At 35.7% G+C, this 71,723-nt stretch overlaps 8 protein-coding genes and 1 pseudogene across 8 annotated transcripts; 2 read left to right on the top strand and 7 right to left on the bottom strand.

The window, feature by feature from the left end:
* Nucleotides 1-7,839: 7,839 nt before the first annotated feature.
* On the top strand, nt 7,840-10,157 carry LOC128172649 (bifunctional 3'-5' exonuclease/ATP-dependent helicase WRN-like). Its single transcript, XM_052838424.1, has 3 exons — nt 7,840-8,320; nt 8,492-8,651; nt 9,187-10,157. Exons 1-3 carry the CDS (start codon nt 7,942-7,944, stop codon nt 10,142-10,144), a joined length of 1,497 nt encoding a protein of 498 aa, XP_052694384.1. The 5' UTR covers nt 7,840-7,941; the 3' UTR covers nt 10,145-10,157.
* A 708-nt stretch (nt 10,158-10,865) lies between these two features.
* On the bottom strand, nt 10,866-16,950 carry LOC128172629 (uncharacterized). The gene is made up of 7 exons (XM_052838402.1): nt 16,472-16,950; nt 15,721-15,976; nt 13,601-14,068; nt 12,836-13,312; nt 12,575-12,701; nt 12,261-12,391; nt 10,866-12,044 (listed from the first exon to the last, which is right to left on the bottom strand). The coding sequence occupies exons 1-7, from the start codon at nt 16,933-16,935 to the stop codon at nt 10,866-10,868; spliced, it is 3,102 nt and encodes a 1,033-aa protein (XP_052694362.1). The 5' UTR covers nt 16,936-16,950.
* A 562-nt stretch (nt 16,951-17,512) lies between these two features.
* On the bottom strand, nt 17,513-18,481 carry LOC128174680 (uncharacterized). The gene has a single exon (XM_052840172.1). It carries the CDS (start codon nt 18,479-18,481, stop codon nt 17,513-17,515), a length of 969 nt encoding a protein of 322 aa, XP_052696132.1.
* A 1,710-nt stretch (nt 18,482-20,191) lies between these two features.
* Nucleotides 20,192-21,667, bottom strand: LOC128174679 (uncharacterized). The gene has a single exon (XM_052840171.1). It carries the CDS (start codon nt 21,665-21,667, stop codon nt 20,192-20,194), a length of 1,476 nt encoding a protein of 491 aa, XP_052696131.1.
* Nucleotides 21,668-22,541: 874 nt separating this feature from the next.
* Nucleotides 22,542-30,119, bottom strand: LOC128172672 (uncharacterized). Its single transcript, XM_052838445.1, has 2 exons — nt 29,051-30,119; nt 22,542-25,418 (listed from the first exon to the last, which is right to left on the bottom strand). The coding sequence occupies exons 1-2, from the start codon at nt 29,456-29,458 to the stop codon at nt 24,768-24,770; spliced, it is 1,059 nt and encodes a 352-aa protein (XP_052694405.1). The 5' UTR covers nt 29,459-30,119; the 3' UTR covers nt 22,542-24,767.
* Nucleotides 30,120-30,170: 51 nt separating this feature from the next.
* LOC128174677 (uncharacterized) lies at nt 30,171-31,775 on the bottom strand. The gene is made up of 2 exons (XM_052840170.1): nt 31,703-31,775; nt 30,171-31,317 (listed from the first exon to the last, which is right to left on the bottom strand). The coding sequence occupies exon 2, from the start codon at nt 31,221-31,223 to the stop codon at nt 30,171-30,173; it is 1,053 nt and encodes a 350-aa protein (XP_052696130.1). The 5' UTR covers nt 31,224-31,317; nt 31,703-31,775.
* A 2,795-nt stretch (nt 31,776-34,570) lies between these two features.
* On the top strand, nt 34,571-39,125 carry LOC128174676 (uncharacterized). Its single transcript, XM_052840169.1, has 5 exons — nt 34,571-34,651; nt 35,037-35,227; nt 35,847-37,047; nt 37,264-37,459; nt 38,032-39,125. Exons 3-5 carry the CDS (start codon nt 35,986-35,988, stop codon nt 39,123-39,125), a joined length of 2,352 nt encoding a protein of 783 aa, XP_052696129.1. The 5' UTR covers nt 34,571-34,651; nt 35,037-35,227; nt 35,847-35,985.
* A 12,986-nt stretch (nt 39,126-52,111) lies between these two features.
* On the bottom strand, nt 52,112-52,797 carry LOC128172761 (uncharacterized). The gene is made up of 2 exons (XM_052838514.1): nt 52,542-52,797; nt 52,112-52,445 (listed from the first exon to the last, which is right to left on the bottom strand). Exons 1-2 carry the CDS (start codon nt 52,726-52,728, stop codon nt 52,183-52,185), a joined length of 450 nt encoding a protein of 149 aa, XP_052694474.1. The 5' UTR covers nt 52,729-52,797; the 3' UTR covers nt 52,112-52,182.
* Nucleotides 52,798-56,182: 3,385 nt separating this feature from the next.
* Nucleotides 56,183-60,084, bottom strand: LOC128174675 (uncharacterized; annotated as a pseudogene).
* Between the last annotated feature and the right edge of the window lie 11,639 nt (nt 60,085-71,723).

Here is a 71,723-nt window from a genome sequence, read left to right as displayed (position 1 = left end):
AAGGACAATGGAACGATGTTCACGAGACTGGGAATAGATTGATGTTTGTGGTTTTGCTTGGGGTGAATGCTCGAGTGCGTATCAGGGTAGTAACCAGGGGTTGGATTAACACGCGTGTCCGTTCACTGTCAATCGTTATGCTTTTCGAGGTTGAACGATGAGGGATTGTATCTGAAGTAAACGAACAACTAGAAACAATAAACATTAGCAAAAATACCAAAGTACCATCCTTCGGCGTTTTAATGGAAGTTTTAACGGCCACCAAATTTTTCGGAAATATGTCAGTATTACCATTATTATTCGAATACAGTAGGTCAGAAGTTGTTTTTATAACCTAATGTACTTGATAATAAAAGCAGTATTTTTGAGGGGCAACTTACGATAAGTTTTTTATATGTTTAACTAGACAATTTTGTGATAAATAACTATAGGAAACCAGACAATGGGGGAAAAACCTGTCTTTCATAATTGTTTTTAATGAAAAAAAAAACAACTTAGTTTTTGGTTTTTATATTTTTTATGTAACATAAGTATACTTGCGAGTACGCTGATAAATATATATTAATAAAACAATTACATGAAAAAAATGAGGTGATGTAGCATGCGCACTTGAACATTAAAAAGCGGGTAAATTAAAAAAAAAGTTGGGGTATATTTTAAAGATAAGCGACATTTTTTTTATCATTTTCAAAAATGCCTTCCACAACAAAAGGATCGACTCCTTCGTCTGCAGTAAATGAGTGGGATACTGCTTTTTCAGTCCCTGAGTATGAAGACTGGGATGGGGAAATGGCAATGGATCCCTATCCATCTGGGAGGCTGAGGGACATTGATGGTAGACTTGTCTATATGTTTGATTATCAGTACGAACAGTACTTGTAAAATCTAGAGACGGAAGAAGAAAAAGTATTAAAAGAAGAAGGAAGAAGAGTACATGTAGCTTCTTGGAAGCGTAATATTTCCACCAACGGCCGTTTTAACGGACACCAAATTTTCGAAAAGATGTCTGTAATACTTGCAGTGTGCATTGGGGATAAATTCAAATAAAGTAGGTGAGAAGTTTATTTTCACCTACTATAGTTGAAAATGAAAAGATGTTTATTTGTTTGACACTTTTAGCATCTAAGCATTGAAAAGGGATATATTTCAAAAAAAAAAAGGTTGTGGATTACTTAAAAGAACATATTCATGTTTTTTGCCATCGTCATAAATGCATATAACAAACGATTTAACTCCTTCGACTGCTGTATATGGGTGGGATATTGATTTCCCAGGCCCTTTGTATGAAGATTGGGATTTTGAAATAGCGATGGATCCCTATCTGTTTGGGAGGTTGTGGGATATAGATGGACAATTAATATATATGTTCGATTATTAGTACGAACAGTATACTATTAATCAACAAGAAGCAGAAGAAGATGCCTCTTATCAAATGAAAGGTACATGTTCATTGGGGGAAAAGTATCATTTGAATACAGCGGGTGAAAAGTTTGTTTTCCAAACTAATGTACATGATAATAGAAAGCATTTTTTGGCAAATCGCGGTTAGTTTTTCATATGCTTAACTAGACAAGTGTTTTATAAATAACAGTAGGAATTTAGAAATGGAAAACACGCCTATTATATAAATGTTTTTTTTTTCAATGAAAAAAAAGTAAATCTCTATTTTTAAGGCGTTGAGCTAATGTTTGCAGCCTTCTAGCGATCGTCTGGATTCGCAATCGTTCAAAAAGTCATGCTGTGCACCGCCTTTTAAATGGGTATAACAATCAGTTCCTTGAAGTATTAAACGTTTTACAAGATTTGTATTCCTTTTATTCAATTATTTTGTGCACAGAACAACCAACTTTGCCTTCCTTGTTTTTGACAACTTATTGCATAAATATAAATTTGCTTATTCAAGAAATGGCGTATGAATACAATAAGTGTAAACATTCATTAAATATTTCTTTTTTATGCAAAAATAAGTGTAAAATTCGAATACTTTACAATATTTATTTTTTGTTATTCTACCGATGGACCATATGGCACAATATCTTTTGAACACCCATTGTTGCTCAGGTGAGCGATGTGACCCGTGGGCCTCTTGTTTGATATTTACAAGTTGAACAAAATGTTTCACTCACAGCTAATTAATTAAAGGATGATTAAACTGCTCACTTTTATCGCTTTAAGGGGTTCCCTCATTCCATAAACAGACTGTTGAATACATTTAACGGATCTTTGGACATTTGTTATGAGTTTGTACATTTTTTAAATCTCGCGAGTAAAAAAAAGGTCAACAACACTTTTTTGATTATTAGTGTGTTTATCAAAATCTGCAGTAAAAATATATTTTAAGCTGTATTTTGAGTTTAAATATACATTTATCTACTTATAAATGTACCTAGAATGCCAAACGACAAAAACTGTTGTGCAGTAAGGTTTCCTATGAATGACCGGATTTATTTATAAAAATTAAGACTGTCTGATTATATAATTTTTGTTCTGAATTTCTCATTTGGCTTTATGATTTAAAATACTTTTCTTCATCACCACATTTCATGATCCCTTTTTATTACTTGTGAATAATTACAATCAATAAAAACTTTCAAATAATTTATATACATTGTTTTGTACTTTCACACTGTCTTTCTTATTTATTTTATTTAGCAAAGATAACACTATAGAGTATGTTTACATTTTTTTCAGCGTCTAATTTATTCCAGCTTTATGGCGGTTGTCCATGAGACGTACGTACACTTCGGGTACACGGCAGGCAACATCAATATTTCCTTTACGAAAAAAGTATTACGAGTTAAAATCGAAACTGAGTTTAACATAAAAAAAGAACATGGTATATTCTGTTTCTTCAGCTTAATTGTGCATAGGGGCAAAAATTTACTTCAGAACTAATGACGAATTTAAAGTTTATAAATTTCAGCTCAACACTTCTTTACAAGTAAATCGTACAATTAACCGTTAGTAATTATGATTTAAGCATACTTTCTTTTCCATGTACAAAACAAGTTTTCCCGGAAGACATTTACCCCAGGGTATGTAGTTAGGAAGTTCAATGTTTACTATAGTTTTACGATTTTTTCCCTACAAAATGGGTTTTCTTAACTTATAAAGAACCATGAACCTTTTTCTCTTTCGAATAGTGAAAGCCCCTATAGATATACACCCTGGTATTCGCTGTTAAACAAATATGCCCACCAAGTGATTTCCGAGACTTTAAAAAATATTTCTTAATAACAAATTTAAATACCTTAATAGATATAAATCACAATACAGGTGTCAAGATTCATTCACCTGTGAAAGAGGCGCTAGAAGGATTACTCCACCTTAAATGAATCCGTCTAACATATTATAAGCATTTAGGGGTACTTATTTTAAACTTACTGATCAATATACATCATAAGCAATGAAGAAAAAAAAACATACACAATAAATTGATGACACCTAAAAATAATTCGGAAATAAAAACGTTGACAGAAAGGTTCGAAAAGTAAGTAAACATACACTTATTATTAATTCTATCCTAATCATGTCGCTACTTTTTTTTTCATTAAAAATGAAAACTCAATTTTTATCTTCACTGATTTAAGACTGTTTAAAATGTCAATTACTTATATGAGTATCGGTCGTATGTGATAAGCGTGAACAATGATATAAGGTATGAGTTAACATTTAGCGAAGCCTTCAGATTTGTTAACCCGTACATAATATCATTTTTCTCCGTTTTGCATAAAAGGTCTCACACCAATACATTTCCAAGTTTCACTTCAAATCATGGTATAGACAAAATATTTCCCCCTTCGATTTGAGAGATTCCCTGCCAGCAACAGGGTATGTCTGTAATATGAGATAGAAAACATCATGTAAAATGCATGCTTGATTTGGCCTCTTGTGAAAATCCGAGGCTATTTTAGTTGTTGACTGTCTGTTGTTTCCTGCGGGGGTAAAAATACTGATCTAAAGGTGACCTGGCCTTTAGATTATTAAACTGGTAGGGGGAGTCTCTGGACACTTAAACTGATTTCCCCTACACATATCTACCAGAGAAATATTTTGCTGTTACATGTATTAGCTATATTTATGTACAAATCTAAATATTATGCTTATAGTTGAAAATTTACTTGTAAATGAATATCATTGTGAAAAATTTAACTCTAAAGGTGACCAGACCTTTAGATTATAAAACTGGTAGGGGGATTCTTTGGACACTAATACTGTTATTCCCCCTACGCATCTAACAGAGAAATATATTGTTACATAAACCTGCTAAATACTTATGTACAAATCTAAATATATGTTTGATATCTATATATTTTTTCATGTAACAACCTGGTTAGTTTTTTCCTGCTATCTTTGCTGTATTAATGACATACTTAGCATGAACCTTTTCATGTGCAGAAATTTACTTGTAAATGAATATTTTCCTCCTTTTTTCGTGCAAAATTGTAATACCAAAAAAATTCCAAAATGTATGTTGTACTAAGCCTCTGCGCAGGCCCACTACCTTCTGATTTGTTACATTTATATGATTGAATAAATGTGTGGAAAAAAAACCCCCAAAAAACTCGTTCTTGTTATCACTTCTATCTATACAAATTTTAAATGTGGACAATGCTGTATTATGGCATTTCCAGTTATATACAATATTAAGAATGTCATTCGAGTCATAAGCGGTAGTTAAGTCAATTTATTATAGTATCAATTTAGCGATGATCATCAAGAGGCGGTATATATATTATGACGCGAGGCGAACTCGTCAACACGATTTTAATAGGGTGCGTGGATTTTGTTGTGAATATGATAAAATAAGTAATCCACACTGAATCACACACAGTAACACAATCTCCTTTAAAAGTTGTTTAAATCCCAAGAAATAAATTCCAATGTAATGATATAGTAATCAACATTTACTCTTATTTATAAAATAAGAACCAATTCTATTCTACCATTTATTTCCATATAATTAAAAGCATATAAAAAATAAAAGAATGAAATTGGACACATTTAATCCGAAATTCTTTAAATCCTAGTTATGATTTATTTACGTAAATCTTACCAAAATCCAATTTAATGACCAAGATAAATCTAATAAAAATGATTTAATATACCATCAATATTTGAATTTGCACTTGAACTTGCACCTTGGTAAATATTTCGGTAAAGTTCGGTGTAAAATTACCGAGATTCTATTTCACCGGCTACACCTTTTGAAATAATTTAGGTGCAATCGGAGAACTCTTAACTAAAATAATAAAAAGGAGGGGGAGGGGGGTGCTGCTATTTAAATATACATGTATTAGCAAACACCCTATAATTTCACCTACACCAACTGGTGTTAAATAAGTTTACCAGAGATCTCGGTGAAATAGTTGGTGTCACTTGGTAAATCCCTAAGAAAACCTATTTAATTCATTACAAAATCTCCACGCGCTCGCCTTAATTGTTCCTCCGACATCTTCAAAATCAACAAGACTACAGTTATTTAAAGAAAATTTACCCCCTTTAATACCAGGCCAACCTGCAATAACAGATACAAATGGACAATTAATAGAGATGCTTCTCGCAAACCCCGCCCCCCCTCCAAGACTAACTCTTGCTGTGATTCAAGAAGTTGGGCAGCACTGAAAACACTTAACAACAAACATTAAGCAATATCTACATAGCAATTCACTACTGCAGAAATCATTTAATTAGCTTTAAACGATAATATTTCATAGTATACTAAAAGTTACAATGTTATTAAATCATATTGATTATGTTCTTATGTTCTTTAATTTTATAACATAATTCCCTTCTTTGTAAAGTTTAGTCCCTAAACTAAATATAAAGGAGTAGTGAATCATTGTACACATCAAATCATAAATTAACAAAGTCTCAGTTTCTTTTCATGGCTCAGTCCCTGGTTTTGTTACACTTGCAAACATCCAACTTCTTTCTGACCATGTTCTCCAATTCCACCAGACCATAATGTTTACATTCCATTCAGATGGCGGCTAAAGATCCTTTCTCCTCCGGTAAAGTTATCTCGTCAATTTCACCATTTCGCAAGAAATGTAGAATAAAGGCAAAATGTTCAGGGTCTCGATCTAAGAAATATGAAGCCGCGTTCGCAGATTTCAATGTTATCAATTTTGACAGTTTTGATGGTATTCTGGTTAAAGTAGCCTTTGTCGTTTTGAATTTATAACCTCCCACATCTAGTTGAATGGTTTCTCTTTGCATTTTTTCCAAGCTATCCATCACTTTAATTTCTTCCTCTTCTTTCTCAAACTGATCGTCCCCTTCATCGATAGAAACTTCATCATAATCCTTGCACATTATAGGCGATCGCGACCTTGACATAGAAGATTATGACGGCATTGGTCTTGGACTACAAATGTTGGTAACTTGCATCGGAAGTATTTCCTTATACCATTTCTCCATTTTTCTCTTGCTAATTTTCCTGATGACCGATTATTAATATTGACAACCAAGTAGGGAAATCCTCTGCGACATTTTCCGTGTTCCTGATCTTTTCTCGCTAAAATTGTACCACAGTCCTGTCACTTCAACTTAAATCCACTGTGCTGCTCTTGCACATGTCTGTTTGCTGCATACAGGCTTTCTGACCTGAACTTCTCCCAGATATTACACACATACTTTGCCACCTACAAATAAAACTCACAGTTTTTAAAGTCACGATTACTAAATAAAAGTATAAAAATAAAACAACTTAACAGATATTACCCTATCATTAGTATAACTGAAAATCTCCGTATTGACGGGGAATTTTAACACTTCTTTTTGGACGTTGCTCACGACCTTAACTTTCTACTCTAGTCGCACTTCTAGAGTCACTTTCACATGGTACATTTATATCACTACAAAGCACACCATCTTCCATATCCTCACTGAAACGACAATCCTCGTAATTCACTTCATCACCAACATTATGATCACTATTTACATTCAGCCTGTTTTCTCCTAGATGGATATTTACTCCATCTAAAGCAACCGCTTAAGTACTGCTCCGTGTAAGAGTCAGGCAGGCCCTATGCAAGCATTACACACATTAAATTTTAAATTTGTTAATTTCTTTTCAATTGTCATTCAAATTAAACCTCTTTAACTTTATGAATTAAAAAAAACCCATTTCTTTGGTATATTGTGATATTCACCCCCAAGGTAAATAATGGGTTTGGTTGAATTTCTATAGAATATCATTAAAATTCACCCATTTTAAATTAATGATATTTACAAAAAGCATTCAAAGAAATTGCTTTTCATGATAAAAATATTTTTATTTTAATTTTTGCTTTCATATAGAATTGTTAATTTTTTGTGTTTTCTCCATGCTATTAAATATTTTGCTTCTAAAGTTAAGTCCCTTCTCCCAATTTTAACCACAAGAGTTATCTCCCGTTTCCCATAATGCATCGGGGCATCAATATGGCAGACTCCATTGAAAGATGCTCTAGTAGTGTTTATTCCTCAAATTGTTGTGATTTTTCACCTCTTCATCCATCAGAAACAAATTTGACTATATGCAGTAACAAGCTTCAGACTTGAGTTGTTTTATTGCCTCCTCGGAGAGGGTGAGAAACTACAAAAGTTACAACATTTATAAGTACATGTACAGACATCAACATGACAATCCACATTTCACATTATGCCAAATTTAGAAAAATCGAGCGTGACTCATGTACATAATGTTAGCTGTAAAATCTAACAATTATAACATGTCAAATTTACTTCTAAAGAGTTCAGGTAAGTTATCGAGACAGCAAATTGTAAAATATCTGGAATAAAATCACGTTAGAGAAATAATGAGATAGTCCGATCTATGTTTTACTTAATGCCAATCTGATTAAAATAAGATCTTTGATCCGCTCTGACAAATTCGATGTCGCTACACAAAGATCTGAAGACATCCCGTACAGGGTCACGTCAGAATGAACTTTCATGACCCAGGGTCAGCCAATGAAACTCTTTCATATTAACCAATCACTGTACGCTTTTCATTTCATGCTCGGTATAGCTTTAAAAATGGCGGACACAGATGAAGCATTGAAGAAATCGTTGTCAAGTTTTAGTATTGACTCTTTAAAGCCGGAACAGAGACAAATATTGGATATATTAGTCGAAAGGAAAGACTGTTTAGTTATATTGCCAACAGGATTTGGAAAATCGCTTCCTTTTCACGTATTCTTGCCGGTTATTCGCGAGATAAGAGCAGATTTTAACCAAAGTGTCATGTTAGTGTGCTGTCCTTTAGTTGCATTGATGCAGGACCAGGTGGCGAAGTTAGCAACAATAAAAAGTGTTTCGGCAGCATACATAGGTATGGTATTTTTCTGAATTATTTCAATGACCCACTACTATTACAATGTAACAATATTAATGAGTAAACGTGTTTGAACTGTTCAAATAATAACACCCTCTCCTGGACTTCCCCTCGCCATACTTGAAGTTGAAGTCAACTGAAGATTAATTACATGTACATTGTTTACAGGATCAAGTGTAGAAAGCGATGCCCGTATCCTGAATGGGGAAATAGATATCATATATGCATCTCCAGAACGAGTTATAAATGATGCTGGGTGGAGAGAGGGCATAACTAAGTTAAAAGTTTGTTCCATCGTTATAGACGAGTTCCACACCATTGCAACATGGTAATTATATTCCAGGCTTCCATAACTTTCTCTGAATAATGGTTTACAGAGATTAAAATTGATGCTGTCGTTCGAATGTTTATATTTGTAATGTTTTGTTGAGAATTGGTAACTGCTGTAAGCAACAGTTTCTTTTCAATCTGCTGAAATAAATGTCACACATAGGCATATTTTTCAATTGGCAGAGTTAATCAAAATAAGGTTTTTTTTTCAATCTACTGAAATATTATAGCTAAAACACTGAACCAGTATTTTAAGTTTAGACTATAATACTGTGGAATCATTGTTGTTCGTGGAGGACCAATGTTGATGGCTTTCGTGGGTAATCCTAGCCCACGAATTTACATTCCCACAAACATATATACAAGCATTGTTTAATATTCATTAAAGTTGTCCCGATTACTACCAACTAAATAACGTCCCCATGAACCAGGACAATTTTGGCTGTCCATGAACATTGACCCCCACGAATAAAAATGATTCCACAGTAATTATAGAGTAAAACATCATGATCATGTGGTCCTTTATTTTTCAGGGGTGAAGACATAAGTGGACTAAATAAACAAGCTTTCAGAAAGTGGTTTGCTTCTGTTGGAGAACTGCGTTCTTTATTTCCACAAGCCAATGTTGTGGCATTGAGTGCAACCTGCACACAAAAAATTAAGAAACGAGTAATGAAGCAGTTGTGTTTTGGACCAAACACTGTGGAAATTTTCAAGTCTCCAAACAAAGCCAACATTAAACTTTCAGTGTGTAAAGTTTCAAATGAACTGGAAATTGCAATGTCATGGCTTGTAGATGGTTTGAAACAATTGGCTGGTGATTTTCCAAAAACCCTGTTGTATTGTTACAGTATTAATGATGTGTCAAAACTTTACTCTTATTTTTCTAAAGAGCTGGATGAGGAGACATTTGGCTCCTTAATTGATATGTTTCATTCAGAAACTCCCCCATCCAAAAAGGAAGAAATAGTTAAGTTTTTGGGAGATAAAACAAACAGTAGTAAGAAAAGATTAGTTATATGTACAAATGCATTGGGAATGGGTATTGATGTGTCAAATTGTTGTTTTGTTATTTTGTTTGGAATGCCTGACAATATTGTAGATTTAGTTCAAGAAATAGGTAGAATAGGAAGAAATGGTGAACAGTCAATAGCAATGATACTGTTTAATTCCTATCATCTGCGGCGTTTAAATAAAGATATGAAAGAGATTCTTTGTTCAAGTGACTGCAGAAGATTGAATATTATGAGGCATTTTTTGATGGACTCGGATTTAAAAGAACTAAAAAAAGACACAGGAGTACATACTTGTTGTGATATTTGCCAAAAAGGTTGTAAATGTGACAATTGTGAACTACTTCTTTTAGAGAGACTTTTAGAGAATGAAGTTCTAACTGACACGGACAGTACTTGTAGTGATAATTCAGAAAATACAGAGGACTGTTGGGAAAGTACATTTGCCTCAGAATTGAACTTTAACCTTGAAATCTGATAAGAACAGTTGCTATTGTGATATGTTATGAAGCATTAGAAATATTAAATCCAACTCAATGTACGATACAAACATTTGTTCTTTTTTTATAGTTCAACATAAAATTACAGGTACCATAATAAGTGCAGATATGGCATTCTTTGTAGGAATGCGAACTATAGCTGTAAAAATTCTTATGTGACATACAAAATAAATTTGTTGACTTGAAAATATTTGTTACAAAATATATCTTAATTACAAAAATGCATGCAGATGTTTTGAATATGCATATTTTAAATTCAGTTGCCTGTCTGCTCACCCACCATTTTCGCTACTTCAATAATTTTCCATTGGACATGTTTTGGTAAAATAGCATCAACAATAGTAGGAACTGAGAATACAACAACAAATCCTGCAATCCTAGGACTTATTCATCTAACATATTTTGATACAATAACATCTGTACTACACAATTTTAAAAAAATTGCCGTGCACAAAATCCTGCAATCCTAGGACTTACTGGTAATCATTTAACATATTTTGATACACATATGTACTACAAAATTTAAAAAAAAATGCCATGCACATAAGGCAGGATGTACACAAACTTGCTTGTAGTTCTTGACAACTGATTCTTAGAACATCATACAAAGTTTTATAACATACATGTACATAAACATACGTGTGCAAGTACCAAGCTGGTACATGTACATGTATAATCTAACATAAACAAAGTCCAGATTTAATATTGCATATTCCTAAGTCGACAATATGGCAGATTTGGTTTATGTCGATGAATCATTATAGGAAGTTTTGTAAAACAGTTCACATATGGATTCCTATCAATGATAAGTTTTTGACAGCGAAATGTTCTGTTAGGGTCATACACGAGAATATCATTCTGCAGTAGATCCTGTAGAACTTTTTGGACATCACTTTGATATGAAGGTAGATGATGGAAACCTTTCTTCTGACGTACACTTGCAATTTCATCGAAATGTTTAACAAAATTTACCAAGTGCGGATATTCCTTGGAATGAAGAATGATGCTCTCCTTTGTCTGATTTCCAGTGCATGCCACTTTACTGTCACGGTTAACCATTTCAAGGTATTCATCGAGTGCTATGTTGTTATTTTGTCCACCTTGAAGATTGACGAATCTGTTTGCAACAAGTCTTTGCCTAAGATCTTCAGGAAGTATCCCAGTACATGAAGTTAAGGCTGTCAGATGAATAGAGCCTATTAGGTATTTCACTTTGTTTGTCTTGTTGTAAAGAGGCAATTCGTATTTAGCTGACCTAACTGACCGCTCCCCATCCCCCATGTCGACTGCTGTGTCCAAGTTTTTGTGAATAATTAAAAGTTTAAATAACATGACAACATAATCTTGAAGCTCATCTCTGCTCTTCTTTTTGGTTTTGGGCTTCTTTGGAGGAATTTGAACATCATGCTTCTTTTGCTCATGTGCTTGAAGAGAACCCACGCAGGCATATGTTGCTTCGCAAAAGTGACATTTCAAACGTTCATTTTCAAGTGCACCAGACAACCAGTAGTTCTCCGAGTGTTGTGGATCATCTAACACTTCCCTCAATTCTTTACAAATGTCTTCTTCATTTTCAAAAAACCATGTCTGTAAGATTTCACTTGCCACCAAGTTCAACCATTCCACTTTATCCTTCTTTGATAGTTCCTGGAATCCCTCTGGAAATGGGATGTTCGAATCAGCTTCTGTCAGGTGGAAATGATGAAGGAGAAGCAACTGACAAATGGCATCAAATACAGTGTAGAAAAGGAGCTTGTAAGGGCGATATGCGTTCTTCACTTCACCTTTCACACCTCTATGGTTCAACAGATTTCTGTAGAAATAAAGAGTCCCAGGATCTTGTCCACTCTCTGTGCTGAAAGTCAGCTTGGCTATTGCCTATAACATAATCATGATTAAATAATAATATAAAACTAGTCAACTTGATACATATACCATAAGGGATAAAGAGAAAACTCAAAAGATGTTAAGAAAGAGAAATGCTCTCTAATAACTTTTTGAATCTTTTTCATTCGGCAAATAAGTCTCACAATTTATCTTGAAACAAAGACAAACAAAACGTTAAGAATTATTAAAAAAAAATTAGATAGGTACCTCTAAGAAATTCATCAGCCTATGAAAATCTTCTATTTTGGAAATAAACCCTTCTAATTTTTCTCTTGCTGTTACTGCATTCTTCATAGCTTTTTGAGCTGATTGAACTCTCTCGTCTGTTAATCTGTCCCCTACAATATCAATGTTTTCTACAATCAGCACTTACCTTAAATTGAATATCAAAACTTTAAATAATATTCTGGCAAAAAAATCATTATTTTGGAATTTGGATAATTAAATTAACATCTACAAATATTACACATTTCTTATGTTATAAAATTACAAGTATAGCCTAAAGACAAAATAATATTTACCTCCAAAAAACACAGGCTCAACAATGTTTCCATTCTTCTGTGGTATGAAGTCATTGGAAAGTTTCTTCATAAGAGCAATGAGTTCTTGGGTCTTGTTTTCATTACAGTCAAACAGTCCAAGAGGGTACTGAAAATATAATTTAGAAACTATTCTTTAACCAGTCATTGTTCATTATTACCGTAATTGAAATGCTAGATATCTTATTGAATCTAACAGTCACGTTTATTGACAATAGTATATAATAAATGTGTAATAATTACTTGGAATGTTTTTAGCCCAGAGAAATGACTGTAAGGGTGATCCAAATGCTTTGGATAAATAGAGCTGTACACCCTTTGAAGTTGAGGATTGTGCTCAATAATGGAAGTTGCAAATATGAACACTAATTCTCTCATCAATTGTTTTTGCTCAGCAACAGACGGTATAAATTCACAGATTTGTTTGGCATCTCTTTCCTCTATTCTGTGGAGATCCGATAAGGGTGGAACTCTATCTTGAACCGCAATGACGTTGAAGAGATGCAGTGACAGTGTTCCTCGTTCTGAAATCCTGTAAGATGGCAAAATGTTCTTGTCCCAATTGTCCCCGACTAATTGATATTTCACATTTCCACTATCAGCCCAGGAATCCCTCATTTCTTTCACTTTCAAATCTACTAGTTCCTTCCAAGTTTCTAATTTTCTATGAATGGTCTTCGGATGTACACATAATCCAATATTTGACAGTCGTTCAATATCCTACATAACAATACAAACATGCATCAAAATAATTCCATACAGTATTTTACAAGACTTAAACCATTGGTCCCCTATTGTAGAGCCCCCCCCCCCCCCCCCCCTAATCCCCCCGAAGGCAGGTTGTACCAAGTTTGGTTGGTTGAGAAGTTAACATAAGGTAATAAGCAATAGGAAAGGTTTTTTTTTAGCCTTTGACTCTTGCAAGCAAAAATTAATTGCTTGTACCTGTATTTGTTTTGCTACTGAATTATGTACATAGGCAATATATAACATTGTTAATAATCATACCCTTTGAATACATCCACCATGAGTTAACACAAAGGCAATCATGTACTGGAAAAGGGACATTTCCTGGTTTCTCCCATGCAATGCAATGGCAGCAGATACCATAACATGGATGACTGATTTGCTATCACTGGAGAGCTCCTGGTCACTTACTACAGCTGATAGTAAAGAAAGAATTGTAGGGCATCTTCTTTGGAGTTCTTCCTTCATTTGCTGCCACTTAAATTCAAAAAAATCTTTAAAGTCCTTACTCTGGAGAATGGACCCCGACCCCCTCTTACAAAGAGCAAGTGCCTCTTCCTTGATCATTTTCGCTGCCCCATTTGTAACCTCCTCAGGGTGAGATGAGCAAAGGTTGTTAACAATGGTCCTTTCAACATTGTTTCCTCCCACTATTGTTCGGCAAATGCTTCTGTGAACTTCCGAAGTAATCAGGGCTGTTTTCTTTCCACTTGGGTAATGCACATATACCTTTAATAAGAGTAAGTATATTAAAAAATTAGCTGATTTGCATGATAATCACATTGAAGGGCTAATATTTAAAATGTACTTTGAATAATTTGATATAAGCTTAACATGACCAGCAAAAAGACAGTTTTTCAGTATTCTCAGTAATCATTCAATGGGTACACATAAATTCAATTCACACTCACTACACCTGATTTCACAATGTATATGCATAAAGTGCAATTTGTGTTTATGGTGCATTTTCATGTACAGTTGATTATTACTTTTTTACACTGCCATGGTATATTTACTGTTCAACTTTTTATAATTTTATAGAAGTCAAGCATTATTTTCAATGTAAATATATCCATACATGTAAGATAGGTAAGGCATTATAGGGCTAAATAAAAATATTGCATATAATGATAATGATAAATTTTCCATTTACAAGTCGTGCTTAGCTTCATTATAATTATTAAGTATTTCATTTATTTATACGAGTCTTACATGTACAGCAGTTATGAATAGAAATCCTTTCCTTCATAGTTATGCAAATATTTGTCAATATTTGACAAATTAAAGAACATCTTGAGGCATATTCTAGAGTGTTGATATCTATCAACAAAATAAAGAACAAAATTAAGAACAAACTTATGACATACATAAGTACATTAAGTAATATAGACAAACAAACAAATAAACAAACAAACAAAAAGGAAAGCAGTCAAACTTTTAACAATATGAATGGGATTACTGATCACTTCTTCTTTGATCTATTTTGTATATATTGCAAAAATTTCAATATATACTAGCAGTAATCTATGAGTATGATCTACTATATTGTTTTCAAGTTTTCATTCAAATTAGAAGATGATCATTGATCCGTACTGAAAATAATGACAAAATAAGGCATAGCTGTGCCTACACAACATGCAGAATGGAAAACATGATATATCACATTCATGTTCATATATAACACATATTAATTATATTGGCGTCGGAACCGGGGGGGGGGGGGGGGGGTGTAAAAGTAGGCATAACCATAACCATAATCCTTTTTGTTTGCTTTTCAAGATTTCTGATGAGTCTATAAAGCCCCCCCCCCCCCCCTTTCAATTTGCTTCCGACGCCACTGAATTCAGAGTTGAACTTGTCAGTATAATCAACTGACAATAAATTTTCATCAGAAAAAAAATTGACCAACATATAAGTTTAGTAAATATCTAAACCTAAACTTAATCATGAACACTATACCTCAACTTCTCCATTTTTATAAACAGTGTCATGTTTATCAGCTTTATTCTCCTAAAATTTATGACAAATACTCAATTCATTAAAATTCTGACACATGATTTGGTCTTCAATTAAAAAACACATTCACATTGGAAGGCAGTAGAAATAAACCTATGCAATGCTGATTATCCCAAATTGATCATGTTTTAGTTACATAAAAATAACATATTCTAGATTTTTTAAAATTATTGATAGGACATTCTTATAAACTTTAATACTGACATTTGATCTGGATTTCATTTGAAATTTGATCTGGTTTAAAACAGAAAAAGACATCAGACAAAATGCAAAAACTGGACTTAAAAAGTTTATTTTTTTGGACCCATATCCAAAAATAAACTAAAACAATATCACACATTCTTTACTAAATGACAAATGTGTACCTTTTTGCTAAAGTCACCCCCGAGAGAACGACGTGCTTTGCTTGTAATTACAGAGCTGGAGCTTGTATCCACCATCTGAGGAGCAGGCTGAATTTGAACAAGCTTGACAGGCGTTACCCGTCTGATGGGCACTAAGAGCAGATCATCTGTTTGATTGGTTCGGACCCTCTTTACCTGAACATTTTCCTTCAATGGACTCCTCATCTCTCTCTTTTCCATAAAAAATTTAGATGGGGAAGGCACGCAGACACTTAGCCTACAACGATGTTGTAAAGCTTTAGGTGGTTTTATATTTTACTAATTAATTGAAAGTTAACAAACATTATACATGTATAAATAATTATATCAAATCATTACATGTGGATCAGGATGACCATAACTACATAGGATATTAGTTAAGCCCCTTTATTTTAAACACCCTGCTTTACAAACTAATTTCTTAAAATAATAGCCAATAAAGACAATCATGTAATAATTAGGTGGATTAATTATGATGTTAACAAACATTAATTACAATGGGCTATTATTACACAATTAAACCCTGTTCAACATGACATTATTGCTTGTCAGTTATCTTTTACAAAAGGAACATATTTTCATGAGAGATTATAGTTGTAATCTGACTGAATCTGGCGATTTTTTTTTTAAACATAACAGTGTTAAAATCAAAATAATTCTACTAAATTGCCGTTTTAAAAGGGACAGAATGATATCCATGATCAGCTAAATGTTATACAGTGGATTGACAAACCTTTGCATCGTAACTTGGACAGACGCCTTAAAAGAGTCCCGGAGCGTCGCTGCTTCCTTCTCAATTTTAAGGACCTTTTCAATGTTTCTGAAGCACTTTTGGCACACACCGGTATCACTAGTGAATATGACGTCGTTTGTAATGTTACACACATCCTTCACGATTTTCAGTCGTTCTACGGAAAGGCGAAGCTTCTTGTCTAAATACTTTTTGATAGTGGTGTTGCCATCACTATCAACTAACTTCTGTGTAAATGAAAAGCCGCATACAAGACAGGAATTCCCTAGCGGGTACACTTTTTTAGGGGTACTGCCAATGTCTTGTTTATTCGTGGGCGCCGCCATTTTTTTCTTTCGGAAGTAAATTTTAAGCTTTATCGTTCGGAGACCCTCGAGACTTATCAAATTGGCGAAGCCTCTAACGACTTTGCCAGCGTAGATTTCATTGGTTAATACAAAGTTCATTCTGACGTGACCCTGTACGGGATGTCTTCAGATCTTTGTGTAGCGACATCGAATTTGTCAGAGCGGATCAAAGATCTTATTTTAATCAGATTGACTTAATGCTAACGTCCTGCCAATACACAAATCTCTATTTCTGTTGTAAATATGATGTGACATGTAAAAATAACTGATGCACTTAAAATGTAACGTAATTATTCGACACTATTAGCAATGTAAAGACATGACACTTACAGTTTATAAACATCCAAGCCCTGTTTAGTCGGTTAACAGAAAACCATGATGTATGGCGCGAAGCCTTTCTCATTATGAAAATATCCCTCCGGATATTAGATAAACCTAAACAATCTCAAACCGGATAAAATTGAAAAATTATCAAAACAAGTAACAACACACTCCCCTTCTGATTTTGACTAGAAATCAACATTTAAGCAAACTATATCAATATCTGAAAATATAATCAAATTTGACAAAATATTCTGATACTAAACTGGTACCGATATCATGTAAAAGTACATAATACAATAAATCCGATTGCACACACGAATACAAACGTTTATGTCATATTTCGATGGCACACTCACTTAACCTCAAGGAGCTTCACAAGTTGGGTGATCGGACGTACATAGGAAGTGGACGTATCCCCTCGCATTACCCGCACTTTGACCTTGCGAACGAGTTCATCTTCGCTTTTGAAGGCTTCTTCGATTACTCCCATCGGCCAATGGTTTCTGGGGGATTCACTGTCTTTCAGAAGCACAATGTCACCTTTATTGAAGTGGATTCCTGGCGATTCCCATTTTGGTCGGGTCTGAAGAAGGTGAAGATACTCCGAGCGCCAGCGGGTCCAAAAGTTGTCGGCAAGATACTGTACTCTCTTCCACTGGTTTTTGATAGCATCTTTCTTGTCGCAGCTCGGTAGGTCAAAATCATCCAAAGGATTCTTTTGAGTAAGCAGCTGACAAGGTGATAATACCTCTGGTTTATTTGGGTCCGTTGATACTGGCACTAAAGGTCGTGCATTTAGAATGGCACAAACTTCAAGCATAAAAGTTGATAGGACTTCGTGTGTTAGATCATGTTTGTTTTGTAGTAACAAGGCATCTAGGATCCGTCTACAACAACCAATCATACGTTCCCAAACTCCTCCGAAGTGCGAGGCATGGGGTGGGTTGAAGATCCAAGAAATTCTGTTATTCTTCAAGTAATTGGCTACAGGGCCCTTCTCAATAAATTGGGCATCCAACTCTAGCTCTTTCACACCACCAACAAAATTGGTGCCTCTGTCCGACCTGAATTGTTTAACAGGTCCACGAATGGCCATAAATCTGCGAAGAGCATTGATGAAGGAAGGACTGCTTAACTCCTCAATGAGTTCGACGTGGACAGCTCTGGACACCATACATGTGAATAGAATGGCCCAGCGGTTATGGTTTCTTTGCATGCCTCGTGTCTTCCTGTAAACAATAGGCCAGGGTCCAAAGGTGTCGAATCCAACAAATGTGAATGGTGGCCCGGTCTCTAAACGGTCTCTAGGTAAGTCTGCCATTTTTGTCCAGCCAAAGCTGCCTCTAAGTTTTTTGCATGTGACGCAACTCCTAAGCACAGAAATGATTAGTCGCTTTCCACCCACAAGCCAAAAGCCAGCTGCTCGTATAGCACATTCTGTTAAGTGACGTCCTTGATGTTGTATGTTACTGTGAAAATGACGTACTAGGAGAAGTGCAATATGATGGCCTTTGGGTATGATGATTGGATGATGATCGTCTTCATATGGTCGATTAGTGGAGATGTGCTGCAGCCGTCCTCCAACTCGAAGGATTCCGTTTGGATCTAAGACAGGATTTAGGGAAAGAAGTGAGCTGTTTTTAGGTGGTTTACTCCCCTTCATGATTGATTGCACCTCTTCTTGATACACTTCATGTTGGACTTCTTTTATGATGAACTGCTCTACAGGTTAGTGATGACTTTGTATTTCTCTTTAGAAGCCCACAGCAATCTTCCTTAAGTTTGTGATAGCTCTCTTGAGACTATTCCAAGATGAGAATTTCGTAAATCTGGCAGTCAAGGATAATACTTTTTCTGGAGGATCTGATGTCTCAGTCTTCAGGTTCACAACTTCTTTCCTGATCTCTACATCGTCATCCGCCTCGACTACAGGGAAATACTCGTTCACATGAACATATTCATTGACAAGAAATTCTGGTCCTTGTAGCCATACACTATGCGGAAGACTGGAAGTCTTAAAACTTCTGGTGGCGATATCAGCTGGGTTGGATTCAGTAGATATGTAGCCCCACTGCTCAGGTCCACAAAAGGATCTTATGCGACTCACACGATTGCACACATAGACATGAAATCGTCTCGCCTCAGCTGAGATGTAGCCTAGAACTACTCTGCTGTCTGAATAAAAGCGAAATGCACTCTTTGCAATGTCCAATTCTTCTTTTACAGTTTCTGCTAATTCAGTAGCAAGAACTCCCGCGCATAACTCCAAACGGGGAATGGTGTGACCGTGTGTCGGAGCCACCTTTGCCTTTCCCACTAAAAATCCTACATCTGTAACATTGCCTGTACTGACTCTAAGATAGGCTACAGCTGCAATGGCTTCCTTTGAAGCATCGCAGAAGATATGGACACTGACATCGTCTGCTGAAGTCACTGAGGTCCTCTAAACACTGAAGCGAGTTTACCCAGTTTTCCCAACGGATGAGGAAGTTTTCTTGAAGTGGTTCATCCCAACCTACTTGTTTCACTGTTGACATTACCTCCCGAAGAAAAAGCTTTCCTTGCAATGTGACAGGAGCCGTGAATCCTATCGGGTCAAACAGACTGTTGATTGTCGACAGTACCCCTCTGCGGGTAAAGGGTTTCAGGTCCTTTGAGACTTGGAATATGATAGAATCGGTTTCAGTGTCCCAGGAAACTCCTAGACTTCTCTGGACTGGTAGTGTGTCACATCCGAAATCAAGGTGTTTCAGGTCTTTGGAGAGATCATCGTTAACAAACTGCTGCAAAACGGCTTTTGAGTTGGAAGCAATCTTATGCAGTCGAAGTCGTCCTCCTATGCTAAGCGCCTGTTGTGTTCTCCTCATCAGACTGACGGCCTCTTCTTCACTGGTACAGCTCGTCAGACCGTCGTCAACATAAAAGTTCCAGTTGACAAAATCTTGTACATCTGTGTCTGCATGTTGAACAGCCTTGTGTAGTCCATACGTCGCAATCGAGGGAGAAGGTGTATTTCCAAATACGTGTACAGTCATTCTGTATTCCTTGAGCGGTGTATCAAGATCACATCAGGGTGCCAAAGGAATCTCAAAAAGTCTCTGTCTTTCTCTGTAACCTTGAAATTATAGAACATCTGCTCTATGTCTCCAGTGATGGCTATCTCATCCTTGCGGAACCGCAGAAGAACTCCTAAGAGATTGTTGGTTAGGTCTGGCCCCTTGAACAGAACATCATTCAATGCTAATCCCTCATGCCTGGCCGAAGAATCGAAGACCATACGTATGGAGTCAGGCTTTTTAGGGCGGTATACCCCAAACAATGGTAAGTACCAGCATTCAGAATCCATTGAAATCGGTGGTGCTATCTCGGCATGCCCGTGGTCAAAGATTTTCTGCATGAAATCTTGAGCATGACGATGCTTCGTTGGGTTACGTCGAAAGCTGTTGTCTAACATCAGAGCTCGTTTAAGGGCTTGAGTTTTGTTATTGGGTAGAATGGGTCTATTCTCCTTAAAAGGCAGGGGTGCAGTCCATCGCCCATCTGCATCTTTCTTGAAGGAAGAATTCATAATTTCAATGAACTTTTGATCGTCTATGGATGGTCCAAGTTTTTCGTCGTGTTCTGTTTTCTGGAAAACACTGCTGACTACAAATAGCTGATTTTTACAAGGCTCAAAAAGGGTAGGCCTTCCGTTTGAGAGTACAAAGGTCTTGTTTGTGTTAACGACTTCTGAGACATGAGTGTTATTTAAGCATACTCTGCCGAGTATAACCCATCCTAGTGGAAGCTTCTGTGCAAATGGTAAGGAAACTTTTCCTATTTTCTGTTCCATCACGTGGTGGACCTCCAAAAGATCTCTGCCGATCAACAGTTCTATCTGCACTTTGTTGTCTATCCGTTGTATACAAGACGCAATATCTTGCAGATGAGTGAATTGACGTGCTATCTGGGGGGTCGGAATTTCATCCCTGTTGTTTGGAATTTCATCACATTCCAGAAGGGTAGGAAGTTCAAATGAGCAAGTCTTGTCCATAGATTGCACAATATATCCTACACCTTGTCGACCAAATACAGGTTTCTTCCCGGCACATGACACTAAAATGTAGTTATGTTCTGGGCCTCTTTCATGGAAAAAGTCAAAGAGTGTAGAAGTTGCCAGAGTTTGATTACTCTGATCATCCACTATGGCATAAACAATCCGAACTTCCTCCGGTTTGTTTATAGGGTGTACACGAACCTTCAGTATCTTGGCGCATGATCTGTTGGTGGAACGGGTAGTTCCACATATCTGTGTACAGGATGTTGATACCTTGGAAGCGCTCGACTCCCCTTCATCCTGGATCAAGTTGGGGTGTAATGCTGTGGGATGTGAATAAGCATTACAGATGCTGCATTGCACCTTGGATTTGCAGTTTTTGGCAAGGTGACGCTGGTCTGCACAACACTTAAAACAAATCTGTTTCATGCGAATGAACTTCATCCTTTCTTCTAGAGGCTCTGCATTCATTTAGGGAGTGGTTTTTTCCATGCAATGGACAGATTGTCACATCTGACTGACACACAGCTACTTCTGTCGTTCTAGTTGACACATTTCTTGGAGGGGGGTTTCTTTGGTATACACTTCGTCCACCACTTCTCTGCGTTTGCTTCTGATTATCTGACTCATATACAAATCCTGGGTCATTTTTCATTTTTGCAATATTTTGAAGGAAAGAAGTGAAGTAAGTAAATGGTGGAAACTGTCCGTTATGGTGCAATTTATAGTCACTTGCTTTATGAGTCCATTTTTCTTGTAGATTGAATGGCAGTTTAGACACAAGTTTGTTTACACCATAGGAAGAGTCAAAATAGGCTAGTGTGATTGCGTTCTGATCATCACTCTTGATTCCTTCAATTTCAGTTGCAAGATCTGCTAGATCAAAGAATTCTTTCCTCTGGTGATTTTGAAGTTTTGGAAAATCTAAGATCCTTTGTTGAAGTGTGTGTTGAATTATTTCTGGACTTCCAAAACGTGTGTCAAGGCGTTCCCATGCAAGTTTTAATGCCTTTTCTGGGTCCTGTACGTTCGCTGAGCGGATGCTTTGTACTTGCTTGGTGGAATCTGGTCCCAGCCATCTGACGAGCAAATCAAGATGCTCTAGAGGTGATGCCTGTACTTCTGTGACTATGTTGTGGAATGTCGCTTTCCATGATGAGTAGTGGGTTGGATTATCATCATAAGTAGAACAAGAGGCCCATGGGCCACAACGCTCACCTGAACAATGATTGCAGATTGCCAGTGGGCCATGAAATTCACAAAATAAACTCCTTTACCCATAAAAATAGTTGCTCATGCTAAATGATGAAATTGATGAAGTGCTTTTGGTGAAGAATAACATGTTTAAAAGTTTACAACAGATGGACAAAAATAGATAACAATAGGTGATCCAAGTGACTAAGGTGACCTAAGAATGGGGTTATTTAATTACCAATTTAAAATCAAAGTACAGAAGTACTAACGGAAAGTTGGCTTTATTGATCATTAATTTACTTTTAAATGTAATTTTGCATGGCAAGTGGTTTCTTAGCTGTATTTGAATAATTACACACTTTTTATTGTAATATGAATTATGAGGCTTTATCTACAAGATTTCTGAGCTATTGTAGACATAAACCCACCAGAAATGATGTCGTGAAAAAAATAAATGCCATCAAATTTTACGATGTACATGTATTAGTAATCGAAATATTTTTGAAAAATTGTATACAAACAATATTTAACTATGGAGTAGGAATACATACGACTAAAAAAGTAAAATATTTGTTCCATTTAAAATCAGGGTATTTTCAATGTAATTATACATTGAACATGCTTCTGATTGCATAAGTACAGATATATCAATTATTTTTAAGTTTTGCCAGTGATCACGATTTGTGCTTCAGCCCAAATACTGTTCCACTTTTGGTTTGGCAGGTTAACTGCATAGAAGTTGATTAAAATTAACTACCAAAACTTTAGAAATACAGAATAAATTTGGCATTGAGACGGATATAGATGTCGATATGATATTTTCTTTATATATAAAACTTCCTCTGCTTATGCACTTATTAGGCCATAGAAGTTTGCCTAAACTGTAAAAGCTGACATAAATAAAAATGCAAATAAGTTGTAACTGTCAGTTTTAAAAAAAAAAAAGACAGTTTAGTCAGAATTTTGAATACAGGCACATAGTATCAGGGAGGAATTGCCTTCCTCCCCCTAACTTTCTGTTGCAGGGTTGTCTCCAAAACCCAGGAGGTGGGGAATTCCCCCACCTATAATGCCTCAATTACATGACTATTTTCCCATTTCAAACACAATGTAGCTATCAGCAAGACCCCCAGACCCCCTTCTACTTTTTCATTTCCTCCTTCTACTTCAATTTTTAGAGACAACCTTGTGTTGTATCAAAGATTTCTTTAATTTACAATAAAAAAGTGAATTATCAAGGAGTTAGTCTACTTTTTTTAGATCAATTGAAAAATTGAGGAAGTAAAAATTAGAAAATGAACAAAGACATTTAAGTTATAGGTGTACTACGCTACCCTTGAAAAATACAAGATCTTATTGAAAGCCATGAATCATATATACATGTATTTGAAAGAAAAATAAAGCAGTAAATAGTAAATAACCATCAATTTAATAAGGAAAAAACCCACAAAAAATATGCACATTGCATAAAAACAGTTTTTCTAGTCTAAATAAAGACAAACAAAACCAACAACAACAAAAAATTAAAATATATTGCTCTTTGTTGCAACAAATAAGATAAAAAAGCATGCAAAAAAATGTTTCATACATTTCAGCAGTGCAGTAGTGTTAAACTTAAAAATCAAAATGGGTCATGTTAATTTCGAGGCTTAAAGAGATCATTTAAAAAAAATAAATAATTCTGCAATTTTTTTTTATTATATCAGCATGTTTGTGTACTGTATGAATAATATGGTTGATCATTAATTGAATATGCATCTTGCATGTAATATAAAAAGGTATATTTTACATTTGTAGAAATGTAAATAAATAAAAATGAAATAGGAAATGTTACCTGCCATATAAAAAATAAAAGAACAACAGATGTAATGTGTGATAAGGAACAAAAAAAATGAACACTTAATTATGAGTTATGAAACATAAAAATAATTGCCGTACATATAAGGGGAAAAAAAGAAATTTAAAAACAATTTCACATGAATAATACCAAAATGGACAGTTCTAGTAATATTATGAAAACAAATAAAGCAATTTGAGTTACAGATTCTATATTAATAGTTTGATGTCCAACAGTTTTGCTGTCCTGCGTAAATGATAAATTGAGTGAATTTCACAACAAATATGAAGTTGATGGATAGATAAGGAACAACAAAGTTATGTCATAATTTAACATGAACAATACTAAAATCCAGTTTAAGCAATAGTATGCAAAACAAAGTTCTGTTGTCCCGTTCGAATAACATCTTGAACAAATTTTAGAGCATGTATGAAGATGTTGAACAAATATGGACAACAAAGTAAAGTTAAAAGTAACATGATTAATATCAAAATGCAAAAGTTCTAGCTAAACTGTGCAAAACAAAATGAGCATTTTGATTCACGTGTTTGGAACGAAAAGTTTGATGTCTAACACAGTTTTGTTGTCTTGCGAGAAAGAGATTTTGAACGAATTTGACAGCAAATATTCTTCAAGTACCTCACTGTCATCTGAATCTAGATTGTTTGTCGTTGCTAATGTTAACAAGACTGAAGAAAAAATAGTGAGTTTGTATTTTTCATATCCAGACGAGAAACACAAGGTTCCGCTGATGGACCTGTGCAGTGACTCTTTGGTCATTTTTAGTTTGCAAAACTGGCATCTGACAAACTTTTGATTACTGAAATCAACTTTTGATTTACAATTGTCGCACAGGTAACTAAGTGTAAGTCCTGCTTGGGTGATTTTGCCTTCCTTTGTGATTACATCAGAGTCTATCGCTGGCGCACAGTTGATGATGTCAGGAATCTGTGAAATGGTCGTCTGTTTTGTAGAGGTAATTGATTTTGCATTTTGGAAGAGTCTTGTGGATAAGTGAAGGATCTTGTAGCTTTTGTCAACTTCCAGTTTGGATACCAAATCTTCCCAAATGGTGAGCTTCATTGCAGCGGTAGAATCAGCAACTGTAATTTCTTGGCGTTTTATGGGCGATTCCCTCACTACTTGTACCGTTTGTTGAGACACTGACAAGACTCTGACCTCTACAGCAACCTAAGGAAACAAACGCAGATGACATAACATTCTAAAGAAAAAAATCTTTTAACATTCTGAGAATGACACAAGTCTAGTATTTTAACTTGGTAAAAAAAGGTTTTTTTACAAAATATTTTGACTTGTACACAGTGTGTGTGTGTGTTTCGAGGGTTGTCAATTTCAACTCTTATTTTCCTAAACAGGCACTATTTATTTATTTATAGTATGTAACAATTCGTTTTGTTATACTTACATGTTAAATACTGAAATTTGATTGGTTTAGACGCAATTAATAATCCGTTCTATTACCCTCAGCGTTAGCAACACACTTGGCAACAGGTAACACAATGAATTGTTACATGCGCGTAAATATTGCGCGTACGATTTGCAGTAGAATTCACATCCTTTGTATATAAAACCGGTAAAAATTTCTCTAAAATGAAGACATTCAGTATAATAAAATAAATAGTGCCTGTTTGGGAGGATAACAGTTGAAATTGACTCCCCTCGAAAACCAGTGTCAAACTCCGCTTCGCATCGCTTGACAACGGTTTTCTCGGGGAGTCAATTTCAACTGTTACCCTCCCAAACAGGCCCTATTTATATACTGTTACTCTTCGCCAAGTGTGTTGCTGGGGGTAACGGAACAGATTCTCAACTACATTTAAATTAATTAAATATCAGAATTTAACATTGAAGTACAATAATATATAACATATTATCAAACAAATTCTATTGCATATAATGATTTTTGCTCTACACTAAAAAATTTTAAGATTTTAATATGGATTTGATATATGTCGTTTAATAGAGATCATAATGTTTTGGCAAATAAAAAATAAACCAGTGTGCACATTTTGTTTACTATTATTTCTAAAAATATGTTTTGTTTACAATTAAGGCAGAACATGAATAAATGCAAACATTTAGGGGACAAATCCATACAATTCCAATTCGCATGATACATTTGGTTTATTTTTGTTTCTTTGTATTTGGGCATTTGCCATAATGAAATTATTTTTAACTATTCTAAATATTTTTAATTTTAATAATTTTGCTGGTGTACATGTAAATAGGCAAAAATTATTTTGTATGAAATATTATTTGATACTGTAGTAGATAAAAAAAAAATGGACCATGCAGTTTTAAACATTACAAATTTAAGGTAACATATATGATTTTCAAACATGCTTCTTTCAACTATAATTATGCATGGATGTAGAAGGGGGTAGGGGGTCCAAAGCTGTACTACAATGGGTGTTTCACACCACTCTTGAGAAGTAAATTATGAAGAGGCTAGTGTTCTTTAAGCAATTTTAAGCAATAATTTATCTAAATCTGTTATAAATATCACATATTCTACACATGTATGGGTTTTTCCACTTAAAATAATTAATTAACTCAAACATGAATCTAAGGTGTACTTGCTTTGCATGCCTGTTAAATAAATTTCATGAATATTCTAAAAAATATCCCTGAGAAATATATTCATCACCTGCATCTATAGTTAAGGTAGGTCGCGGGTTTGCTTTCGTCATCAAATTCTGTACACAATTTAGACAACTCGAATGGCTCTTTTTGGCGCATTTGTTTATGACATCATAAAGGAGACATCTCAAGGTGTCCCGCTTTACATTTTTAACGTCAAATGCTCTTAGTTATAATAAAGTAATTTGATTTAGGTCTATAGTGTAAATACTAAAGTAGTAATTCATACCAAGTCTTAGTTTTCATATAAGAATCGTAAGTTGGAAATGCAGATTGGAAGCATATATACATCATGACAAATTTTCAGGGTATGTTTTTTCGTGAGATTTTTTATGGGGTAAACCCGCGACCCACCTTTAGAATAAGCATAATTATAACAGCGAAGTTTTATAATTGTCGAGATATCTTTCTGCTGGAATGATTACATAAATCACTTGTGTTCAAGTAGACGGTTGAAGATAACCAATGATAAAAGACTGTTTTTAAATATTCAAACTTTGTATAATTCCAATAATGGACAACAAACCAATTATCAAATATGAATACTAATTAAAATGCATACCCTCATATAACTTTAATTTTGTGTTCTAGTCATGAATCTCAGCTCTGACATCGCAATTTTTATATAATTCATTTTCTCCAAATTTAACAAAAATGCATTTATTTTCTTAAAGGAAGTGAACATGAAAAAATTATCAAGGGCTCAAATTTGTCTGTTTGATGAGTATAATGATATCTGAAAACCGTTTAGACAGAGCTTTCTTCAGTAAAAAGATATACCACTTAGAATTACTAATTCTTGCAATCCATGAGCGCTGCCATATTGTTAAAATCATTACCTCCGTGCTGGGTTATCTCTAAGCATCTAAGAGAGGGCAGCACTGATGCTGCCGTCAGTGAGACACATTGCATTTTTACACACGTGTAGTAACAGGGATAAAATGCCATCATCAAAATGTGAATGGAAACTTGAAAGGAATGTAAAGGGTTGTCATTTTAAACAGTGCTTATGGAGGAAGATTTTGGATCTCAGAATGATGCATTCCCACCAGCAGTTAATGTGACATGTAACTAGAACGGAATGTCCGTGGATCAGTGTTATTGTGACCTATTTTTTCTTGCACTCGGGAATTTCTTGTTTATGAGTTTGAACATTATGTGTGCTACATAAATGAGCACACAAGGTGCATTGCACAGCATCCTGACTTTTTAAAAGTGTCTTAGTCCTGTTATTCTTCTGACAGCATAAACAGAACCGGCGTACATATCATCAAGATCTTATGTATAAAAAAAAACAAATCAGAAAAATTTCCAGGGCATTTAAATAAAAAGTAACGGTAAGAAACCCCGCATGGAAAATGGAATTACAATTTTATATTAATTTAAATTGAAATCTAATATAAAACAGCATTTTATTTATGTAAACACTGACTGCCACATGCATCTCCGTACAAAAACATCTGGAATGTGATGGTCTTATTTTTCACAAATTAATTTATCTATATTCATTTTTTGTACAAATCAGAAATAGTTATCTGAGGTTCATTTATAGAAATGTACTAAATCCTTGTCTTCTCATGACAGTACACAAAATTTTTCTTCACATTAAGGCATAATTTTTTCCTCAACTTTTATCAACTCTGTACATAAACACTGGCCTAGTTCCAACATTGACCCAGTCACCAGCAGCAATGTGGCTTATCTACGTCAGAGAACAGATGCATGCTGGGGAATAATGGATTACCTCCATAAACCTTTCACTGAGAGTGTTAAATTGATAAAATCTCTTGATAGAAATAAACAAATAGGTAACAGACCTCATTTTTAAGTTTCAAAAGGCTTTTATAATTTATTAAGCAACAATTATTTTTTTCATGTTCACTTCCTTTAAAACTGCTTAAGAGATACATAATTCAAATAGGTGCCGAAACATTTTGAAATTGGTGCCTAGACAGCTTGGGTCCTAAACATCTTGGGTCCTAAACGTCTTTGTTGGGGCCTAAAAGTCTATAATTCAACCCTCGGAACCCCCCCCCCCTTCCCCCCTGAAAATAAAACTGAATCCGCGCGTGATAACTATGATAAATACAAGCACTTTTTAAAATTTTTATAAAATACTAGCTAATATGGGGGCGATTATCTTCGTTTTATCCGATAAATACCTTGTTGTGTTCCGGGGTGGCTTGGACTTCTGCAAGGGTTTTGACTTTTTCACCCGTCTTGTCATCGTCGTCTGGAGATTTTTTGTAGTTAAAGTCCAGAGTTCTACACACTTCTATCTTGGTTTTGTAGTTTAACAAAACTTCAGATTTTGAAGAGTCAATCCTGCTCGGTACTAGTTGTACATCCGACAATTTAAGGGGGGTTTGTGCTCGACTAGCATCCGTAAGTACTGAGTGTTTTGAAACATCGAAACAGGCGATTCTGTTAAACTCATTTCTTTTGGTTTGAACGACTGCATTGAAGTACCGAGAATTCGTCCTACTCGTGCGAATGGGAGAAACGTTTTGGACGAAACCCGATACAGTTGTTTTATCCTCTTCTAGCTTCAACTTTTTCGATGCTGACATCTTGAGTTCGTTCGCTGAATTGTGGCGGGAAAAAAAAGACGCTATCTACCCGCCAATTACATATATGTTAAGTCGGACTTAAAAATGTCGGATTATATCATGTTATTTTACACCTTTATTAATTAATCCAACCATTGCGTTAAAGAAGTAGAAATTAATAGTTCGATTTTGTAACAATGTAAATTTGTGTAGTAGTAAAATGCCTTGATCAAATTTTACGAGATCTATAACTGCCAATCTTTTGTTTTGCTCAGAAGTCTTGCCTACCCATTTTTCCGTATGCCGAACCCGAAGCTATTAAACTGATTGAAACACGCCTTTCCTTTATTATAATTTTCGTAATAACTCAGATTTGAATCAGAATTAGCACTTAATCTTTGCAATTTATATTTTCCTTCCCATAAGGATAATTTATGCTAAACTACGTTGAATTGAACTAATTAGTTCTTGAGAAGAAGATTTTTAAAAATGCACCCCCCTTTTTCTACATTTTCAAGGTTTTCTCCGCTTTGAAAACAGATCGGACTTTTATTTCTGCAATTTATATTCGCCCTCCCATAAGGATGCTTTGTGCCAAATTTGGTTGAAATTGGATAAGCGGTTTTAGAGAAGAAGTTCAAAATGTAAAAAGTTTACAGACGGACAGACGGACGGACGGACGACGGACAAAAAGTGATCAGAAAAGCTCACTTGAGCTTTCAGCTCAGGTGAGCTAAAAACGTGAAGATATCAGGTCCTTTTTGGCAATATACCTCGTGAGGTGATCGAACCCATATGGGGAGAATGGCTTGGCTGATGGGTTCAGATTGGATGTAAGATCCTGATTCTTCTCACACGGTGTGGAATGTTTTGGGTTACAAAAGTTCTTGAAGCTTCTTATGGACAAAACGCTAACCTGGTCTTCCTGATTTTCTTTCAAGTTACGTACGTACTGTTTTGTCCGTTCTAAGGTGTCTTGTTGACACTGCTCCTTCTCTGCACACTCTTCGAGGATATCTCCTTTTTCTGTGTCATTAGCGAGTGTTTCTAATGCTTCAAATGTAGTCTGGGCTACAGCAACTGCTTTGCGACTTTCCAAAATCTTTCGCTCTGCTTCGATGGCTGCTTGCTTCCTTAGGAGCTCCGCTTCCTCTTCTGCAAACTTCAGGTCCAATTTTGCAGTTTGCAGGCCCACTTTAGCTGCTTGGCGTTGGATGATAGTGCTGAGGTTTGAGCCAGTTGTTGAGGGGACTTGAGATGTGACGCTATGCCTACGCTTTCCTACAGATGATTTTTTGTTGAGAGAAGAATAACTCAAGTTTCTCACCACTTCTTCTTTAACACGGAGTGGTAATCCTTCAGTTTGACCGTTACTTTCTGCAAATTGTGTGTAGGATGGCACATTATCCGTAAGTCTACTTTCAATCTCAGTTATCATGTAGTCAACTTTACCACGAACTGATGATGCAACTAGCCTGTGTGAGGCCTCTTCCCTTAAGCTAGCTGCTGTTCTTGTTCCTTTTAAGTATGACACATATTCATTGGACAGACTGTTGTACTGATTAGCAAAGTGGATAAGGTCAGACTTCATAGCTCGTAGAACATTTTCCTCCGTTGGACGGACATCTTCAAATTCTAGAATCACCGTTTCAATGTCTCTTCTTACATCTCGGAGTCTGTCATTATATTTCTCTACTTTGTCCTCGAATAGCATTAGGGCTTGTTGAGTAAGCGTCCTCACTGATCGTAGATGTCGATCTGGTAGACTGCATGTACCGATATCCATGGCGTATGAATGTGTAGTACTAAACTTTTCTCACTATGCAGTAACAAGCTTCAGACTTGAGTTGTTTTATTGCCTCCTCGGAGAGGGTGAGAAACTACAAAAGTTACAACATTTATAAGTACATGTACAGACATCAACATGACAATCCACATTTCACATTATGCCAAATTTAGAAAAATCGAGCGTGACTCATGTACATAATGTTAGCTGTAAAATCTAACAATTATAACATGTCAAATTTACTTCTAAAGAGTTCAGGTAAGTTATCGAGACAGCAAATTGTAAAATATCTGGAATAAAATCACGTTAGAGAAATAATGAGATAGTCCGATCTATGTTTTACTTAATGCTAACGTCCTGCCAATACACAAATCTCTATTTCTGTTGTAAATATGATGTGACATGTAAAAATAACTGATGCACTTAAAATGTAACGTAATTATTCGACACTATTAGCAATGTAAAGACATGACACTTACAGTTTATAAACATCCAAGCCCTGTTTAGTCGGTTAACAGAAAACCATGATGTATGGCGCGAAGCCTTTCTCATTATGAAAATATCCCTCCGGATATTAGATAAACCTAAACAATCTCAAACCGGATAAAATTGAAAAATTATCAAAACAAGTAACAACACAGACTAGATTAAAAGACTGCAAGAGAGGTATTGTTTCACATCTAATCAAAAATGGAGTTCGATCTGGTGTAAAAGGAGAGGCTGATGTGTTCAGTGAAGCAGATCTAATTTGCAAGCGGGTGGGACTCTTCACTGTCGAGGAAAACATTCACAGTTTGTCCCTATCACAGAGATTTTCTAGGTATTCACTGGCGTCCCAAGACCTCTTCTCAGTATCCTAACCATAAGGGAACTGCCAAAGCATATCGGAGTTTTAACTCTCGCATGTGTAAGCGGATGATTTCTGAGTTTGGAATTTTAGTGCCAGTCGGTTCTGGTAAGTAATTCTTATTCATCATGTTTATATTCAGCAAGATTTTGAACAGAAGCTATTTAAATTCTAAAATGAGACGCAGTAACAGTAAAATATCTCGCAAGGGTTAATTAAAATTTTCATGACCCTTCATGGACAAAAACTTGGGGGGGGGGGGGGGGTTCTACATTGGTCCATGTACCTGATACAAGTACATATACATGTATAATCATAGTCTGTCCCAAGTTATTGCTTTCATCAATTTTTGATGATTTTTGATTAAAAATACACATCTATGTGAAAGAAATACAGTTGAAATTGATAAAAGAGAAAATATCGAAGATATCTTCATTAACACATACTATCATTTTTCACTCTGACATAAAATTTCACAGGAATGATAACAAATTCCTAAGTGAATTTATAATGGAAATTTTTACATCTTTTTACCATTTAATAGGAACTCACTTGGAATACTTATTTTTCAATGTATTATAGCTATTTCATGACTGTTTCAATGCAAAATCCCCGTAGAATGTCTATTTTGGGTTAAGTATTGAAACCTGAAGTGGTAGAGGGGGCATTTCAAAACAGGTAATCCAACCTGGACATTTATCATATTTGTGGATGATCGTAGTTTGAGCACAAAGCCTTTAATGTAATGATGATTATCGAAATGTCAAGCGAAAAGTAGTGGAAGCAAAATCTCGGGGCAGAGTATATATAGCTACGAATTCCAAATTACATGTATTTTCATATCTGATTCAATCAGTAGATTTATTTGATCAGCTGATGATTGGTAATTTAAATGCTTTTATACCAGCATGTATTAGAATTTTCATCAACCATACATTATATGATAAAACGCATTTTTTGCATGTACAATTAGGAGGCCCAGATGGTATATTTGCTGAATCCATCAGGCAATACTTAATATTCAGAAAAACTGAATGAATTTGGCATCAGGCATACAATGCTCATAAATGCCCTCTTCATATAAGAAGTGAAGGTTGCATATACAATGAACTGAGTAAACATGTTATCATACATACATTGTATTACAATGGTTAAACATGCTCACTTTAGCTCTCACACATATATACATATAAAGATATAAATAATTATAAACAAGAAAATAAACATTGAAATGTTCATCAATGTTAAAAAAAAAAGCTAAAGAACACTCTAGGGATATGATAAATCTGTCATTTAAAATTTACCTCTAGAAGTAAAGAAGAGTTGTAAGTCAATTATTATGATGGACTTATTATACAGAGATATATTTTTAAAAAAATGATAAATTTAATACTTTTCTCTTAAAATTTTAGGAATATGCAGAAAATGCCATGGAGATTACTTGAATCTTCCATCACCAATAGGAGAGGTAACAAATGCAATCTTATTTTACTACTGTTAATTTCCTGTTGTATAAAATAAGTTACTTATCCATAGTTGCATACCTAATAGTATATGAATGTGAGTTTAGACAATTAAGGCATGGGCATTTTTAAGTCACCTAAGTCAAATGACCTATTACCATGATTACATGTACTTTCCGTTTTTATCCATCGTCATGCTTCATTGGATGTGTGCTATCATTAAGGCTGGGCTCTATTGATTGTACATGTTACATGTATAATGAAAGGTCATGAGGTTGGTAACCATTGTATTTATATAAGTCCTAGTGCCAAGCATCATACATGTATGCACAAAAAATCAAATCCATGCATTTTTCAGTTTTTGAGATGTAAGGGGTGTTTCAGACAAAGACTCCAGGTAAAGTGATCTCTAAGTGTAAATTGCTCTGCTCAGTAGGCAACACAAGAATATGTAGGTATGTGTGCTGTGATAAAAAGAAATGATTGTATCCAAGTTTAATTAAATTGTAAAATATATTATCTTTATTAGGTTGAAGTTCCCATAGAAGATAACAGAGAACATCCAACAGACTCTCTCAAAAACCAGAAGTCTTCATGTACTGATGCTGTATGTAAAACTCATGTCTTGCAGTCAATATTTTGTTAATTTTAAGTGTTTTGAACCTTTCAAGTTGTATTCAACATGTATGGTATTTAAAACCACATAATCAGTGATATCATTTGTACATAACAATATATACTACATCAAGAAAAGTAAAGGGATAAAATTATGCATTTATAGAGGCTGTTTCAGAATCATTTCAAATTGTATATTTTGCCAATGATGAAATTTGAATCAGCAAGTTCTGCATGATCATTAAGACAGGCATTTAAAATTGCTTCATGCAGCTCTGACTGTAGAGTATTGAAAGGCCTAAAAAAAGATACTAATTTCAGTATTTGGCTTTTATTTATGGGAATTATCAAATGAATATTCTTGCTGCAAATGTATGATTTCATTGCTATAACATTTCCATCATTTTTTTTCTCAGCCTTTGAATGAAACAAATGATGAAGCATGGACTTGCAGACTCCGTACAAGACGGACAGATACTTCCATTTATGAAGACTTAGTACCGGTAAGTGTTGAATGAATTTAATGAATTTCATGTAAACACCAAAAAATCTGAAGAAATACTGTAGTTATACTTCTTCACATACATTTGCATTAGGAGAAGCAGTCAGACTGTAAAGTGCATCTATTAAAATTGTAAATGTCATGAGAGTGAAAACCTTCTCCACACCCATATGAAGAGATTAGGAAGTAGTGGCCATGAAAAAGAACCCCAAATTGTTACATGTGCTCAAGTGGGTTATGTTGATCACATGTCAAACAAATATATATGTTGCAAAAACTAAAATTTGCTGTCTTCAAAGTACATGTACATGCATAATATGCATGTATACATTGTAGTACATGTAGCTGTAATTTATTAATGTACATAACTTTTGATTTTATAACAGAGTGATAGTCAAAGCAGCGCAGTTTGCAGCCAAAGTTCTAACTGGAGTCAGGAAGAGGAGGCACTTCCCCTTCAAGAAATTCAGTTGGCTGATGTTAATGCAGCCATCAACATCATAAGCCAAGGTCATATTAGTCCTCTTCGCTCAAGACTAGGCACAGACTTGGTGGATGTTAAAGAACGAACTTTAAGGTGACTAAATTACACTAATGTTTTAAGATTTAACTTTTTTTCTTGGATTAAAATAATACGAGACCATCATTGTTTCCATGCACAATAACATTTGTTTATTATACCCCCTGCAAACAATAATGGAGAGGGGTTATAGGAATATGTATATTATATGTATATATATGCTGGGCTTTAACTTTGTAATGGAGATTCAGTGATATATCATACTGTGTATAAAGAATTGTTTATAACCTGAGGCTGTGTAATGAGTATGCCCCAAGATCATTCTACAAGTTCAAGGTTATTTGCAAAAAATGTACTGTCAACAACTTAGAAGTTGATACTTGACACAAAGAAGGGTTGTCATAATCTAAGCAAAGGTTATTTTGACAATTTCAAGGTTACAGGCAGAAAAAAGTGTTAAATTTGTGTTTGATGTATAATTTTCTAATTAATGAACATTAGTTCATTCTCCACACAAAGTTTGTGTCTTGAAGTTATGTCCAAATTTACTCAAAGATTAGTTAATTGTGAGCATGTCCACAATGCCTCTGGTCTCATATGCACAGGTGTAGCTTTTGTCTATTTCGTGTCATGCACTCTTAACTACCTGTATCTTAATTGTTTTTGTAATTATTAGGTACTACAAAAGGAAAGCAGAAGAGACTTGTACAGCTCTGCTAGATGCGATTGCTCCTCATCAAGGACAAAGACTTAAGAGAATAGTTTTACCAAATTCAGAATCTTCTGATGATGACCTTTTCAATGTTGTTGGTGAAATGTACCACAATATCAAAGATGCAAATTTGAAATGTCAACTTTTGTCCCTGATAGTACACAGGTGTTCTAAGGCTGAACTATTGACAAAATTTCCAGAGATTACAAAACATCAGATAGACAAAGCTAGAAGACATGCTTTTGTATATGGTCCTGGATCAGATGTTCAACTAAAAGCATCTTCTCAACACAGAGAGAGAATCAATTATGCTAAGTTACAACATGCGGTTGAATTTTTCAGTGGCCCATCATTCAACGAGATTTCATCATACACTACAAGGAACCTAAAGCTAGATTCTGGAAACACTTTAGTAATTCCTGATATAGTTAGGACTATGATCCATTCAAATTTGATCAAACTTTACAATGCTTATTGCACTAGTATCAACTTTGAGCCTCTAAGTGAGTCAACTCTATATGAAGTGCTAAATGCATGCAGTGCCTCAAAACGGAAGTGCCTGAAAGGACTTGATAACATTGCAGTTGATGGTTCGTCAGCTTTTGACAGTCTGAGCAGCTTAGTAGATAAGCTTGATGAACCTCAACAATGGAAAAAAGATATGAAGGAGAAGCTGTTTAATGCACGACTGTACTTGAAGACTGACTACAAACTTCACATCAAGCGAGAGGATGAATGTGCTTTCCACTGCTTACAGTATGCACTGAGTGACCCCAAATCAAGCCTTCTTGGTGTTACATGTGATCATGAACATAACCAAAACTGCAGCAGATGTTATATATTTGGTGAGGCTGTGACAGAAATCCGTGAGGTCATCATAAAGACTCCATCAGAAGAGCAAGAGGTATTTTTGCAAGATTTAGAAATGTCCATTACCCAAGTAGAAGACTGGAGATCTCATATTGTAAGAACCGTGAATCAGGATGATGGAAGAATAGACATTCTGCATGACCTGAAGAACAACGAAGTCCTAGTGATTTTAGACTGGGCAATGAAGTACTTGCCACAGATGTACCGGGAGAAAATGAAAGACTTCTTTGGTCAGAAAGGTGTACACTGGCATGTATGTGTTGCAGTTTTCAAGGATCAAAATGGAAGTTTGGTGGTAAGCTAATTTATTAATATTACTCTTATACTAGGTAATTAGCAAAGGTCTGTCAATTGATTGTCAGGGTTTTTTTGCCTACAGTGTTAGATATACTTGTGTATAAAATGTGTATGGCATTTGAAAGTTTTGTTGTTTATGTTTAGAAAAAAAATGAAACTGTCTTACATTATAGGTCCATGTACCTTAAACAATTTTACTCTTTTGTACTTGTAGCACAAGACATTTACTCACATAATGGATTATGAGAAACAGGACTTCTTTGCTATTCTTTCATTACTAGAACATACACTAGTAACCATTAAACAACATATGCCACACATTACGGAAGCTTACCTGAGATCAGACAACGCTGGGTGCTACCATTGTGGGCAGATATGGCTCTCCATACCATCATTGTCAGAGAGAACAGGTATTTTGGTTTTTGTTTTAATTTCTGCACAGTATACAAATACATGTATATTGTACAATGAAAGCATCTTACATAGTTGTTGCTTTGGAATTGCTTTTTTGGTGGTTGTTTATTTTTAAGAAATGAGTGTTTTTCCTTGCTATTTGGTAATCATGATTTCATCAATCTTAAAAATAAGGTTCAAATGTTTAAATTCCTTTTTTGTAGTCATATATTATCTGTTTGAACATTATGCAAATGAAAGTCTTATGCCCTTTAAAAGAACCTTTGAGAATGTATATTATATATATATATATATATATATATACATTCATGTATATAAAAGCATTGAATCGTTATTTTTGGAAAGATGAAGTATTATAAGTGCAATGGTGTGTGCAAACAAACTGAGTAACGTTCAAAATAAAAGCATAATTTATCTTAACCTTTTGACCTTCTGTACATGTTATGGTGTTTAGAATGCTTTGCACACATGTTATAAGCAAAATACATGTACATATGTAATGTAAATGTACTGTAGTTATTAATATTATAAAAAAAATTATTTGTGACTGTGTATTTTATTGTTTTAGGTATTACTGTTAAGCGTTATGGCTATAGTGAAGCACAGAGTGGAAAGAGTTACTGCGATGCTAAAATTGCTCATATGAGGTCAAAGATGAGGATATTTTCTTCAGAAGGTCACAATATATGTACAGCAACCCAAATGAAGGAAGCAATTGATAGTAGAGACGGAGTAAAGGGAACTTGCATCGCTGTTGTTGATGTTGATGTCACCAAACAAGAAGTCACAAAACATTCATGGAAGGAAGTGAGCTTCATATCGAACATAGAGTTCACATCAACAGGAATTAAGACATGGAGGGCCTACGGAATTGGAGAGGGGTGCTTTAAGGACACAGAGAGTCTTCAGAAACTAGGACAAACCCAGTCGGCTACCTGTCTGAAAATCATCAGCGACTTTAACTATCCTGAGAACCATGGTAAAATTCATCTCAAGACACCAAATACAGATGATGAATCAGGATCACATGATCGGTCTGATAGCATATCAAATGACGAAGAGGAGTGTGAGAACGAACCTACTGGAATGAACTCTAAATTGTTCTTTTGTCCTGAATATGGATGTGTGAAGTCATATCAGACTTTTGGTAAACTTAATGAGCATCTGCTCATTGGGAATCATGTGTTCCAAAAATTGTCAGAATCTTCAAGTGATAAAACAAAGAAACTATGGGCAGAAACGTGCAACAGTGTGCTGACAACTACTCGTCCTAGAGTTGAACATGAACCAGAGGCTTCAGACTGTGTGGATTTGCCAGTTCGAGGATGGGCTTTGAAGAAAGAAAAAAGATACAGCAGATTCTCTCAAAAAGTGAAGGATTTCTTGACTGATTTATTTAAGAAAGGAGAGGAAAGTGGTAGAAAGGAGAATCCCACAGCTGTTGCATTAGAGATGCGGAATCTGGTGGAAGATGGAAGGAAGAAGTTTTCACCGTGTGAATGGCTACAGCCAAGTCAAATTTCATCCTTTTTTTCACGACTTACTGTAAATTCAAGTCAAGCAAATGTGATTTGTGCCGAAAAGCTTGGACTAGATGACAGTGACTTGCTGAGTGTTCTAAGTGAACTTCAAAATGCAGAAGTTTTTCAAAATATCACTTGAACCTAGTTCATACTTGTCAACACAAATCACATTTGTTTGAGTCAAGTTTACATCCTAAGATATTTATATGGCATATCCTTAACATAGTGTGGTCAAACTTAGTAATGCCAGGTTGTTGCTTTTTGTTTTGGATGTTATTTTCCCTTAGGGTTCTGCTGTGAATTTTGTACATCATCATTAGAAAATCCTCCATTTTATCTCACCCGATCTGAAAGCTCTATTGTGTTTTTCTGAGCAAATTTTGTTTGGAGTTGATGGTTTGACCTCTTTTCAAAACCACTGATGTAGAATCAAATTTGGTTAAATAAGGACCCATGGAGATAGGGTGGAGTCTTAATAGAAAATAAAACATACAGGATAAAAATCGAAATGGAAGACAGATAAGAACTTAGTATATAAGTTGTTTCTGAATGCTAGACTTTTTCTCTTTAAATTGTTGTTTTATACTCTGGTTGATTGTTAAGGCCCTTAGGCCTCTTGTTTGGGATTGCATCAAAAGGTAAAAATAAACAGCCTTCTATTAATTTTGAGGTCAATGTAAATGGCAATTCCTATATACCAGTAATTATATATGTTTACTCATGACTTCTGTATTTTTCTAATCTTTTGTAATTAAACTTTATGCAATAATGCTATACAATTTGCATAAGATCTCTATTAGGCAAAAAGGTCAATGTCAAATGTTGCCATAGCAACCAATAATGTCACTTATTTATGATTCAATACTTTACTTTTGCTCTGTATATCATTTCTTTTTTAATTTTATGGAATTATCAATTAATAAAATAATTTTGTTGAGGGGATAGAGGATTATATTTAGAATGTTTAATGTTAGAAATTGTCGAAATACGTTAAAAACGCCTTTTTTCCCCCAAAGAGTGTTTCATCAAAAAACTGAAAACGCAGAATTTTTATTTGATAATTTACATATCGTAAGGTTACAGTTTCTGAATTCATCAATGAAATTATACACACTGATTGCTTTTTCATGAATTTCCACTTTAAAGTAATTAAAATTTAGGCATTTTTGAGAATTGCTCAACTGGGCTATTTATAGATTTCAAGAATCAGTATTGCTTAGAAACATTAAAAAAAATCAAAACTTGAATTGTTGAAATAAATACATTTTTTATTATAGTTTTTGAAAATAACAAAAATTTCTTAATGAAATTTGCAGTGATTGATGGATTTTGTGTTGAAAATACAGTAAAATTGTAATTTTCCTGCACATTTGTTTGTTCTTTCATCCAAGAATGATATCCAGTTGGTAACCATAGTAACGATTAACAATGAATAAAAAAGTTATGTTCAAAGCTCAAGTCTGTGAACATACATTACATAAAAATGATCAAATATATTTTTCATCATGCACATGTGCCACCCTCTGCCTGAATCTTACATAGAACAGTACTTAATCTCTCACTCCACGATGTACAAATTCACTTATCATTCAGCCTGGTTTATTTTCTCCCTTATATGCCTTTAACCTATCACAATGCACAGCTTTTGGTTTTGATCTTGGTCCGACCCAATAATTTTTCTTAAGTATTTGGTAAAAGTTGCATAAACAGTTTTTTTTCTAATCGCCTGGTAATTGACCCTTCTTCAGCAAACTTAGGGCACAGTAGATGGATCAGAGACTTCACTGTTAAGGTGACTGAAGATGGCTGCAGCAAATATCTGAATGTAAGCAAATTGACTCCAACCTGTACAGGTTCAAATAATTAATAATGTACAGTATTTACATAACTCAAAAAGCATTTAACGTAATGCACCTTTCAGAAATGAAATATTTTTCGAATTTTGCCTTCTCATAAAATTTAAATTTAAGCACGGCTAAATGGAGTGATACCCTTCACAGAATTTTTTTTAAAAATGGATTGGAAATCAAATTGGCTCATTACTTTATTGTTATTTGATACAAAAGACTTGAATTGTGTATACATGTAGTAATATCAATACATGTATTGTACATTATATAATCCAAGTGAATCCAAGCCAGCTCTTAAGATTGTGAAGCATGATGATTCAGCAGGTAAATTGGAGAATAAATTGTTTGGCAAGTCGTCATTAAAAACTCGGTTATTTCAAACAGTCTATAATAAACTTCAGCAGGTATGATTTTGGAGGAAAAAATAAAAATGGACAAACTCATCAATTAAACCAGTGCAGTTTCAAAGTCATTCGAAGAAGGAGACCGAGTTCCGATTTGTGGAACACTTGAAACAATAATTCAATCGGTAATTCAATCATGTTAATTAGTTTAACTGCTAGAATCCTATTGATTATCCCATAAAATAACATTTGTCATTATTACTCGGAAACCCCCTCAAATTCTTAAAATACGTACTTTTCAATTACAACAACGAACAAAGGATTCTAGGATTTACGTCGTATTTTTCTGATTTTTGCCAAATTCATCCTTCATAATATTCAGAGTAGCGTTACATTTTTGCCTTTTATATACACACTGACAGAGGAAATGTCGGTCAAGCCATATAAATGTATATTTGTTTACCTTTTAACACTCGCTGGTAAAACAAACTATTCATGCCCGTTTCATCCTGATTATATACGCGCCAAAATCTTGAAGTCTAATGCAATAATCGGAAAGAATGACGCTAAAGGAAAATTGCAGACTATGTTGCATAGTGACAAATTCAAGAAGCCGATGAATGCATGTTCCTTTGGCAGAGGATGTAGTGCTTTTAAGGTTGCACTACAGTATTAAATTCTCCTATATATCCTTACAAAATTACCTACCTTTACATGGTCATCACTGATTCAAAGTGAACTTCTCAGAAAATACCCTTTCTCATTTTGTAGTACTACTCTTACTTTACATTATAGTACAGAAAAATACATACCCATCCAGCAAGGCGTGTAATTTTGTTTACATCAGTCAACCAGGTGCTTTGTAACCATGTCTTAAGACCCTATCACCCCCATATTAAAGAAAAAAAAAATAAAAATAGTTAACAGTCTCATTAAATTTTTTCATCTCTATTTTTCTGATTAGACATAACCAAGTTTAAAACTCACAACAAAATGGACACCTAACTCTCCAGGAAAATCCTGAAAACAAGGAAAGAACTCGGGAATTATTTCCCGTCGGCCATGTTTTGACATAAACCTGGACTGAATTACTGTAATGACACCTGCAAAAAAAAAGAAAAAAATTCTAATGCTGTTCTAATCTAATGCTGTTCTAATGATTGAAATAAAAAGTTTAAAGATAAAAATATATGTGATTTTGACATTAGAAATTTTTCTGATATCCTTATCTGGTAAATGAGGCCAAACAAAAAAATGGTCAGTTTTCAATAAAGTGATGTTGATAAGGTACTATCAGGGGTGATATTAATTTCAATTATTTAGTAACTTGTGTTTTGTCATGATTCTTTCCTACAATAATGTTTAAATGTTGAATTGTGTAAAATTGTGTTTTATATGGTTCTGTGTTCAAAAGATTTTCTAGGGGGAGAAGTATACAGATTTTGATATGAAATATTGAATATTTTTCTAATTAAACTTATTAAACTTGAAATTTGTGTTGTGTTTTTCCTACCAATTTCTATTGTTACCATGGATAATTACCTTGTCTTCATATTACTGCAAATGAGTTCAGGATCTGCCACCATAATCAGCCATGAAGTCCCAATTTGCCATGGTGCTGTCAGCAAGAGCTGGCCATGAGAGTCTGAAGAAACAAGAATTAGTCATGGCTAATAGATAAGCTGTTGTTAAATGGGGGCCCCAAATCTTTAAGTTTAGTATTCTGAGTAAAGCAAGAGAGCAAGCAAAGCATTATATAAGCAATCAAAGCAATAGTATGAGAGGAAAAAGCAACAGCAAAAGCTGTTATTTCAAAGTCGGGGATGGCCGTCGCAGGGGATCACCTCATGAGGGATGGGAAAAAAGACAAGGCGGGTCCAAGTATGTCAGGGGACAGACAACTACAGACATTAGTAAGACAGGGGAATGTATTTTAAGAGACAACATTTTGCATACAGAGCCGAAAGAGATCATAATGCAACTCCGCACCAAGACACCGTGCACATGGCATGCCTTAGCCTAGCCCTACCACCGAGGCTGAAAGAGAAACATATAGACTGCTTCATGCTGGAAAAACATGCGACAAGTTCAATGTAGCATACCATATGCACAAGCATCAGAGCCCAAACTGCCCAACAAACCTACAATTTGACTTCCAAAGGGAAAAACAGAAGTGTGTCTGCTGGAAAGAGACCCTAAAATGCATATACTGCAACTTCCACTCGGAGAGCACCAAACTAAACGAGGAGACAGAGTCAGAGACCCGTGTGACTAAGACAGCAAAACCAAACATTGGACTTTGGGTTGCACTTGTGGACAACCCAATAATGGGGACCACACTACAGGAAATCTTCATGGCCCTTAACTGTCCTGCCCCGTCATACACTGGCTTGCATTACACTGCTAGCAAGGTGGGACCCCAGATTGTGAACATGGTGAGGGAGGACCTGCAGAGAGAAAGAGCTCACCTTAAAGACGTTCTCAAGAGCCATGGATTCCCTCGCCAAACACCCATTCAGGTAGAAAGTGGGGGGCTAAGCCACTCCTAGCCCCCCCCCCCCCCCCCCCAGGTTCCGACGCCTATGCATAGCACTCAAAAACAAGCTGTGTCACAACAGAGTAATAGGAAGAATATGTCCAGACCACCCTGGGAAATCCACCGCCACCCTAATGATAGATGAGCCCATCGGCAGAGAGGATCTGGCCACTGAGGAAATTTGTCACGAATTCCTCAGTGACCCCGAGCCAACATACCTCAGGCATATCACTACCGATGGGGACAGTGCAGCCTCCCGAGGAGTCCAGAAGGCCATGGGTGTACACGGACAGACAGTGGAGGCCCTCCGTGACACCCGTCATTTAGCACAATCGCAGAAAAAGGCCATTGATAATGCCAAATTCGGTGAGAGAACATTCCCAGGAAGAACGTCGACAGACAAGTCAAGTGTCAAGTTCGTAAAACTTATTATTATAAGAACAACTGTTGAAAAAAGTGTTTTTTTGTAAGATAACCCAACTTTGTTTCCCACGAACGCCGCTACCTAAGCATTTACGCCAACATTTCCATGACCTACAGAGACTTCATCTATAGTTCTACTTCATCACTGTCAAAGTCATTCCGAAACCACATGATAGCGCTAGCTTATCAGACCTCAGTGCGCTTTCAGCTCTGCTTCAACGTGGATGTGTTATCTTTACAAGTATATTATCGTTATCCTCGACTTTCCCGCGTTTTTAAGTAAACAAAGGATAAACTTTGTAAATTAGTATCATGGCTACTGGTCATGATGAGGATGCCCTACTGGGGCCTTCTGATGATGAAACATCACCAGATTCCCAAAAAAAAAATCTTTAGTGCATTGAAAACAGTTCAAAGCCGATGGAATCTGTTGCCACTGGCCTCTTAGAAACTTCTTGAATTTCCACTTTTTCTGTGGATCATAAATCTCATGTGAAGCATCTACTTCATCATCCTCATCATCTGAACTTTGACCCGAGTCCATGGACTCATCTGTTTGCTGATTATCGAAAAACTGATCTAAGTGTAAATCTTGCACAGTATCTGTGTCATCATCACTTACCACCTCCTGTTGGGGTTGAACCTGAACTTGACCGTCAATTTGACCTTGATTCTGACCTTGAGTTTGACTTTGATTCTGACCTTGAATCTGACCTTGAATTTGACCTTGAGTTTGACTTTGATTCTGATCTTGCGTTTGACCCTGATTCTGACTTTGTGTTTCGGGAACCTCAAAATTGGGTCTCATGACCTCTGGATTATGATACAATTTCAGATTTGATGCATTCATCATAGAACCATGCAACTTGTTGTCAGAACATCTACGCAATTTGTACGTAAAATTTGGACCAACATCTACAATTCTATATGGTCCATCTGCCTTGTCATACAGTTTACTGGATAACCCTTTTGGAATTTTATTGACCTTGATCAAAACCTGGTCCCCCTGTTGAAAATTTGGAATGTTTGAATTTTTGTCATGACGAATTTTGTTTTGAGTCTGATGCCACTCAATGTTTTCTTTAGCAATTTTGTCAAAAACCCTCAGGTTTGCAAGAAATTCTCGAATGTAGGCCTTGGCATCTTTTGCCATGCTTTCAAGCGGATCAAGAGCAACATCGTATGGAAGATTCATTTCTTCCCCAAATAACAACAGAAAAGGAGAAAATTCTGAAGAATGCATAGAAGGTGACTTTCGATAAGCCATCAAAATGGACGAAATCAGATCCGGCCATTTTTCTTGAGCATTTCCACAGTGAGCTCTGAGAGATTGTGCAAGTGTGCTATTTTGCCTTTCCACTAAACCGTTTGTTTTTGGATGATAAGCCGAAGTGTGATGTTGAGTGATGTCAAAAATTTCACAAAGGGCATTTACCAATTTTGACATGAAATTTCTACCTCTGTCCGAAAATAAAACTTTGGGTGCCCCATACCTAGAGAAAATTTCTTTGAAAAAGCACTCTTGCAGTTTCCTCAGCACTCTGAGTTTTGAGTGGAAATCCCTCAACCCATCGAGAGTATGCATCTACACACAACAGAATATACTCATTCCCCTCTTTTGTTTTGTACAAGGGACCTAGAATGTCTATGTGCCATCTCTCAAACTTTTTCGCGGGAGGTAATGCTTGCATCGGCGGTTTTGCTGGGTTGAAATCGCGTTTTGCATGTTGACAACGGTCACATGACTTGACATACTCGACAATGTCACTATGCATTCGCGGCCAATAGTACTTTCGGTACAACGCTGTTTTGACTTTTTCTATACCGAGGTGACCTCCACCTGCTAAACTGTCGTGATAAGACAGCAGGGCATCTTTGCGCAAAACCCTTGGGAGTGCTACTTGTTTTACAAAATTAAACTCACCTTTGGGCTTTTTGCATCTCCTTTGAAACCAATGGTATAGGATACCTTCCACTAAACTGAAATGTTTGGCCTCTGAGATAATCAAGTCTTGCGCATTGGACTCTGCAGGTAATGTACCATCCAGGAGGTATTCATAAACCTGTTGAAAATCTGGACAATTTCTTTGCAACTCACCTATATTCTGTTGATCTGCTTGAACATCGGCTTGTGTATCATCATTTTGTACATCCTGTACTGGAGCGACCATTGGACTGTCAGACTGATAAGAGAAGGATACCTGTATGCAACAGTTGTCTTCTATGGAAGTTTCATCGTCTGTTGTTGCTTCGGTTTCTGATATCTTTGATTCACTCTCTGAAGTTGTTAAATCACTTACCACTGCCATGACTTCCGATGTAGTGTTATCTTCTTCAGATACCACCTTTTCTTGTTCAGCGATTTCACCAGTTTGTATAGCTACCGTGGCTATTGTAGTTGTAAGCTTGTCTTGAGTACTCACCTTAGTGTCTGTCTCTTGATTGTTCGTTTCTACCCCCTGTGAGCACGTTTGAGTTGCTGCACATTTATACAACGTCTGCGGGTCGGTAGTTGTTGTAGAACATTGAGTTGCAACATCTTGACTGGTTTGTGTTTGTACTGAATTGATTTCTGTGGTACTTACCTCCTTCGGGTAGTCTCGTCTGCTTAAAGCATCAGCTACCAAGTTGCTCTTACCTGGCCTATGAACTATCTGGAAGTTGTACTCCTGTAACTTCAATGCCCAACGCTCTAAACGACCTGTGTGTTTAGCTGTTTGTAGCCAAACCAATGCCTTGTGGTCTGTTACCACAGTGAATCGACTGTGTACCAAGTAAGGTCTGAACGCAGCTATACCTTCTAGTACTGCAAGACACTCTTTTTCGGTGGTATTGAATTTCTTTTGATCTGTTGACAACGACTTACCTCCGTAACAGATAACATAGTCTCTGTTCTCGTCGTCAATTTAGCCTAACACATAACCAACTGCACTATCGGAGGCATCGCATGTTAAAATAAATGATTTTGAAGTGTCAGGGTAGGCCAAAATAGGTGCTGAAATTAATTTTTCTTTCAAAGTCTCAAATGCACTCTGACATTGTATATTCCATTCAAATTTCTTGTCTTTGTTTAATAACGAATTTAGAGGAGTGGCAATTTTGGCAAAATCTTGAACAAACCTCCGATAGTAGTTAGCCATGCCAAGGAAGCTACGAACCTGTTTCTGCGTTTTGGGTGTGGGGAACTCACTTACTGCTGCGGTTTTCTCTGAGTCCACTTGTACACCTTGACGTGAAATAATGTGCCCTAAAAATTTGACTTCTTTGACTGCGAAGTGACATTTGGCCGGTTGTAGCTTTAAATTTGCCTCATTCAGACGATCAAACACTTGTGCTAAGTGAGTGAGATGTTCATCGAAAGAACGCGAGAAAATCAAAATGTCATCAACGTACACGAGCACTGATTTCCAATTCAGACCGCGGAGCACATTAGACATCAAGGTCTGAAATGAGATTGGTGAGTTAGTAAGGCCAAAAGGCATACGTTTCCACTCATAAACTCCACCTTGAGTTATGAATGCTGCCTTTTGTCTACTATCCTCATCAAGCTCCATCTGCCAGAATCCAGACATTAGATCCAAATTGGTAAAATAATTGGCTTTTGCCTCTCCTATCGCATCAAAAACTGTTTCTAAATGCGGAAGTGGGAAGGACATTGGCACTGTAATTTTGTTGAGAGCGCGATAATCGCATGCAAACCGAAACTGACCATTCTTTTTCTTTACCAAAACAACTTGCGAATGCCATTCTGAATTTGAAGGTTGAATGATATCATGCTTTAGCATTTCCGAAACTTGATTTTCAATTTCTTTGGAAGCTTGTGGAGAAGTTCTGTAAAATTGAAGCCGAACAGGTTTTGAATTTGGTTTAATTTCAATTTTGTGTTTGTGTGCCTTTGTGCAACCCAATTCGCTAAGATCTAAAGCACAGTTTTCTCTGTATCTTGACAAAAATTTCAGAAGAATTTCTTTTTGATTTTGATCTAAATCTGAATTTCCTAAATCAAACTGAACTTGATTTTGACTTGTTGTTTTTGAATTGTCTGGATTCAGAGCACTGACCTCTCTTGATTCACCCTCTAATGACAAAATGTTGTCTTGATCAATGTCAACTACCTGTGCAACAACAAAATTAGTAGGTAGTTCAACCGTTTCAAAAGTGGGGTTAATAATTCTAAAATAAGCACTGCTGTGGTTCACCTGTACACAACATCTTGCTGCAGAAATGTTGAAAGATTCTAATTCTACATGTGGTTCTAATAAACCAATTTCACCATTCTGATGGCGAGAAATATGAACCAGAACATTCATTTCACACCTCTTTGGAATTGAAACAGGACATTTGGTCCTAGCATACCCATTTTCAGTTGTTATTACACAAACATTGTTCTCACCATATTGGTCCGGGATGTGTAAAGTGTTGGACGCTGAAAATCTTAGCACTGTGCCATGAGCACATAAAAAGTCAACCCCTAAAATGAATGCATGATGAATGCCGTCTACAACATGAGTTTTGAATGAGTATTCCTTCCCATTGATAGTTATCTCTAACTGTATTTGCCCCAAGACCGGAAGTAACTTGCCACTTGCCCCTTTTACTGACTGAAAGGCTGGAGGAGACAACTGATGACTGGCATAATGAGTTTTTTTAAAGAATTCTTTGTTAATAATTGTAACGGAAGCACCAGAGTCAATTAAAGCACTAGTCGTACGACCTCCCACATGAACAGGGATTGTGTTTTTTGTCATGTAAGCCACCAAATTGATTTGTGGGACGGAGAAGTCTGTGTGGTGCCCATCTTCAGAAAACTTTCCAAAAGACAGGCGCGTACCCCTATTGTTGTGACATGTACTGTGTAGGTGTTGGAGTTTGTTGTGGAGTGTGGCGAATGTGTGGCCTGTAAGAAGTGTTTTTGTGTGGGCAGTGTTTCTTAAAATGACCCAACTCTCTACAATAAAAACATCTAACTAAAGAATCATTATTGTAATTTTGACCAGAATCACAAAACTCACCCTTCTTGTGGTAGGACTGGGCTGGTCTGCGAGGTCCATGATGAGGAGGTCCGGCGGGCCGTGGTCCATGCTGCCACTGGGGTTGCTGCCACTGATGTTGCTGCCCCTGAGGTTGCTGCCAATCAGGTTCTTGCCATTCAGGTTGCTGTTGCGGCTGTGCTGACCACCGAGGTTGTTGTTGATCTGTCCACCGAGATTGCTGCCACTGGGGTTGTTGAAAGTCTGGCCACCGGGGTTGTTGCTGCGGCTGCTGATGATGAAAGCCTGGGTGTGGTGGTCTCTGTCTTCCAGATCGTCGGGGTTGTTGTTGGTATTGAGGTGGTTGCTGATTGTTGGACTTCAAATCATCACTTATGTCTTGCAAAGCATTGAGGAGCGCAAGGTTGGTGTTCTCCTGAATGGTGGTAGAGTTGTTGCGTCTCCTCTCTGCGACCTCAGATCTGATGGCCACGTTCCTCAGTTCTTCCAGGGTCCTCGGGTCCACCTTAATTACGTCTGCTCCTATGTCCGGTTTTAGTCCATTGATGATTACTGTGATCAGCCATTCCTGGTCCACGCGTCTGTCTGTTGTCATTTGAGTCACCCTATGTATAAAATCCTCGACTGACTCGGTTGTTTTCTGTTTCACATCCATCAATTCCAGTCGATTTCTGGATGATTCTTGAAATCGATTATGAATAGCTTGTTTGATGGTTGAGATGGACTGCTTTACTCCGTCATCCACAGAATAAAACCAGGACTCTGCGGCGCCTTTTAGATAAAATGGCAAGGTGTCAATCGCCACTTTCTCTGACCATTTCTGTAAACTAATAAATGTCATAAACTTGACCCACCAGTGGATGATGGATGAGCGTCCATCGTAACTCTCCAGTTTAACCTTTGGTGAGGACGCTGTCACGGTGTTTGTTTCTGGTCTTTGGTTCTGGATGGCATTTTGGAGGCGTATAATCTCCTCCTCTCGGTCTTCAATCTGCCAACGGTCTCTCCGCCTGTTTTCCAAGTCTTGGAACTGAATTTCCTCGTTCTCTTGTCGGAGGGCTTCAATCTCTTTCTCCTTCTCCTCCAGTATTCGTTTTAAATAATCGATGTCCTCATGTTGGTCATGGGTTTGCGTAGTGCTTGTGTCTTCCTCTCTGTTTGCCGGGGCTGGCATTGTTGATCTGTCTTTCAGATTTATCCTCCGGGTTTCGGAACTCCACCAATTTGTCGCGTCGTGTTTAAGATGTTATGACTTTGCGACACTATAAGTACGGGGAATAGCAACTCGCTTGGCAGTGGAGGACCCTTAGTCACTAAATCCGGTCCAAAAGGTTTGGGACTAGCGACTCTGAAATCAGATACAGTGAAGCCTTGATTAATTAACTGAACAACTTTATTGATGCAGGTCTCCGATTAGAATGCAAACAAAATAATAGTCACCAGGCACAATAAAAAAATATTTCTAACTGCTTTAAGCATTACAAATGTAGGTGCCCTATCCTACCTAACGCTGGTGACTATCAGAGTGATCAAACAATATAAAAATACTCACTCTGTATAAAAAATCTAAACAATTACACATTTCTAAATAGTTGTTAAAGTAAACAAATGCTGAGGAAATTCGAACGTATAGAAGTACATAAGGTAAACAAGTGATTTGATAAATAAAACTTTACAACGATAAACCATTGATAAAAGCATGTATAATTTTACCCGTTTCTTCCTTGAGATAAAAATCAAATAAGTATAACAAATAAAACTTACGATGTAGACGTTTCACGCGGCATTGTTTAAAGAAATAGTAAAATGAAAAACCAAAACGGAATAACCATTTCCGGTTATATAAAGAGAATATAAAAACGCTTATGCCGCCTGGTGTCAGTTATAAAACTTGTTAAAAATAAATTTAACTAATCAACAAAATGAATAATCACGCCAAAAACCTTTTTCAACTAACTTAACATTTAAAAGTAGAAAAATATCAAAACTGGCTTAATGAAAATAAACAAGGTCAAATAAAAACTTTAACTCTGATGAAAGCTCAAATTTCTTAAAAGTGCATTTAAACATTAAAAATAATAAGAAATACTTTATATTTCATTAAAATAAAGAAAATGAAAAATATTTGAACTTTGCATGAATGAATTTAACAAAAATGAACGTAAACCATAATTTACCTGAAATCAGATACAGGGAAGCCTTGATTAATTAACTGAACAACTTTATTGATGCAGGTCTCCGATTAGAATGGCCGAGGTAGGGCACGCTATCTCAATCGGAGACCTGGGCTTCCCTGATCTATTTCGACCAATCAAAAATTAGATTCTTTGTTCGGAACAATTTTGGTAATTAAAAAATTAACCCACGTGACCTTATCGACGGACACTGGCCATAAAGAAATAATTGAGTTAACGTAGATAATCCCTTGACAAAGAAAAATCTGTTGACACCTGAGCACATCTTGTTTTTGACACCAGGTAAAAAGATAAAAAGACACCGTAATAACAATTACAAACATTGAAGCACCCATATGTAAATTTCTTAGGTCTTCGGATGAATCAATTACATTATTATACATTTTTGTGACATTGTTACTCCGCATGTTTTACAGATAATGTTTAGATAAGTAATTTGACAAAAATAAGCTATTTACTTTGAACCATCTGACTTTGTTCAAAAACTCTGTAACAATATTTGTTACATGTGCCGACATTAAAGTCTTGTATGTATTTTATATAGTGGAGAAAAAAATCAAAATTAAATTGTCCAATGGTGCGGTGTTTTTTCTTTGATGTTTCTCGACTGATATATCGCATACAATTTTGTTATTTGAATATCACATATGTGATATTTTTGCATACTAATTAGATACGCCCCCTCATGGCGATTGGCTAAAGAAAACACACAATACTGGCAACAAACTTTATTCAACAAATTGTAAACATGAAAAAAAAAAAAAAATTTAAAATTGAAATGTTCTGTTTCTTTAACAGTTTGAAACAAAAACTGAACAGTTCTTTAAAATGTTACGTGATCAATATACACATTAGGCCTACTTGTTTCCTGCATCAAAAATATGGACATTACAGTTTGTAATGTTGATCATTGGGGTGCGCATTGGATCAACCATTAACTTTGGAAGTTTGCTATTATTGGCTTCGAATTCTGCCGCGCATTCGTTTTCTTCCGAGCCCAATTTCGGTGGATTTAGCGCCATGCTTACTGCACTAAGTTGTTCCTGGCTTGGTCGTTTGTAGTTCCGAACTGCCGTGCTTCTGTGTCCTGTTCTGGACATTACAAGCTGTTCCTCTATTCCTGACAAATAAAAATTTATGAATACAAAAGAAAATTAAAAAACTACGCCAGAGAGAGAGAGAGAGAGAGAGAGAGAGAGAGAGAGATAAATATGACCTGATTGAAATAGATTTGTAGCACATGTTCGTTTGCCCGAATGGTTGGAGAAATTCCCATGGAAGCCAGCCCCACTACACATATCCTTGATGATTTTCCCGAGTTTGTTTACTCCCATGACCTGCTTGGAATACTTCAGTCCCTCACCTGCTAATGGACGACGGTACATGCTTCCCGGTCCAACCATGTCAATGTAAGTTTGGTACACATGAAATAAATTCCGAGGTCCGTCGGGTCCACAGTCGTGTTTTACTTCCTTGGCAGTTAGGTTTCGCTGATTTTCAGTGTATTCATGCGATTTAGCTGACGTTTTACAAATGCTGACTAACCTGTTTATATTTTATTTACCTTTTTACACACAAACTTGTTGTAAACAGGACACGAAAAAATACCTGGTAATCAACTGATGTTTAAAGTAATAAATATATTAAGAATTTATCTAGTAACAAAAAAATTACGACAGCGAGGGAAAAAGACTCTGATCGCCAGTACATGAGTTATATAATCACGAAGTCGGAAGGAATTTATTCTTGAATAATTTCAAATAGGAACACTCTTTTTAATAGGAATTTAAGAAAACATAAAACAAAACGATTTTCTTCTAGCCATATAGGAGGAGCCAAGTAGCACGCGGCGCATGGCCTGATCTGTACTCAAATGACCGACTATAGAATCCTTAAGCAAAATAATATAGTTCAGTAATAAAACTTTAACTCAAGTATTATAATCAACACACAAGTTCTCTCTCGAGAGAGAGGGAGAGAGTGTGTGTGTGTATGTAATTATGTGCAAACAATTTGGAATTATTAGATTTTTATTTGTATGAATTGAATTCATTTATTTTAGACTCATGGTTTTCACAATGATTTCAACACAATGACTAAAAGTATGTACAGTAGACGATGTATTCAGATTGAGCTCGACGGTTAAAATTTCGACGCTATTTCACAACACACATATTAGATTGACAATAAATTTCAAAAGAGCTGTGTTTGTGCTTACACATACTTTCAAAATGTTATTATTTCACTCAACTATTTACAATGTAATTTATCAGTTTTTTGGTTAATTAATGTACCCGCCCGGTAAATGATATTTTTATCGCAAGTTAATATTTGTGAAAATCTCGCATGTACAAAGGGTCGCTGAATTGTTCCTCAGATCCACGCGCCGATAGTCTTAGGTGTAGTTGTTTGTGTACATATCTACAGACAGTTCTTTTGTTTTTTTAGAGATTAATAAAAGCCATGAAACTAAAAAAGTAGAAATAAGATATATTCAGACTATACACACGACAGATTGTGATGAGTTACCTAACAGGTGTCCGTGGAAAGGTGTGAATACCGGCACCCATGCACACCTGTTTACGCGTCCAAATATACAGAGTTAGTTGTAAAATGAGACAATAGCACCTGTTGTGTATAGAATCCAAGATGAAAGACGCTGTTGTGTTTCTGATCAGCTTCTGTACACATGTATCTCACGAGTGATATTTGTTCATGAGAAATCACGACGCCATTACCAGCTATGCGGGAAATAAAGTTGAAAGTTATTCTATGGAATGCGTGTACTTTTTTTTCGTTCAATGCTTGCATTTAATTAAATAAGATTTTGTACATATATTTTAAATATCTATAATTCATTATATGAGTGATTTTATGTTTATTTATTGCTAAATAAATAGCTAAACTACAAATCATTCGAGTCACCGGTAATATGTGGTTCTCATTTACTACAGCACATCCACATGTATTTAAAAACATGATCTGAAACGTTTTCTTTTCTCATTTTTAATTGGTTTGAAGTTTAGTTGTAAATTAAATAACAAATTAAAAGGTGTTTATCAATAGGGTTTTTTTCCGATAACAGAAAATAAGACGTTAAGGCAAGCTCCCAACATTTTAATCGGATCGTCAGTTACAACATCACGTCTGTTTAGAAAACAAAAAAGCACATTACTTAAATTGATTTAAATTTTGATAATATATCAATTGATGAATAAATACATGTATATTTGTTAAACTAATTTGAATTTATCTAAGAACATGTAAATTAAAAGGTACCCATTTACGATTTCAGATCACAAAAAATTATAACCACAAATTGTTTGAACATTAATAGTTTACAATGTTTCAGAAATCGGCGATGCAAGTTTTGTCGAAAACCAAAGAATTGATTACGGTCTAAGAAAGGAAATTAAATTAGAATATTTTTGTAACTGCTTTCATAAGAATAACAGTTTTAAATCTAAGTATGTGTTATCTAATCCCGTATGAAAAAATCTAGCAAACTATTGAACTTATCTGGTCAGCGATAATCTCCGTCCCTATTCATCGAATGACATTGGGTCAATAAGCCGTATATGGAAGTTGCACGCTTATTGCACGGTACGGTACGCTTTTTTGTCCGTCTGGAGGCGGGTCTTGCATAAATTATCTAGCACGCTTTTTGCACGGTACGGTTCGTTTTGTGAACGGTACGGACGCTTTGTGAACGGTACGTTTCGTTTTGTGAACGGTACGGTTCGTTTCTTGCACGGAACGGTTCGGTTCGTTTTAGAGGTGTAGTATCACGTTTCAGGGTCTGTACCTTTACAATTCCTAGCAATTTTGATTCTAAAGGGGAATTAAAAAAAATTGTCTGTATAGTGAAAATATTGATATACTATATATATTTCACCCTCTGAAGACAGTACGATGTTTTCACAAGGAAACACTTCCCATGTATTCAAACACAGCTATCTTTTACACTTGCAGTATTTATTTTTTTAAATTGATGACCATCTATAATGATGTCTGGTACAGGCCCATTATTATGACTTTTTGACAATTGTGGATATGATATTTGGTCAACTTTCACTTCTGCTTTTTCCGATAGTCTTCGAATTATTTGTGGAAGTGGAAATTCTGGTTTCCGCGCCATGCGTTTAAGGAAGTAGTCATATTGCAGATATTATTTGAAAAATAATATATGTCAGAAAGGACAGTACTAACTCTGGCCATTTGTTCTGTGCATTGTTACACTAAGCCCTTAATGACTGCGCTAAAGTGCTATTTTGTCTTTCAACTAACCCATTGGTTTTGGGGTGGTAAGCAGAGGTATGATGCTGTGTAATGTCAAAAATTTCACATAATGCATTGACCAATTTGGACATAAAGTTTCTACCTCTGTCAGAAAATAAAACCTTTGGAGCACCATAACGTGTAAAGATTTCTCTAAATAGAACCTTAGCTGTCTCCTCTGCTGTTTGACTTTTCATTGGGAACCCCTCAACCCATCTAGAGTATGCATCAACACAAAGAAGAATGTATTTCTGACCATCATTGGTTTGATATAGGGGACCTAAAATGTCTATGTGCCAACGTTCAAACTTTTGCGCGGGCAGCATTGGATTCATTGGTGGTTTCGCGGGCTTAAAATCACGTTTAGCACGTTGACAGCGATCGCACGACTTAACATATTCTACAATATCGCTGTGCATTCGCGGCCAGTAGTATTTCCGGTAAATTGCTGTTTTTACCTTCTCTATGCCTAAATGTCCACCTCCTGCAAGGCTGTCATGGTATGACAGTAATGCATCCTTTCGGAGAACCTTCGGTAATGCCGTTTGTTTAACAAAATTAATCTCACCCTTTGGTTTCTTACATCGTCTCTGAAACCAATGAAACAAAATACCGTCTACCAAGCTGAAATGTTTTGATTCTGCTATTATTATTTCGGCAGCATTTTTCTCTACTGGTAAGGTGCCATCTTTCAGATATTTATAAATTTGTTGGAAATCTGGGCAATTTTCTTGTAACTCACCTATGTTTTTCTCTGGCAGGGGAGGTTCTTCATCCTCATCAGGTTCAACTAGTAGAGGCATGACTGTTGGTATTGCACTAGCATAAGCAAATGTTAGTAGTAATAGCGACCATACAGGGGGTATTAAACAATAGAGCTATTGTTCTGAGAACAATGGGAAAGGTAATAGGATACCCTGAGGGGATCCCCCATATCAAATGACACAAAGATGGGTAAGGGGATACCCTTATCTAAATAGGGTCATTGTTGTAGAAACGGGGATCCCCCATATCAAAAGACACAGAAATGGTAATTGGATACCCTGGGGGGACTGAACAATGACCGAAATGGGGTCACTGTTCTAATGCATAAAAAAAAATGAAAACAAAATTTACAATGAATGGACGAGTAAAAATTATCATGGTATCATGTCACATACGTACAAAGGGCAATCACTCTAGTATCTTTCCAGTACACTGATAAACAAAAAACGACACAGTTTCAAGATAAGTCCTCTACGACATGACACAGTGTGCGTCTGACCCCAGTTGACCTAGAATGATCTCATACAATAGAAAAAAGTGATGATAGGAACATTTTTTTTTTTATATATAATGGTATTTATGTCTAAAGCAAACTCATAAATCTTACGGTACGCCTCTACAATGATGGTTGACACCCATAAAAAGCGTATTTTATTTCAAATTGCTTTTTTTGATATAATACAAGAGTTCGAGTCGACCTTAGAATAATGAGTAATCTATCACACACAAAATACTATTTGTTTGGCTTTAGTAAATATGATTGCGTGGTGCAGACTTTTAGGCATCCTCTCCAATCCTGTTAAGAGTAAGATTCATTTTTACAACGAATCTGATTACACTTTGACTCAAAATAGATGTCATTTTATCACGAAAAAGATCGATGTGCTCTTTAAGAATTTGAACCAAAATATATACTTTAAAATTTACACCTGTAAAAAGATGTTTCGGTAAAGAAATTAAAAGTTACATTCATAAAGTATTTAAAGGCAAATATGGTACTAATACGAGGGTCATGTCTGACAAGTATAATATGTGGCTAAAGGTTTTTACTGTGACTAAATAATAAAAAAAAAAACAATGTTATTACACTTTTAATTAAACCAGAATATATTTTGTGATTTCAGTATCTTCTGAAATCAAATTTACAGTCTCACAAATGAGTCAAGACTAGATTTGCGCCAATGGGGACTTCCATTCCTACTACACTATCTTCTGAATCACTCAGTTCTTGGTCTAATGAATAAGAACAAATATATGAAGTTAGGTCAGACATTAGAATTTAAATACACACACTTGATCATAAAACAGAAAGAAATCATAAAGAACAAAAATATATTTACATATATAAAATTCAAACAGAGTAAAAAGAAATAGAAGTAGTTTTACCTCTTCGCAGGACGGAGGTGGTATCTCCCACCACCCCTGGCTGGTGGTGGTGTGTGGGCCACTCGAGGAGCGGGGCAGGGTGCCGCCCGGGGTGGGTGTAGTGTGACTGTACTTACTGCCTGGCGTGGAAAGGGACCCATCTGGGGTGGTGGGGGTGGTTGTCTTCTTCTCTCCATTTCCATCTTATATAAAACAAATGCAAAATTTAGGATACATTGATGGAACATTTTATTTAGAGGAAGCCTCAATATACAATCTTAAAATAATATGTAACAAATTGTATAATAAAGGTATTTAAAATATGAATGTAAAACAAATTATTACTTACAGTTGTCTCTTTAGGGACAGTGTCCCCTCTCCTCCTCCTCCTGATCCGGGCCCACCTCCGGAACAGGGTCTTGATGACCCAGCCAAGGAGGAGGAGGAGGGCCAACACTAGACTGGTGACACTTATCTCAAAATCTGAAAAAAAGGGACATGAAATTAATTCTCCTTTAAAAAATGTATGGAATGACATCTAAAATATTAACACATGAATATATATACATATATTTATATATTAAAAATAGTTTAGTAACTCAGTTACTTACATATATATGACTTGCTGCAACAGGTGTTATTATATCATGCAGAAAAAGAAAAAATCATGCTAAAAAAAACTAAAACAGGATCCAATCAATACATTTTTTTTTCTTAAAAATTGAGAGACTCAGTTACTTATATGCACAAACCATATAGCAACAGGAATTAGTACAAAAAGAACAAAAAGCATGGAAGAAATAAAATTAAGACATAATGCAATGAAATGAAAAATTAATAACATGCAATGCATACAAATTAAAGGTAAGGCAATCTTTATTTCACATGAAAATTTCAATATATTATATACAAACAAAACAAAAAAATTAAATCCAAGTTTCATTTGTTTTCATGGATTTCATGTCTCTTAAAGATTTTTTCCACTCAAAAATAATGTCTTCATTATCATTTTGTATTTCATCATAATTGTCAATAATCACATTCATTGGAAAATCATCTGGAAGAGTTAATTGGTGTTTTTTTTTATTTTTTTGACAGTAGATAAAGCAACACAGGAAAATACATATGGGAAGAATTCAGAAGCTTAAGAAAAAATAAACATATTTACTTTGATTATTCGATGTGATAGTGTCCTTGTAGGTGGAAGTCTGGTCACTAGCCTGAGTAGTGAGGGGGGTGGTGGTATGTGTCATAACCTGAGTAGTGAGGAATGCCCTGACCTTAGTAGTGAGGGGCATGGTGGTATGTATCCTAGTCTGAATAATGAGGGTGGTGATCACACGTGTTATAGCCTGAGTAGTAAGGGGGGTGGTGGTACGTGTTCTAGCCTGAGTAGCGAGGGGGGTGGTGGTACGTGTTCTCGGCCGAGTAGTGAGGGGGTGGTGATACGTGTTTTAGCCTGAGTAGTAAGGGGGGTGGTGGCACGTGTTCTAGTCTGAGAAGTGAGGGGGGTGGTGGTACGTGTTCTAGCCTGAGTAGTGAGGGGGGTGGTGGTATGTGTTCTAGCCTGAGTAGTGAGGGGGGTGGTGGTATGTGTTCTAGCCTGAGTAGTAAGGGGGGTGGTGGCACGTGTTCTAGCCTGAGTAGTGAGGGGGGTGGTTAAGGGTGCCCAAGACTGAGTTCTGAGGGGGACGGATACATGCACACGTGTCCTAAACTGAGTACTGAGGGGGGTGGATGCGTGTATAGTAGACCAAGTAATAACGGGAGTGGAAGTATGTTCATGAAATCGGGAAAATATTGATGACTGTGTATTGTAAAAAATGGATGTTTGAGTATGTAGCTGAGTAGTAGGCATTGGTGTGGATCTAAAATGTTGTGTCCGATCAATGACGATTGTTGTACCCGTCGAAGTTGAACGGTGCGAACTCGTATCTACAGTTAATATTAAATAACTGGAAAAAATAAACAGTAACAAAATTCCAAAATAACAATAAAAATAACATGATAACGAAAAAAAGGAACGAGGACAGAACAAAACTAACTCAACAAATAATGACTTACATTCGTCTGTTTCCCCAGGCATCTGGGGTGATGGTGTTACTTCTGAAATCATAATTATTTCAATTAAAAACGTAATCATATCATTGTATTGAACACATGTAAGTTATGCAATTATGATATGTACCTGGCGGACAGATAGGATTCCCGTTCACTAGCTCGCAAGGCATCGTTACGAAATGAAATCTGAGATCACGAGTCGCGCACACTTTCCTTTGTAGTCAGCAGTATTTTACAAGGTAGCGATTGGCTGAAAGTGTGTAATCGGACAGGAGGTGGAGTTTTCCCACGAGACGGTACCCTTAGATTTTTAGAGAAAGAAAGAAAAGATAGATAGAAAGGATGATTTTATCTGACCCCCCCCCCCCCTTACACTTTGGAAGACGGAGTGTGTTTTTAGGACAGAACGATTTGTTAACAAAAAATTACCTGAACAAATGAGAGGTTCTGACTTTGCCTCCAGCATCACAATTTCCCGTATGTTATTGTTAAAACAAAAATGTACAAAATTTTCAATGGAAGCACACTGTCCATTAATTAATAACTGTCCGATGGGCTCACTGGAAATAATTTCTTTCACATAACACTGTACAGTTACAACTTTAGTGTGTGTCGGACAAACAATTTCACCCATGCAATGTGAACCTAAGGCAATAGGTTGACAAAAATCACACACTGCTATATTTCCGAATAGAAGAGCACAAAGTATAAAACAAAACATGTTGAAATGAGCGGTTTAAGTTGTTACTTGAATGAATTGAATGTAAATGATTTGTATGTGTATGATTTTACTTAAAGTTCACGCAACGTATTTGTTTAACTGATTAGAGTTGACACCAATAATGAGAAAAATGGAACATTTCAATGTGTGACCCGCATAGCTATGTAAGGTGATGTCAGGTTACCCTGATCACCTTTTAAAGTGATGATGTATCGCTAAAAGTCGTTACTCAATTTGATGGAAAATTTCAAATTTAATGTGAATACTCCATTTTTGATTTTTTTTGAGCGCAATTCAATGTCAGTTGAGTAAATGGTTTTTTAATTCATATCACGTAAAAACCAGTTAACCCCCCCCCCCCCCCTTTGTTGAACGTAATTCCACACTTTAAGGATTTTTTTAAACAAAATTATTTGTGGTGAAAAGAGGGTATGTATCGAAAATTTACCAATGAGATACATCCAAAAAATCACATGAGTTTTTTGTATAAAACGGAGGAAACACTTTGTTTAAATTTTTTTTTATTGATCTATATATATATAAATATATATATTTATATGTTTAAGGAGGTGTATCTGTGCCGAAAAGCGGGAAATTATGGAAGAAATCACAAAAATCGAAGGGAAACTTCGAACACTACTTCCACAGATTGAAAATATACCATGCTCGTGAGTGCTAGAACAAAAATGATGAAATTTGGAATTTACTTTATACAGGTCAGATAATTTTATTTATCATTTTTATTTATTATTTAAAGTAATGAACAAGCGAGCAGCAAGGTATGATATTTTGTAAAATGTATTAAAATGGTTTTTATTCCTCTTCTTATGGCTTTTAACACTCTTTCTGTTCTTACAAATTTCTTTAACATTTACATTTCAGTACACCTATCACGTGAGTAATACATGTGATGAAAACTAACTTTATGGTATTTATAACTACATTCACATACTTAAAATATTGCTTTCATTTGGTATACTCATAAATATCATCTTTAAATTGTAGCACGCCGAATAAACGTCCTTGTGGACTAGGGATAGTAATCAGTAACGAAACATCCTAATACAATAAATAAAATCACATATGCAATTTTACAAAAAAAAAAAAAAAAAAATATTTTTTTAGGTTACCACCCAATGCCCCGAGAAGATTGATGTTAGTATCATAAATTTACAAAATATCATGTTTTTTGAATTTTATGATTGCTTGACTAAATTTCCTTCGAGTTAAATTCATATAACGTATTTATTTATTATGTAGTAATGAAGAGGAGGTCATCACCATCAGTGATGAGTAAGTAAATATCCTTGATATTGTTGTTTAAGATCTGGTTTTTTACACCCCCTCACTCATATTTATGCTTAGTGTCGATTTTTCTGTTTAAGATCTACCTCTTTGGAAGAATTCAATTTAAGTCAAAGGTTTGTTTTTTTAAGGTCTTCCGTTGGAAACGGAAGACCTTATTGTTTTTGCTTTGTTTCTTTTCCCCTATTATTATTATTTTTTTTTTCTTTGACGTTTTCTCAAAAAGGCTTCAGCCGATTTTCATGAAACTTTCAGACCTTACTGAGCACAAAATTTGTAAGAAATTTATCGATCAAATTTTTGGTCGTCTTTTCCGGTCCCGAGATATTAAAGATTTTATGTTTTTGCTTGTTCACGCGTTTTCTCAAAAAGTATCAAAGATAAAACTTTCAAATTTTCAGTGGTGGTAGAGAGTCGTTAGCCACAGTGTCTTTCATATATCCGAACGTCTGTCGGCACTTCCGGTCGTCACCGGAAGGAAATGAAAAACCTTAATTTTTAAATTTTTTGGATTTTATTTTTTTTATTTTTTCATTCGATAGAGACGCTCTCAAAACTACAGAATATGAAATTCGTTTTAAAATCAATTCACGCATTCTTGAGATTTGGGACTCCAAAGTTCTGAAGCGAGGGTCCGCGTAGCTCAGTCGTTAGAGTGGTGGACTTGTGCCCAGGCGACCCGGGTTCAGTCCCTGAGTGCCGAATCTTTTTTCTCTCTTATTTGTGTTTTGATTAATGGTTTTATCTTTAAAATGATGGATTTGAATGTTTTCCGTTTTATTTTTGTCATAAATAAAAAAAAAATAGCGGCTTTTTTTCAGTACAAATAGAGCAAATTCTGTCAGCAGCTCTCTAAATTCCGACGCTCGTCGCATCGCCGACATCAAAGACATGCCGCCGAAGTGCCCCTGCAGTTCGACCGCATTAGAGTTCGCTGGGTCGCTTTGCCGGCATCAGAGAAATGCCGCCATCTCAATGACTGTATGCACACAACATTGAGCAATGCACCCACGTTATTCTACTCGGCTTAAAAAGGAGGACTGCTTAGTATTTAATCCCATATATAGATACACACATGCATGTATACATGCGTTTATTGACATAGTTTGCTTACATATTGATTTCCTGAACATTATAAAACACTATGTAATCTCTCTCTCTCTCTCTCTCTCGTACAAATGTTTTAGCATTTAAATAAGAACTAGTTCAGGTAACATGCAGTCTATTGGATAGAGGCTAAATGTACATTGGCGTCCAAAAATTATACATGTATTTGTTTCAAGTTACAGGATAATGTCTATGGATTAAGATAATTTGAAATTCATTGTTTAATGATTGTCTTCTTACTGAGTGGAAGTCAATGCTAAAAAGTCATTTTTATTAAAGACGGTGTACTTTTTTGTGCATGTCTAAATACTGATACAAATCTGCTGCCTGTCTGGGATTAAGAAAAACCTCCGAAGTTTATACACGTATCTATACAAAAAAACGGGTGACTGCGACAAGGTTTGAAAAATGACCACCCGTTTATGAGTGTTTGAGCCTTAGAATAAACAGATGTAAAAAAAAAAATCAATAGTTACATCTTTCAAACAACGCTTATACATTGTTCTAACATATGTATTTTATTTAGAAATTGTGTAATGTGTGATATTTAGAATTTAATATTTTACGTTTAAAATAGAAGTCACCGATCGACCCCCCCCCCCCTCCCAGTTCATTTAGTTTTTCTGGCCCGATTTTCCTTGATCTTTGATCTTGGGCCTTTAATTTCAACTAATTACCATTCTAGATTACTGTACTAATGACAAAACCAATTCGTTCATTTTTAAGAGAGTTATGAATTTTTGGGCCTTTGAGTTTCGATTGGCGAGCTTGACATGAACTGTAAAAAAAAAATTCTAACTCCCAAGCCCTTCACTCAATCCTAATGAAAATTCGTGAAAATGAACCTCGGACCCCATTCTTATTGTCTGTGAAATATGCAGCGGATTGAACAATTAAGACGGAATTCCGGAGATTAAACAAAAAAAACGCTTATTGCCTATACCTGGAAATTAAATTTACACAGTACACCTACCGACCCCCACCCCTTCCTATTCACAAAATCATTTAGTTTTTCTGGCGTGGTTTTACTGGATCTTTCATCTTGAACCCTTATTTTCAACTTAGTTCAATTCTAGATTACTGTTATTACGGGGCGCTCTCTCCCGTACAGGACTAACACTGGGCCAACCGTGAGCTTATTCTCTTGTTGTTGGACCCAGCCTCATAAAACCTCCAACAAGCCAACACGCGTTTTAGTTTTCAGACTTTTATATAGACTTGACATGAAATATACTTTTACGTGAGTTTGGTATGCATCAGCACCGAAGGTCTGATTCCAACTGACCATATTTTACAATTCAGAATAATATATAATGAACAATGGAACAACACAATGAAGGATTAACATGATAAGTACAGATGTAAGTAAATCAATTATCAAACAGCTATTGAGTAACTCGGGACATTTTAGCAGCATGTACATTAAAGGATTAAAAAGATGAAAGAAGCTTAAGTGTCAATAAACATAAACAGAAGTCAATTAAAAGATTAGCTGTCCATCACTGATTGTGCCTCAGGTGGGATTAATGCTGCGCGGAATTTATAACGTTTATAAAACAGTTGTCGAAATAGATGAACAGTTTTTGTAGCAATTAACACAAAGTCCGAAAAAGTTAATTTACACAATAATTAAAAATAGTCCGAAAGATTGAATGTCACACCGTGACACATGCTTCGCGTCCGCGTAAAACACGTCGTCGTGTTTTGAATTTTTATCATCGACGGTAGCCGCGTTGTTGTCCTCTTTGCTGCCTGTGTGGTTGAAATCGGCGGTCAAGTTGTTTATCATGCAACACGGCATCTAGATGTTCGTTATCACATTCCAATACCCAAATGGTCTGCAGCAGGGCGTTGTTTTGTTCCCTCAGCTGTTTGATTGTATTGTCAGCCTCTGTCTGAATTTTCATTACATATTGAGAATGTTCACTCCCGATATCTTTTAGTTTCCTCTGCATTAAATCCATGAGTACTTTATCACCGTGTGCCTCTGCCTCTAATTTTTGAATTTTCTTCAGATACATATCAATGTCAGAACGTTTCGAGTTTTCTTGGAGCTTCGTTTTCAAATCCGTATTTTCATTTTGAAGTCTTGCGTTCTCAGAATCAGCACTTTGTAGATTTTCAGCCATACTCTTCGTAAGTTGATCGGACATGCGTAGCTTAATCTTGATGCTGTGTAGCTCAGTTCGTAGGATACTTGAGGTATCAAACAAAGAATGAAATTGATTGTTGCGAAGTGAATTAAACGTCAATTCTCTCAAAGTACGTTTGCTTTCAAGATATTTGCACAGTCGTTTCATGTCTCGCGTCTTTTTACGACCCAAAACTGCTTCCTTTTCAACACATTTTGTTGGTTTCTTCATCTGTGTAAAACACATTCTGGAATAATGTCCAATTCTGTGACATCGGTAACCTTTCTGGTTGAACGCGAAACATAAAACGTTGGGATGCACGTTTCCACACCTTCCGCACACTGGACGCTGACATGAGGGGAAGCTGAACTTCTTCTGTCTCCACTGCGGTTGGAAAGAATAGTCCATGTTGAATCTAGTTTTTTAAATCCTTTTCTTCATCTGTAAAATCTGAATCTGGGGAAACTCGCTAACTGTTGTAGAGGTCCAGGATCTGACTACTACAAAATATATGTAGCAGTCCCGGGTGTCGTTACCCTTAGGTTTATCCACCAAATATTACGGTGCGCCCGCTCCCGTACAGGACTAACACTGGGCCAACCTTGAGCTTATTCTCTTGTTGTTGGACCCAGCCTCAAAAAACCTCCAACAAGCCAACACGCGTTTTAGTTTTCAGACTTTAATATAGATTTTACATGAAATATACTTTTACGTGAGTTTGGTATGCATCAGCACCGAAGGTCTGATTCCAACTGACTATAATTCACAATTCAGAATAATATATAATGAACAATGGAACAACACAATGAAGGATTAACATAATAAGTACAGATGTAAGTAAATCAATTATCAAACAGCTATTGAGTAACTCGGGACATTTTAGCAGCATGTACATTAAAGGATTAATAAGATGAAAGAAGCTTAAGTGTCAATAAACATAAACAGAAGTCAATTAAAAGACTAGCTGTCCATCACTGATTGTGCCTCAGGTGAGATTAATGCTGCGCGGAATTTATAACGTTTATAAAACAGTTGTCGAAATAGATGAAAATTTTTTGTAGCAATTAACACAAAGTCCGAAAAAGTAAATTTACACAATAATTAAAAATAGTCCGAAAGATTGAATGTCACACCGTGACACTGTACTAATGACCAGACCTATTCGTTCATTTTTAAGAGAGTTATGAATTTTTGGGCATTTGAGTTTCGATTTGCGTGCTTGACATGTACTGTAGAAAAAAATTCTAACTCCCGAGCCCCTTACACAATCCTAACGACATTTTGTGTACATGTACCTCGGACCCCATTCTTATTGTCTGCCAAATATGCAGCGGATTGAATAATTAAGAAGAAATTCCTGAGATCAAACGGCGAGTATAGCCTGTACGGGGACTTAAAATTTACACAGTACAAGGGATGTATGCAGCCGCGTAATATTTCTGTTGCATGTATATTTCTTGTTTTCCGTTTAGTCTGTATCTACGATAGCGTGTGAAAACTACTTATGAATATTAGAACTGTGGAAATTACTGTCATCAAATTTTTACCGAATAATTTTACGTGTTACTGATTTCATTATTTCTACATTTATAAAGATTTTATCAATCCTGCTGAAATAGAACAGTCAAACATAATATTAACGACACGAAAAAAAAATCTCAACACTGAAATACATGGGTAAAATGCATCAGTCACTGTTTTAGGACTTCCCCTAATTGTTGGTAACCGAATCCGAGATCCACACCTCAAAATTCTATTTTCGATTTATCTAAGACGAAAATCAAGCTCGGGTCTTTTCACCCTCCTCGAGACACAAACACGCATCAATATTTCTAATGACATCGCACTATTACCAAACCTGAATAGTCAGACATCTTACACGTTGTTTTTTATCTCATACAAAAACTCAGCTCCTCTCCCGGGCGGAAACGCATCAAATTCAAATACAAATTCGGGAATTATTTCGCGTCAGCTATGTTTGAGACACCTGCAAAGGTTGTGTGTTCTAATCTCGCCGGATCCCAGATTTGTTCTTTCTCTCTATTTCTTTTTTTCCTTTTTATTTATTTTTCTAACTATAATATTCAATATAAAAGGATTGTTGGACTGTAGCACAAGTTGAAAAACAGTCTTCAATTAAGATTTAGACAAAAACAGTCTTTTATTATTAGGGTCTTCCGTCTTCAGCGGAAGACCCTTCTATTCTTATTGTTATTAGGGTCTTCCGTTTACAAAGAAAGACCCTCTTTTTTTTTTCTTCGGTTTCTTTTCATTACAGGTCATTAGACCTGTTATTAGGTCAAAAGACCTTTTATTTGATATGAAATAAAATTGGGCTGGTCCTTCAAATTAGGGATCCAATGGGGTGTATAATCCTTCATCCATCGCTCTTTTAGATCACATCTGCATTCCCTTATTTTGTTGATGAATATAAAAGGCAAGGTCATTTCCTCTTCTAAAAATCGGACAGAAGACCTCCTCGTTGCTTGCAACGAGATCGTGTCTAGTTATTATTAAGGTCTTCCGTTGGAAACGGAAGACCTTATTGTTTTTGCTTTGTTTCTTTTCCTCTATTATTAAGGTCTTCCGTTTCCAACGGAAGACCTTCTTGTTATTGCTTTGTTTCTTTTTCACTATTATTTTTATTGTTTTTTTTTTTCTGTCACGTTTTCTAAAAAATGCTTCAACCGATTTTTATGAAATTTTCAGATCTTATTCATGACAAAATTTGTAAGAAAAGTACATGGGCTTTTTTTGGTCGTCACTTCCGGTACCGAGATATTAAAGATTTTACGTTTTTGCTTGTTCACGATTTTTCTCAAAAAGGATTTAAGATAGAACCTTCAAATTTTCAGAAATGGTAGAGAGTGAACGGCCGCAGTGCCCTTCACATATCCGAACGTCAGCCGTCACTTCCGGTTGTCACCGGAAGGAAATGAAAAACCTTTATTTTTCAATTGTTTGGACTTGAATTTTATTTATGTTTTTATTCGATAGAGACGCTTGAAACACTTCAGAATATGAAATTTGTTTTAAAGTCGATCCAAGCATTCCCGAGATTTTGAGCTCAAAAGTTCTGAAGCGAGAGTCCGCGTAGCTCAGTCGTTAGAGTGTTGGACTTGTGCCCAGGCGACCCGGGTTCCATCCCCGAGTGCCGACTATTTTTTCTTCCCTAATTTTGTTTTGTTTAACGATGTTATCTTTAAAATGATGGTTTTTATTGTTTTCCATTTTATTTTTATCAGAAATAAAAATAATAACAGTTTTTTTTAGCACAAATATACAGGTCGTTTTTGTCAGCAGTTCGCATCGCCGGTATCAAAGACATGCCGCCGAAGCGCCCCTGCAGTACGACCGCATTAGAGTTCACTGGGTCGCTTTGTCGGCATCAAAGAAATGCTGCCATCTCAATGACTGTATGCATACAACATTTAGCAATGCACCAACGTTATTCTACATGGCTTTAAAATGAGGACTGATTAGTAATTGTTCACATATATAGATACACGCTTGCATGTATGCATGCCTTTATTGACATGTGTTGCTTATATATTGATTTCCTGAACACTATAAAACACTGTGAAATATCTCTCTCTCTCTCTCTCTCTGTCTCTCTCTCTGTCTCTCTCTCTCTCTCTTTCTCTCTAACCCGAACCCTGACGACCGGGTGACTGCGATACGGTGTGAAAAGTGACCACCCGTGTATGTGTGATTGGGCCTAGGTATAAACAGATGTAAACACCGATCGTGGAATTACACTGTTAAAACAAAGAGTTTGATTATTCACTTTTTGATTTTAAAAATTTTAAATCATTACGGCAGGATGGATCGGGATTATAATCATTTAATATCAGTCCTCCAAAGTTTTTAATTATTTGCAAAGGTCTACAAACATGTATATGTTCGCCCAAAAGCGGGATTAGTGATTAAGCATCGGGTCAAAAATTCATAAATTTCCTATCTTATTAACGGATTGCTTAACACTGATCGTTTAGACATAACACTGGGGTATCGAGTGGAATCAGGGAAAGGGGGATAATTTACCATGCTACATTTGTTAGATGTATGATATTTTATTTTCCGACTTAGCAAAATTTTTTTATCACAGAGTGTTAGTCGGCAAAGATAAACTTGAGACAAAAAGAAAAATAATCTATGTATCAAAGAAGCAAATAAAATTTTTGCCAATTTCTTTGCCGAATCGATTTTTTATTAAATCATCTCTCTCTCTCTCTCTCTCTCTCTCTCTCTCTCTCTCTCTCTCTCTCTCGTGCTAAAAATTTGAGGCCCTGAGTCAGAAAGGTAAAAGCACGATAAATCCCCTTACAGCATCACAACCGCAGTTCCAACACAGTTTTGATTGTAAATTTTCTCTGATATTTACGTACCTCAGAAATCTTCATCATGTCGATATAAGTGTTATTTTTTAGATAAGTGTATCGCTAGATAAACAATGAACGTGCATATCCGTATAAATTAGCCTAGCCCAAAATTTCATCTGGGTATAATACATGTATTAATTTATTAAATCGGAATTTGAATTAATTATTCTCCTCTGGGAATAAACCCCGTTTCAAAATGCCCCACTTGGTTTCAGACTTATGGCGAGTCATTTTTATTAAAGATACTTTTTCCTTTTTTTGTGCACGTCTATATACTGATACAAATCTGTTGCCTGTCGGGATTAAGAAAAACCTCCGAAGTTTAAACCCCTGCGAATGTGTTCGGAAGGCTTTCTTTATCGGTGTTATTGTACCGTAAAATCAGAGGCGTTCGAATGTGAGTTCACGAGACTTCAACGATATTTTCTTAGTTCCTGTCATTTTTCGAGAGGAAGTGGGTGCAGGTTGGATTAAATTATCAAAAAAGTGTGAGTATTTTGCAGTTTTAATGCTATCTATTAGTTTTATCTTTGTAACCGAGTTCAAATACATCTATAGGCTTTTAAAGTGAGAAGTATTTTCGTGTATTTGCATTTAACTAAAATTACACAAAAGAGTTATCGTTCTTGATTAACCACGCCTCCACGTGGTGTTGTGAAATTAGAAAAATACACCTTTTACATATATACGCCACCTAAGTGTTCGTATTACAGTAAAAAAAAAATAATGCATAGCTCTGGGAAATTTATTAAGCTGTATATTACAACCAAAATGTGTGGTCTTCAGCAGAGAAAATTATAGCCGATTTCTGAAAAGCAGAAGTGAAGGTGCGGATCCAATTATTTTTTTAAAGATTGTTGGTGTATCAATCAGATACTTTGAAAAATAAAGTGAAATTGGTAATTTAAAAAATGTAAAACTCACTCTAATAACAAATACAATCAAACTCTCTCTCTCTCTCTCTCTCTCTCTCTCTCTCTCTCTCTCTCTCTCTCTCAAATCGTGTAACAATATTTACACTACAAAGTTTAATTAAATAAAGACATGTGTCGATGATTTCTGTGATCAATCTCAACATGTTAACATAAATATTAAAAACGTTAAATGGAGGTGTAATATTACATAACTATATATATATCTGTTGATCTTTCTGTCATTCCATTAAATTATTAATTGTTTTTAATTATGCATATTGCATGACGTACTATAATAGTACGTCATGCAATATACATAGATATATTCACAGCCACATGTCTTAATTATGGAGTGCTTTGGACACTAAATTTATAGACAGTACTTTATATCTCTAATTAGCTTTGTAAATTGTGCAATGGGGCTTATTGTTTGCAAATATAAATGCAAACTACAATGTTTTTATTATATAAGCCTGCCCCAAGATAATTATATTAAATGTGCAGCACATTTTGGCAATTAAAATTCACTGGAATGAAAAACAAAAAATTTCTTACTGATCGAGATCGATTTATAATGTGGAATTTTGACATCTTTTTTCCATTCGGAAGTTAAGTGAGATACCTCGCATAATTTCCATTGTTATCAAATGGGTCTGTTGCAATTCAAAATTTCTGTAGACATCACAATATTTAGATTTTAACATGTATACTGAAACCTGATAAGTTAGATCAAGGGGGCATTTCAAGAGAGAGATGTTGAAAATTGTTCATACTTTTGAATGAACATTGTTTGAACCCTGAGGTATTGACAAAAATATGAAGTAGTTATTAAGCAAAATGTATAAAATCTAGCTTTGTTACAACTTACATGTATCTTTATTGGAACAGATGTTGATGAAATGTGATTTTTTTGTCTCAGATTTACATCAACAAAGAACTACTGTGTATTAATTATATTGGACCCTCCTACATGCATGTAGCTGTTATAAGGGGTAGAAAAGTATTAATTGTGAGTACTATTAAGAGCTTTTATGACTACTGAATTTTTTTTCAGAAGTACATCTATCACTGTTTTTGAATTTTATATACACATTTATACACATCTTTTAGGACATTATAATGTTTAAAAGGAATTTTTTAATGGTTAAACAATATATATATTGCTCATAAGAGATATCACAAAATAAAACTTCTTTTTCTGCTTTGTAATGTATTCAACAGTTTGTCACATTTTTACAATGTTTAATTAATTATGATTCTTGTACAGGTAAAAAAGAAATGTAAAAAATCAGAATAAGATTTAAATTTGATCCTCCCTATAACTTATGGATATTTCATGATTTTTCAAATGATGTATATACAGGTATT

The sequence above is a fragment of the Crassostrea angulata genome, chromosome 2, assembly GCF_025612915.1.
Source record: "Crassostrea angulata isolate pt1a10 chromosome 2, ASM2561291v2, whole genome shotgun sequence".
In the NCBI taxonomy this organism is placed as follows: Eukaryota; Metazoa; Mollusca; class Bivalvia; order Ostreida; family Ostreidae; genus Magallana; species Magallana angulata.
This window is presented reverse-complemented; position numbering and strand designations above follow the sequence as displayed.

Excerpts from the sequence above, each read along its gene's own strand:
- LOC128172672 (XM_052838445.1), bottom strand. The coding sequence starts at position 29,458 with ATGTCAGCATCGAAAAAGTTGAAGCTAGAAGAGGATAAAACAACTGTA. Across the intron at positions 25,419-29,050 it reads CCACCCCGGAACACAACAAG|GTTGCTGTAGAGGTCAGAGT; the intron begins GTATTTATCGGA and ends TTGTTTCCTTAG.
- LOC128172629 (XM_052838402.1), bottom strand. The coding sequence starts at position 16,935 with ATGAACTTTGTATTAACCAATGAAATCTACGCTGGCAAAGTCGTTAGA. Across the intron at positions 13,313-13,600 it reads ATGGTGGATGTATTCAAAGG|GATATTGAACGACTGTCAAA; the intron begins GTATGATTATTA and ends ATTGTTATGTAG. Across the intron at positions 12,392-12,574 it reads TGAGCCTGTGTTTTTTGGAG|GGGACAGATTAACAGACGAG; the intron begins GTAAATATTATT and ends TTGATATTGTAG.
- LOC128172649 (XM_052838424.1), top strand. The coding sequence starts at position 7,942 with ATGACCCAGGGTCAGCCAATGAAACTCTTTCATATTAACCAATCACTG. Across the intron at positions 8,321-8,491 it reads TGTTTCGGCAGCATACATAG|GATCAAGTGTAGAAAGCGAT; the intron begins GTATGGTATTTT and ends CATTGTTTACAG. Across the intron at positions 8,652-9,186 it reads TTCCACACCATTGCAACATG|GGGTGAAGACATAAGTGGAC; the intron begins GTAATTATATTC and ends TTTATTTTTCAG.
- LOC128174677 (XM_052840170.1), bottom strand. The coding sequence starts at position 31,223 with ATGGATATCGGTACATGCAGTCTACCAGATCGACATCTACGATCAGTG.
- LOC128174680 (XM_052840172.1), bottom strand. The coding sequence starts at position 18,481 with ATGGCAGACTTACCTAGAGACCGTTTAGAGACCGGGCCACCATTCACA.
- LOC128174676 (XM_052840169.1), top strand. The coding sequence starts at position 35,986 with ATGTACCACAATATCAAAGATGCAAATTTGAAATGTCAACTTTTGTCC. Across the intron at positions 37,048-37,263 it reads ATCAAAATGGAAGTTTGGTG|CACAAGACATTTACTCACAT; the intron begins GTAAGCTAATTT and ends TTGTACTTGTAG. Across the intron at positions 37,460-38,031 it reads ATCATTGTCAGAGAGAACAG|GTATTACTGTTAAGCGTTAT; the intron begins GTATTTTGGTTT and ends TTATTGTTTTAG.
- LOC128172761 (XM_052838514.1), bottom strand. The coding sequence starts at position 52,728 with ATGGTTGGACCGGGAAGCATGTACCGTCGTCCATTAGCAGGTGAGGGA. Across the intron at positions 52,446-52,541 it reads TACAAATCTATTTCAATCAG|GAATAGAGGAACAGCTTGTA; the intron begins GTCATATTTATC and ends TTTATTTGTCAG.
- LOC128174679 (XM_052840171.1), bottom strand. The coding sequence starts at position 21,667 with ATGAATGCAGAGCCTCTAGAAGAAAGGATGAAGTTCATTCGCATGAAA.